The following is a 69172-nucleotide window of genomic DNA, read 5'->3' as shown; positions in this document are numbered from 1 at the left end:
AGCCCAGCAGCTCTGAAGATAAGAGCAGAGTCCAAGAGTTATAGGATCATCTTCAAAAATCCCACCACCTCTTAGTAATCCCCTGGCTATTCTAGTACTCTATTTTAACTATGTAACATTTAGGGAGAAGTTATTCCAATCAATTGCACATACAGGGTAGGTTACCATGACCATCTTGCTTTTTTGAAAATTCCAGAAAAGCATAAAAATTTGCAAGTTGAGTCTTCAAATTATTCAGTTTAAAAAATAAAAGAAAGCCAATGAAAAAAACCTCAGTTCAGTAATAGTTTACAAAAATTAACTTGTTTTCAAGACAGAAACCAACCTGTAGACTTAGAGAACAAACTTAGAGTTACAGAGGGGAAGGATGCGGTGAGAGATGGATTGGAAGTTTAAGATTGACACGTGCACACTGATATATTTAAAACAAATGCTTTCCATGAAAGAATAATAAAAGCAATGCAAGTTGGCCAAAGAAAGATGAAGTATATTCTGTTTGAGATATCCAGTGTGGTGCCACTTGCCACATGAGGCTGCGTGTCTGCATGTTATGGCGATTCAGTCATGTGTGACTCTTTGTGACCCCATGGCTGGTGTGTAGCTCGCTAGACTCCTCTGTGCATGGGATTCTCCAGGCAAGAATTCTGCAGTGGGTTGCCATTCCCTTCTCGAGGGGATCTTCTTGATACAGGGATCGAAACTTCGTCTCTCATGTCTCTTGAATGGCAGGCGGATTCTTTACCACTGAGCCATCCGGGGAGGCCCGTCATCATTTTCCCAGCCATGTGCCCTGAGGGTGCTGGGGTTCGAGGGGTAGAAACAGGACAACAAGATGCCCCTAGTCTGGATCCACACTGACTGATAAAGTAGTCACCCAGCCACATGTTACAGACAATGACTCACAAGTATATGAAGTAGAGCATTCGGTTCTTCAGTCACACCCACCACATTTCAAGTGCTCAGTAGCGTCATGTGGCCAGGTGCCATGGTGCTGGACAGAGCAGATATTTATAACGTCCCATCACCACAGAGAATTCTATTGGACAGTCCATGCCAGATCCCTGAGGCCTGCAGAGAGATCACTTGCCCCAGGGAGGCTTTGCATGTGTTCTGCTCATCCATCAATATTTGCATGTTTTGTCCTTTTTGCCTCTTTTCACCAAAGCCAAGGATTTGAGAATCTTGTGCCTTTTAAGTTATCAACTGGTGGCACAATGTGGCTTGGCTCAACCAAGTGGAGGGCTGAGGAGTATAGCACCATGAGGACCTCGGTGTGAACCGAGCTGGCAAGTAGGGTGAAGATCAAGCTTAACGGAGCTTTAGTTGCTCATTGAGCTCCTTTTGTGTGATGTCTCTCCTGGCTTAGAACTAAACCGCCCAAGAACTCTTTTTTTTTTTTTTTAAGATAAAATATTTTAGTTTTTTAGTTTTTAAAATTTTAAAATCTTTAATTCTTACATGCATTCCCAAACATGAACCCCCCTCCCACCTCCCTCCCCATAACATCTTCCTGGGTCATCCCCATGCACCAGCCCCAAGCATGCTGCATCCTGCGTCAGACATCGACTGGCGATTCAATTCACATGATAGTATACATGTTAGAATGTCATTCTCCCAAATCATCCCACCCTCTCCCTCTCCCTCTGAGTCCAAAAGTCTGTTATACACATCTGTGTCTCTTTCCCTGTCTTGCATACAGGGTCGTCATTGCCATCTTCCTAAATTCCATATATATGTGTTAGTATACTGTATTGGTGTTTTTCTTTCTGGCTTACTTCACTCTGTATAATCGGCTCCAGTTTCATCCATCTCATCAGAACTGATTCAAATGAATTCTTTTTAACGGCTGAGTAATACTCCATTGTGTATATGTACCACAGCTTTCTTATCCATTCATCTGCTGATGGACATCTAGGTTGTTTCCATGTCCTGGCTATTATAAACAGTGCTGCGATGAACATTGGGGTACATGTGTCTCTTTCAATTCTGGTTTCCTCGGTGTGTATGCCCAGAAGTGGGATTGCTGGGTCATAAGGTAGTTCTATTTGCAATTTTTTAAGGAATCTCCACACTGTTCTCCATAGTGGCTGTACTAGTTTGCATTCCCACCAACAGTGTAGGAGGGTTCCCTTTTCTCCACACCCTCACCAGCATTTATTGCTTGCAGATTTTTGGATGGCAGCCATTCTGACTGGTGTGAAGTGGTACCTCATTGTGGTTTTGATTTGCATTTCTCTAATAATGAGTGATGTTGAGCATCTTTTCATGTGTTTGTTAGCCATCCGTATGTCTTCTTTGGAGAAATGTCTATTTAGTTCTTTGGCCCATTTTTTGATTGGGTCGTTTATTTTTCTGGAGTTGAGCTGCATAAGTTGCTTGTATATTTTTGAGATTAGTTGTTTGTCAGTTGCTTCATTTGCTATTATTTTCTCCCATTCCGAAGGCTGTCTTTTCACCTTGCTTATATTTTCCTTTGTTGTGCAGAAGCTTTTAATTTTAATTAGATCCCATTTGTTTATTTTTGCTTTTATTTCCAGCATTCTGGGAGGTGGATCATAGAGGATCCTGCTGTGATTTATGTCTGAGAGTGTTTTGCCTATGTTCTCCTCTAGGAGTTTTATAGTTTCTGATCTTACATTTAGATCTTTAATCCATTTTGAGTTTATTTTTGTGTGCGGTGTTAGAAAGTGATCTAGTTTCATTCTTTTACAAGTGGTTGACCAGTTTTCCCAGAACCACTTGTTAAAGAGATTGTCTTTACTCCATTGTATATTCTTGCCTCCTTTGTCAAAGATAAGGTGTCCATATGTGTGTGGATTTATCTCTGGGCTTTCTATTTTGTTCCATTGATCTATATGTCTGTCTTTGTGCCAGTACCATACTGTCTTGATGACTGTGGCTTTGTAGTAGAGCCTGAAGTCAGGCAAGTTGATTCCTCCAGTTCCATTCTTCTTTCTCAAGATTGCTTTGGCTATTCGAGGTTTTTTGTATTTCCATACAAATCTTGAAATTATTTGTTCTAGTTCTGTGAAAAATGTGCCTGGTAGCTTGATAGGGATTGCATTGAATTTGTAAATTGCTTTGGGTAGTATACTCATTTTCACTATATTGATTCTTCCAATCCATGAACATGGTATATTTCTCCATCTATTAGTGTCCTCTTTGATTTCTTTCATCAGTGTTTTATAGTTTTCTATATATAGGTCTTTAGTTTCTTTAGGTAGATATATTCCTAAGTATTTTATTCTTTTCGTTGCAATGGTGAATGGAATTGTTTCCTTAATTTCTTTTTCTACTTTCTCATTATTCGTGTATAGGAATGCAAGGGATTTCTGTGTGTTGATTTTATATCCTGCAACTTTACTATATTCATTGATTAGCTCTAGTAATTTTCTGGTGGAGTCTTTAGGGTTTTCCATGTAGAGGATCATGTCATCTGCAAACAGTGAGTTTTACTTCTTCTTTTCCAATTTGGATTCCTTTTATTTCTTTTTCTGCTCTGATTGCTGTAGCCAAAATTTCCAGAACTATGTTGAATAGTAGCGGTGAAAGTGGACACCCTTGTCTTGTTCCTGACTTTAGGGGAAATGCTTTCAATTTTTCACCATTGAGGATAATGTTTGCTGTGGGTTTGTCATAGATAGCTTTTATTATGTTGAGATATGTTCCTTCTATTCCTGCTTTCTGGAGAGTTTTTATCATAAATGGATGTTGAATTTTGTCAAAGGCCTTCTCTGCATCTATTGAGATAATCATATGGTTTTTATTTTTCAATTTGTTAATGTGGTGAATTACATTGATTGATTTGCGGATATTGAAGAATCCTTGCATCCCTGGGATAAAGCCCACTTGGTCATGGTGTATGATCTTTTTAATGTGTTGTTGGATTCTGATTGCTAGAATTTTGTTGAGGATTTTTGCATCTATGTTCATCAGAGATATTGGCCTGTAGTTTTCTTTTTTTGTGACATCTTTGTCAGGTTTTGGTATTAGGGTGATGGTGGCCTCATAGAATGAGTTTGGAAGTTTACCTTCCTCTGCAATTTTCTGGAAGAGTTTGAGTAGGATAGGTGTTAGCTCTTCTCGAAATTTTTGGTAGAATTCAGCTGTGAAGCCATCTGGACCTGGGCTTTTGTTTGCTGGAAGATTTCTGATTACAGTATCAATTTCCGTGCTTGTGATGGGTCTGTTAAGATTTTCGATTTCTTCCTGGTTCAGTTTTGGAAAATTGTACTTTTCTAAGAATTTGTCCATTTCTTCCACATTGTCCATTTTATTGGCATACAACTGCTGATAGTAGTCTCTTATGATCCTTTGTATTTCTGTGTTGTCTGTTGTGATCTCTCCATTTTCATTTCTAATTTTATTGATTTGATTTTTCTCTCTTTGCTTCTTGATGAGTCTGGCTAATGGTTTGTCAATTTTATTTATCCTTTCAAAGAACCAGCTTTTGGCTTTGTTGATTTTTGCTATGGTCTCTTTTGTTTCTTTTGCATTTATTTCTGCCCTAATTTTTAAGATTTCTTTCCTTCTACTCACTCTGGGGTTCTCCAACTCTTCCTTTTCTAGTTGCTTTAGTTGTAGAGTTAGGTTGTTTATTTGACTTTTTTCTTGCTTCTTGAGGTATGCCTGTATTGCTATGAACTTTCCTCTTAGCACTGCTTTTATAGTGTCCCACAGGTTTTGGGTTGTTGTGTTTTCATTTTCATTAGTTTCTATGCATATTTTGATTTCTTTTTTTGATTTCTTCTGTGATTTGTTGGTTATTCAGAAGTGTGTTGTTCAACCTCCATATGTTGGAATTTTTAATAGTTTTTCTCCTGTAATTGAGATCTAATCTTAATGCATTATGGTCAGAAAAGATGCTTGGAATGATTTCGATTTTTTTGAATTTATCAAGTTTAGATTTATGGCCCAGGATGTGATCTATCCTGGAGAAGGTTCCATGAGCACTTGAAAAAAAGGTGAAATTCGTTGTTTTGGGGTGAAATGTCCTATAGATATCAATTAGGTCTAACTGATCTAATGTATCATTTAAAGTTTGCGTTTCTTTGTTAATTTTCTGCTTAGTTGATCTGTCCATAGGTGTGAGTGGGGTATTAAAGTCTCCCACTATTATTGTGTTATTGTTGATTTCCCCTTTCATACTTGTTAGCATTTGTCTTACATATTGTGGTGCTCCTATATTGGGTGCATATATATTTATAATTGTTATATCTTCTTCTTGGATTGTTCCTTTGATCATTATGTAGTGGCCTTCTTTGTCTCTTTTCACAGCCTTTGTTTTAAAGTCTATTTTATCGGATATGAGTATTGCCACTCCTGCTTTCTTTTGGTCTCTATTCGCGTGGTATATCTTTTTCCAGCCCTTCACTTTCAGTCTGTATGTGTCCCTTGTTTTGAGGTGGGTCTCTTGTAAGCAGCATATAGAGGGGTCTTGTTTTTGTATCCATTCGGCCAGTCTTTGTCTTTTGGTTGGGGCGTTCAACCCATTTACGTTTAAGGTAATTATTGATAAGTATGATCCCGTTGCCATTTACTTTATTGTTTTGGGTTCGGGTTTATACACCCTTTTCGTGTTTCCTGTCTAGAGGATATCCTTTAGAATTTGTTGGAGAGCTGGTTTGGTGGTGCTGAATTCTCTCAGCTTTTGCTTGTCTGTAAAGCTTTTGATTTCTCCTTCGTATTTGAATGAGATCCTTGCTGGGTACAGTAATCTGGGCTGTAGGTTATTGTCTTTCATCACTTTAAGTATGTCTTGCCATTCCCTCCTGGCCTGAAGAGTTTCTATTGACAGATCAGCTGTTATCCTTATGGGAATCCCCTTGTGTGTTATTTGTTGTTTTTCCCTTTCTGCTTTTAATATTTGTTCTTTGTGTTTGATCTTTGTTAATTTGATTAATATGTGTCTTGGGGTGTTTCGCCTTGGGTTTATCCTATTTGGGACTCTCTGTGTTTCTTGGACTTGGGTGATTATTTCCTTCCCCATTTTAGGGAAGTTTTCAACTATTATCTCCTCAAGGATTTTCTCATGATCTTTCTTTCTGTCTTCTTCTTCTGGGACTCCTATAATTCGAATGTTGGAGCGTTTCATATTGTCCTGGAGGTCTCTGAGATTGTCCTCGTTTCTTTTAATTCGTTTTTCTTGTTTCCTCTCTGATTCATTTATTTCTACCATTCTATCTTCTATTTCACTAATCCTATCTTCTGCCTCCGTTATTCTACTCTTTGTTGCCTCCAGAGTGTTTCTGATCTCATTTATTGTGTTATTCATTATATTTTGACTCTTTTTTATTTCTTCTAGGTCCTTGTTAAACCTTTCTTGCATCTTCTCAATCCTTGTCTCTAGGCTATTTATCTGTGTTTCCATTTTGATTTCAAGATTTTGGATCATTTTCACTATCAATATTTGGAATTCCTTCTCCGGTAGATTCCCTACTTCTTCCTCTTTTGTTTGATTTGGTGGGCAACTCTCCTGTTCCTTTACCTGCTGAGTATTCCTCTGTCTCTTCATCTTGGTTATATTGCTGCGTTTGGGGTGGCCTTTTTATATTCTGATAATTTGTGGAGTTCTCTTTATTATGGAGCTTCCTCACTTTGGGTGGGGTTCTATCAGTGGCTTGTCAAGGTTTCCTGGTTAGGGAGGCTTGTGTTGGAGTTTTGGTGGGTGGAGCTGGGTTTCTTCTCTCTGGAGTGCAGTGGAGTGACCCGTAATGGGTTATGAGACATCAAAGGTTTTGGAATAATTTTGAGCTGCCTGTATATTGAGGCTCAGGGGAGTGTTCCTGTGTTGCTGGAGAATTTGTGTGGTATGTCTTGTTTTGGAACTTGTTGGCCCTTGGGTGGAGCTTGGTTTCAGTGTAGGTATGAAGGCTTTTGATGAGCTCCTATTGCTTAATGTTCCCTGAATTCAAGAGTTCTCTAATGTTTTCAGGCTTTGGGTTTAAGCTTCCTGCTTCTGGTTTTCAGTTTTATTTTCACAGTAGCCTCTAGACTTCTCCATCTATACAGCACCGATGATAAAACATCTAGGTTAAAGATGAAAAGTTTCTCCACCTTGAGGGACACTCAGAGAGGTTCACTGAGTTACAAGGAGAAGAGAAGATGGAGGGGGTAGTTAGAGGTAACTGGAATGAGATGTGGTGAGATCAAGAAAGGAGAGAGCAAGCTAGCCAGTAGTCACTTCCTTATGTGCGCTCTATAGTCTGGACCGCTCAGAGGTATTTACAGAGTTATACGGGGAAGAGGAGAGGGAGGAAGTAGACAGAGGTGACCAGGAGGATAAGAGAGAGGAATGAGTAGGAGAGAGACAAATCCTGCCAGTAACCAGTTCCTTAGGTGTTCTCTACCGTCTGGAACACACAGAGATTCACAGAGTTGGATAGAGAAGAGATGGGGGAGAAAAGAGACAGAGGCCACCTGGTGGAGAAAAAGGAGAGGCCAGAGGAGGAGAGAGTGGACAAGCCAGTAATCTCGCTCTCAGGTAAACTTGGGTAGTGAAGTTTGGGTTTTTAAATGTACAAAATTGACAACAAAGATTAAAAATCTGGAGTAGAGGTTGGATTTTCAAAGATACAATATTAAAGAAAAGCAGAAGGAAAAAGGAAGAAAGAAAAAAAAAGAATTATTAAAAAACAAACAAACAAAAAAACAAAACAAAACACCAACAACCATCCAAAGAGTATATATGGTGTTTGCCTTAAAAAAAAAAAAAAAAAGTCTTTTTTTTTAAAAAATAGTAATACTAGGTTATAGAAATAAAAATTAGAGGAGAAATAGAAGATTTAACAATTAAAAAAAAGCTCGGAAAAAAAAGAAAAAAAAAGCAAAAGGCAAAAAAAAAAAAAAGAATGATTTTAAAAATATTAAAAAATTAAAAATATATCTGGCTCTTCTCTGATGTTATGGGCCGTGTGGGCTCACTTCCAAGGTGGTTCCCTCTGTTTAACTTCTTCTGTTTGCTGGTTTTTAGGCTCACTAGTTCAGTCGCGCTGTGGGGAGGGGGGATGCTGCAAACAAATAGCACTGTCGTGTGTACACAGTATCTCTGCCCCGCTTGACCTGTCCTTCCTCGCGGCGCACAAACCGCTCCGGCTCTACGATGCTCAGCCGGGAACCGTCTGGGGCCGGCCCTAGGCTGCGTGCACTTCCCCGGTCCAAGCCGCTCAGGTTCGGCCCTCAGGCAGCCCTCAGAGGCACAAATGCGGCTGGGACTGCGCTTTGTGCCCTTCCCAGGTCCGAGTAGCTCAGGAGTTTGGCGAGCGCGATCGCCGGGGCTTGTCACCTTTTCCGCCGCTACCGCTCAGCTCTCTGGGTGGACCGCTGGCGCACCCCGTGAGGCAGACTGTGACTGTCCAGCACCCCCAGAAGTCTTAGCAAAGGAGCCTGCTTGCAGTTAGGTAAGTAAAGTCTCTCCGGGTCTGCAATTGCCCCTTTCCAGTCCTTACGGCTCTGGCTGCCTGTCCCCGGCGGGGAATGGTCTGCAGCCGGCTTTTTCCGTTCCGTCCTTTGTTCTGTGCTGGGTCCTGGCGGTGTCTTATGTTCGAGCTTTTCGCGTGGTAGCTATCCCACAGTCTGGTTTGCTAGCCCAAGTTAGATCGTTCTGGTGGAGCGTGGGGCGTTCCTGCCCGATTCTTACAAAGCTCTGCAGCCCGCGCCTCCCGCGCGTCCCTGCCCTGCCCCCACTTCCCAATGGCGGATGCAGGCGTCTGTGCTGCTTTTCCGCTGGGGGAGTTACTGGTGGGCTTGTAATCTCTTGGTTTTAATTATTTATCTATTTTTCCTTCCTGTTATGTTGCCCTCTGTGTTTCCAAGGCTCGCCACAGACTCGGCAGGGAGAGTGTTTCCTGGTGTTTGGAAACCTCTCTTCTTAAAATTCCCTTCCCGGGACGGGCTTCCCTTCCCGGGACGGAGCTCCCGCCCCACCTCCTTTGTCTCCTTTTTCGTCTTTTATATTTTTTCCTACCTGTTTTTGAAACAATGGTCTGCTTTTCTGGTTGCCTGATGTCCTCTGCCAGCCTACAGAAGTTGTTTTGTGGAGTTTGCTCGGCGTTGAAATGTTCTTTTGAGGAATTTGTGAGGGAGAACGTGATCTTCCCGTCCTATTCCTCCGCCATCTTTCCCTCCCTCTAAACCGCCCAAGAACTCTTTTACCAAGAAATGTCAGGATCACTTAAAGTGAAGACATTCTGGGGCTCCTGTGTTGCTACTGTCACTGTTTCCATTTTCCCCTAATTATGCTTTTTTCTTTTTTTCATCCTTTAGGTACAGGGAGCAGATTTCATAATCTTTATTTTTCTGAATGTTCACAGTGTAGACATGAACCCCAGTTATTCTCATATATCTTCTTTTAAAAAAATATTAGAATATTAGCATTTGATGACTGCATTCTACAGAATCTGAATTCTTCACCCAACTACAGAAGATGAGTTTACTGGGTCGTGAGTGTGTTTCTGCTGTGTGGCACCAATGCTTGGTACACAGTAGGTGCTGTGCAATAATTTATGAAGTGACCAAAGATGAGAAGTAAATTCCATATCAGAATGGCTGCTATCCAAAAATCTACAAGCAATAAATGCTGGAGAGTTGTGGAATGAATGGAACTCTCTTACACTGTTGGTGGGAATGCATTCTCGTACAGCCCCTATGCAGAACAGTGTGGAGATTCCTTAAAAAACTGGAAATAGAACTGCCTTATGACCTAGCAATCCCACTGCTTGGCATACACACCAAGGAAACCAAAATTGAAAGAGACAAGTGTACCCCAGTGTTCATCACAGCACTGTTTATAATAGCCAGGACATGGAAGCAACCTAGATGTCCATCAGCAGATGAATGAATAAGAAAGCTGTGGTACAGATACACAATGGAGTATTACTCAGCCATTAAAAAGATACATTTGAATCAGTTCTAATGAGATGGATGAAACTGGAGCCTATTATAGAGAGTGAAGTAAGCCAGAAAGGAAAACACCAATACAGTATACTAACGCATATACATGGAATTTTAAAAGTCGATAATGATAACCCTGTATGCGAGACAGGAAGAGAGACCGAGATGTATAGAACAGTCTTTTCAACTCTGTGGGAGAGGGCAAGGGTGGAATGATTTGGGAGAATGGCATTGAAACATGTATAATATCATATAAGAAATGAATCACCAGTCCAGGTTTGATGCATGATACAGGATGCTCGGGGCTGGTGCACTGGGATGACCAGAGGGATGGTATGGGGAGTGAGGTGGGAGGGGGGCTCAGGATGGGGAACATGTGTACACCCATGGCAGATTCATGTTGATGTATGGCAAAACCAATACAACATTGCAAAGTTGAAAAAATAATATTATGTTGGTTCCAGGTATTTAGAACTAAAATTTTTAAAAATACCGTTTACAATAGCACCAAAAAATGAAATACCTAATTATACATCTAACATAATATGTACATATGTATGTCTAGAAGATGATGAAACAGTGTGGGAAAAAATCAAGTAAAATCTGAGTAAATGGAAAAAAAATAAAAACATCCAATACAATATTGTAAAGTAATTAACCTTCAACTAAAATAAATAAATTTACATTTAAAAATAAATTAAGAATTAAAATAAAAAGCTTTTTTTAATAAATAAAATTTCCAAAAAAAATAATTTATGAACTGACCAAAGACAAGAAGTAAATTCCATTTCTGGAAGGGACTGGGAAAATAAACTTACGAGTCCTAGTTGGAGCCAGACTGTCCGGGGCTGATTCAGGACGAGAACCTGGGTCTCACCCTCTGGAGTAGGCGGTCAGACTGGGCAGAAAGAGAAAGAGCTGAGACCTCAGGTCTGGGCTGAGATGCTTCCTGAGCCCTGCCTGGAGACATCGGCTCTGGGTCCACAGAGGCGCTGCCCCCCTCTGCGAGTCCACGGCCGTGGGAACCCTGAGGGTTGGCGGCAGCCCCCCAGGGACCGCATCCTGTTTGCCCTCTAGGGCCCCGTGGTCTCCTCATCTGCACAGGGCGGGGGCGGGGGCGGCTGGGCGCTCAGAGCTGCACACATGCCTTCCATCCTCTCTGAGCTTCTCCTCCTCGGCCAGATGTGCAGGGCAGGGAGAGGACCGCAGGAGGGCATGGGACGCCCACCCTGCCCCCAGTTCATGGGAACCACAGGGTTCCATCAGCAGTAGGGACCAGGGATCCTGATGGGGCGAGAATCAGCCCAAGCTTTTGGTGGCAAATCTCTCACTTCCAGGGCTGAGTCTGGGCCAAGGGACTCTGAACCCTGCAGGTGTGTTCTCCCGGGTCTCCTGGGACCCATATCTCACTTGAATCCCAGGAGCTTTGTGGGGGGCAAGGTCAGGACACTGGGATTCTAGAGTGATGCTGGTGAAACCTGCAAGGGTTCCTGAGCTGAGCTGGGGAGTGAGGGGTGGGGAAGTCCTGGGACTAAGCCTCTGACTTCCTTCCAGGGACCTTCCACAAACTCACCATCTGGGCTGAGACTCTCTTGGGCAGCTCAGGATGCCCATGTGAATACACAGTGTGCAGAGTTGGAATGTGAGAGTGAGCACACAGACCACCAGGGAGTATGCTGCAGTTGGCCTGCACTCTTTGGAGAAGGAAATGGCAATGCCTTCCAGTATTCTTGCCTGCAATATCCCATGAACATTGAAGCCTGCCAGCCTACAGTGCATAGGGTTGCAAAGAGTCAGAGATGACTGAGTGACTTCATCTTTTTTTCATTTTGCATATACATATTTTACTGAAGTGTAGTTGACTTACAATGTTTCAGGTGCACAGCATGGTGATTTTGAATTACACAAATATGCATACATTATTTTTCAGATTATTTTCCAGTTTAGGTTATTACAAGATATTGACTATGGCTCCCCATGCTATACAGTAAATCTTTGCTGCTTGTTGCATATTGTTTTTTAAAATTAGAAATCTAGCTTTGTATTCATACTTCTATTTATAAATTTATGGTATATTTTACATCAGTTATGCTGCACTGAGAGTGAAAGCATGAGGCCAAAATCCCACCATGTCCACATTAAAGTAAATGGAAAACAATGGCAATGTTAATTGTGGGAGGAGATATTGAATCGCATTATGTTACTGTTGGGCATTCCTGGTGACTCAGAGGATAAAGAATCTGCCTGCAATGCAGGAGACCCGAGTCAATCCCTCAGTTGGGAAGATCTCCTGGAGAAGGAAATGGCAACACACCCCAGCATGCTTGCCTGGAGAACCCCCATGGACAGACGAGCCTGGCAGGTGGCAGCCCATGGGATCACAAAGAGTCAGACACGACTGAGGGACTAAACTAGTCTCAAGGCTCTGAACTTGAAAGACATAACACTTTCTGATTCGTATAGAGATAAAAAGTGGCAGAACAGACAGAACCTTTTGTCTTGTCAGGGGCTTAAAGGGACATTATGAACAGGCCTGCATGGACAGCTTCAAGAGCAAAGGATTCCAGAATTAAAACATTTCCACAGTGGAGGGGACATATGTATAGCTATGGCTGATCCATGTTGATGCATGGCAGAAGCCATCACAGTATTGTAATTGTCCTAAAATTAAAGATAAATAAAGGGGAAAAAAGATTGCAACAGGACTTCCCTGCTGGTCCAGTCATTGGGAATCTGCCTGCCTATGTGGGGGACAAGGGCCTGATCCCTGGAATGGGAAGATTCCTCATGCCTCGGGGCAGTTAAGCCCATGGGCCACAAACCCATGTGCCTAGAGCGGGTGCTCCAGAACAAGAGAAGCCACGGCGATGAAAGACCCTGCTACACAGCAAAGAGCAGCCCCCTTCCCGCACCTAGAGAAAGCCTGTGCACAGCGATGAAGAGCCAGCACAGACATTAACTAGTTAATTAAAACACTGCACTTACCAGCCACACCTCCTCCTCTTTTAGTGTGTGTATGTAAGTGTGAAAGTGTGAGTTCACACATGGGTATTTAATCTGTATTGTTCTCTCCTCTCCTTGGAAAATTCTTCCCCATGGGTTAGGGTTATTTTACATTCAGTAAACACTGTTTGACCATCCCACCCCTTCAAAAAGAGCTCATTTAACTCAGATAAGATGATTCTTTGGGCACAAGTTCACCATCTTGTTGGTCTGCTGGCTTTCCGAATAAGGTCACTATTCCTTGCCCAAAGACCTCATCATTCTGCCCAATGACCCAATGTGAGGTTGGACTTAAAGCACATTCATGAGACATTGGCAGAGGTGCCATTCATTTTAGACAAAATCCATAGACGTCACTCTCACAATTGGTACCTGTGGTTGAAAAGAAGAGACGCAGATGGCCAACAGGCATATGAAGAGATGCTTAACATTGCTAATTAGTAGAGAAAGGCAAATCGACACTGCAGTGAGGTACCACCTCATACCGATCAGAATGGCCATCATTAAACAGTTGATGAATAATAGATGCTGGAGAGGGTGTAGAGAAGAGGGAAACCCTCTGACACTGTTGGTGGGGTGTAAACTGGTGCAGCCACTGTGGAAAACAGCATGGAAGTTCCTCAAAAACCCAAACACAGAGTTTCCATATGATCCAACAATTCCTATCCCGAGCATATATCTGGAAAAAAACTATACCTTGAGAAGATTCATGCACCTCTATGTTCATAGCAGCACAACTTACAATATCCAAGACATGGAAACAACCTAAATGTTCATCGACAGATGAATGGATAAAGAAGATATTGTATGTGCCTATACACACACACACACTGGAATACTACTCAGACATTTTAAAAATGAAATTATGCCTTTTGCAGCAGCATGGATGGACCTGGAAATTAACATATTAAGTGAAGTAGACAGAAAGAGAAAGACAATTATCATGTGATATCACTCATATGTGGAATCTAAAAGGAATGTATCAAAGAAACAGGAACAGACTCACAGACATAGAGAACAGGCTTGTGGTTGCCAGGGGGGAGGGAAGGATTGGGAGTTTGGGATTAGCAGATGAAATCTATTTAGACATAAAATGGACAAACAATCAGGTCCTACAGTATGGCACAGGGACTTCTATTCAGTATCTTGCCATAAAACATAATGGAAAAGAATATATGTGTCAACCATAATTTTCTGTACAGCAGACATGAATTAACTTCAAAATTTTATCTTAACTTTTTAAAATGTGTGGTTATCTATCTGCAATGAAATATTACATGGCAGTAAAATGCACAATGACACCATTGTGCAGTAATCTACAGTAAAATGCAGATGACAAAGCTCACCAGTCAGAAAACTAAGACCATGGCATCTTGTCCCAGCACTTCATGGCAAACCGATGGGGAAACAGTGGCAGACTTTATCTGGGGGCTCCAAAATCACTGCAGATGGTGACTGCAGCCACGAAATTAAAAGACGCTTACTCCTTGGAAGGAAAGTTATGACCAACCTAGATAGCATATTCAAAGGCAGAGACATTAATTTGCAAACAAAGGTCCGTCTAGTCAAAGCTATGGTTTTTCCAGTGGTCATGTATGGATGTGAGAGTTGGACTGAGAAGAAAGCGAGTGTTGAAGAATTGATGCTTTTGAACTGTGGTGTTGCAAAAGACTTTTGAGAGTCCCTTGGACTGCAACAAGATCCAACCAGTTCATCTTAAAGGAGCTCAGCCCTGGGTGTTCTTTGGAAGAAATGATGCTGAAGCTGAAACTCCAATACTTTGGCCACCTCATGTGAAGAGTTGACTCATTGGAAAAGACCCTAATGCTGGGAGGGATTGGGGGCTGGAGGAGAAGGGGATGACAGAGGATGAGATGGCTGGATGGCGTCACCGAATCGATGGACATGAGTCTGAGTGAACTCCAGGAGTTGGTGATGGACAGGGAGGCCTGGAGTGCTGGGATTCATGGGGTCGCAAAGAGTCGGACACGACTGAGCGACTGAACTGAACTGAACTGAACTGAAAATGCACAAACTGAAATGACAAAGAATACAGATCAATTCTGAAACATGATATTAGGAAAATAAAAAGTAATTTTAAGAAGGGTGACTGTACTGTTACTCCATTACATACATAATGATCAAGAGGAGACGAGATTTATTACTTACTGAGCATCACTAGTGTTAATGACTCACCCCCAGGAAAATGGTGTGGAATCACTGCCCTTACTGAGGTTCTTTCCTGTCTATGAACAACAGCTGACCTGGGTGTATGTCTGCCCTTGGAGTCCTGAAACAGCTGGGCTACTTTGTCCCAGTTTGGAGTTGATTGTTCTGGACAGCCCTCTCACTCAAGCATTCTGGACTTTGGAAGTCTCTAGCTTGTACATTTTTATGTAGTAAGCAAGTTTGTCCACCTTTTCTAGCAAAACAATTTCCTTCCCCCCAAAACCCCCCACAATCATCTTACACACATTTTTTGGTGTACATGTGTGGTCCTTGGATTGGAAAGGGGAAAAGAGAGACAGAGAGTGTGTGTGTGCAGTTTCCACTCATAGTCAGGAAATAGTTTCAGATAAAGTAGAGTCAGGGGAAGACAAATATCACATGATATTGCTTATTTGTGACATCTTAAAAATGAACTTATTTAAAAACAGACAGAAAGAGAATGACCTTACGGTTACTGGTGGGGGGGATGGTGGCTGGGGGCAGGGATAGATTGGCAGCTTGGGTTTGACATATATGCATGGCTATATTTAAAATGGATGACCAACAAGGACCTACTGTACAGCATAGGGAACTCTGCTTAATATTCTGTAACTACCTAAGTGGAAAAAGAATTTGAAAAGCAATAGATTAATATATAACTGAATCACCTTGTAATATACCTGAAACTAACACAGTTTCTTAATCACATATACATCACTATAGAATTTTTTTAATTTACTAAAAGCCATAATATGCATGTCTCCTTCTCTTATAAAAATGCAGAATAAAAGTCTCTATTAATGAGTCTTTAATTGGCAACTTGCACTGAGCCTGACATACGAGGTGGGAATATGTGGTTTCTCGCCTGCGAAGAGTTAAGGTTAATGAGATTTATCATGAGCTCTTGCCGGGGTCCAGCCCCGGTGGATCCAGGGAATTCGAAGGGTGGACGGCGTCGGCGTGGAAAGACTTGTTTATTTATTAATGAAAGATTAGATTAAGAAACTATAGTGTAGTAAGAAGATTAAGTGGAGAAAGAGGGCTGAATAGCTTGGTTTACGCGGAAGGCCAATAAAATTCCAGACAAGGAATTTGCACCATCTACGTTGGGCCACCGGCACCCGCTTGAATATCTAATGGTGCCTCGCTTTAAGCTCCCTTTCTCGCGGGTCTTAACAGCCGGGGCAAGTAAGTAGACCTGGTGAGCCTCCGCGCTCCAGGTGGAAATTCAACCCGAAATTAAAGTAAAGAGCAGAGAGAGGGAAAGAGAGAGGAGAAGAAAGAGAGAGAGAGACACGGGGGGAGCCAGAGTGCCAAGAAACCAGGCCGGGAGACTAGTTAGAGAAGCTGGTCCAAGAAGCTGGCCCCTGGAGCTGGCCCCCGGAGCTGGCCCCCGTCTTTTATTGTTCAGAAGGCCTTTTATACTTTTGATAAAACACAGAGATCAATGGGTAACACAAGATTATGTAGCGTTCGCAGCTCAGGCTCTTTCTATACATCATTTGGTATACAAAAGGTCTCAGGTGATTTACATTATCTTCTGGCCAAGAGGCTTGTTAACACTTTTTGGCTCTCTTCCTTAATGAATGTTAATCTTGTTTCCCCTGAAGTGTTTTTCTTTAATCTACATCTCCTTAAAGCATTAACATTAAAGTTACATCTCTATAGAACAAAGGTGCAGTGGGACACAACAAAGAAGGTACTTAACTCAAAGATCTAATGTTGCTAACACAAGGTCTACTACTTGTTTTTCTAACTATATCTACAACTAAAGGATGTGAAAATTTGGCAGCAAATATTGACTCAACAAATGAAACCTTTAATCAGTCCTATTCTAAAGATTTTGACTCCTCGGAAGCTCCTACATTCCTAGGATGTTTTAAGCTTCCTGTGCCTCCTGCGGTCAGGAGGCCTCAAACAATCACATGCACAGCTGTAGGAGTCCTGCAGGCAGGCTAGAAAGCCATCAGAGGGTTTTTTGGATTGAAACACTCTTTTAAATGCAGAAGACTAAAGCCCTGAATTGACTTTTTCCAGAAAATGTCAGAAGAGTGGAAAAGCAGAGCACAAAAGCCGGCAGATTTTTGTTGGGGTACATGCTTAGGAATTTCCAGAGGGGTCCCTGAAGTCTGAGCACGCCTTGCATATGTCAGCTTCCTTCCTCATGACCTTGTCACGGGCGGGATTCCTCACACTGGCTCCCGGCAAGCTTGGGAAAGCATCCTGCATGGTATACACTGAATCACCATTTCTACTTCCTAAAGGCAGCAAGACTTGCTCAAATCCTCCTATGTTTATAGTGTTTAGGGAAACAAAAAGTGATGCTCAGGTCATGAGGCGTGCTCTGTGATGCGGCTCAGGTCAGACTTCCATCCCTGGCGTGAGAAGAGGCTGGCCATCTTCCCATCTGACATGAGCCAGGCTGACCAACAGCACCACCCGCCTTCCGCATCCTGTGACTCAGTCAGCTTTGCTCAGCTCTGCCTCCTGTCTCACAAAAGCAGAGCCATGTGCCCCAGATTCCTCAGCCTCCTGAGTCTCGGTGAGTCTGGAAAGACACGGTTGGAGAGGGTTATGGTGGAAATCGGGGGGTCCTCGCACCACTGCCCAGGCTCCCTGGATGAGGGTGCAAGGAGCATGGGGTCCATCTGGAGAAGCCATCTCTGACGGGGTTTTCCTTCCAGGGTTCTCTGTGAGTCTGTGGATCTGGGCAGCTGTGGGTGAGTCCTCCCCATCCCTCATTTTTCTGTTGAGCAGAGCAGTTGGGGCTGATGCAGAGGACACTGGGGGCCGGGGTGAGACCCGTGTCAGTACGGTGAGAGCCGCATGCCCTGTGGATCCCAGGTCCTTCTATTGGCCTTGATACTCATCTTCACTCTCCCCAGAGGTTAGCCCAGCTCTGGACTCTGGATCTGAAGGGACATTCCGAATCCTCAAGAAGGGTGCCAGGACCATTGAGTGCCATTTCTATCATGAGAGGGGAGCAAGAGGCTGCACGCTGCAGACCCCTCTCCAACAAGGTGGCTTGTGGCATCTCCAACTGCCCTTAACAACAGGATCTGCAGGAGTGCCCGCTAGACCTGACCCCAGGGAAGGGGCTGGCCATCAGGCAGGGCCACCTGGACCTTGTCACACATTTGATGTAGGTTAACTAACAAAGGAGCAAGGGTCAAGGTTTACTTCCTTCTTTGCAGGCAAGTGGCTTTCTCACTGCTTAGTTGTGTTAGTGTTAGTCGCTCTGTGGATTCTGTCTCTCTGGGACCCCACGGACTGTAGCTCACCAGGCTCCGCTATGCATGGGATTCTCCAGGCAAGAATACTATAGGTGGTTGCCATTTCCTTGCCCAGGTGATCTTGCCAGCTCAGGGATTGTACCCTGCTCTCCATTGCAGCAAGATTCTTTACCATTTTGAGCTACAAGAAATGCAACATGGAAGTCCTTTCACTTCTTTTCCAGGCATCAGTTTTTCTGTGGTGTTTTCTTTTGCCTACATCGTGCAGCTTGCAGGATCTTAGTTCCCTCATCAGGGGTCAACCCAGGCCCTTGGCAGAGAAAGTGCTGAGTCCTAACCACTGGACCAACAGGGAATCCCCAGTGTTTTGTGTTTTGAAAGTTTTTCAACATTTTCTCAACCCAAGGAGTGATAAGAATCACTTCTGAGAATCATATGCTTAGAATCTCCATGATGTCCATCCTGGGTTAACTATGTCTCTGTCTGTCCCCAAGTCCCAGGAGCCCTTGAGCATCAGGGTGATGCACTTTAGGGGAGGAGAGTTGGAAGAATTGAAGGGGAAGTGCCCATGGGGGCAGTGGGAGAGGAGACTGTTCCTATTTTCCTCTCAAAGCCTCTGCCTCCTTCTCTGCTAGGTGAATATGACAAACCCTCTTTGTCAGCCTGGCCAAGACCCATGGTTAACTTAGGACAGACTTTGACTCTTTGGTGTCACTCTGGCCCTCCATTTGAATATTCAGACTGTTCAAAGGAGTTGGGACCAGTTTGCCCGAGCTCCAGGGATATCATTTCAATACCTTCACCCTTGGCCCAGTGACCAGAGAACATGCCCGGTCCTACATGTGTTCTGGATTCTACAGGTCTCTCTCTGTGTGGTCCAATGTCAGTGACCCCCTGCAGATAGTGGTCATAAGTAGGAGGGGTCCAGCCCAGCCCTGGACACCCGTGCCTGCAGGCAGTCCTACCCTAGGTCCACCTGGCAGTGCAGCCAAAGACGTCCTCAGGATTCCCAGCCAGGACCAAACCACGGAAAGAGAACAGACTGAGAGTTTAAACTCAGGATGTTGAACAGAGAAAGGTGTTCTCCTGGCACAGGAAGGAGGAGCCTCCCTAGGCACTAGTTAGACAGGATGCTGCCACTGCCTGCCAGCTGGGAGGCCAAGGTGAGACCCCGATCTAGCACCTGCCACCCAGTAGGGAGCTGTAATCCCATATGAAGGAGCTGGGGTCTCAGTTAAGACCAAGTCAACCCAAGAATTTCTCCAGAGGCATGAGGTGGGGGTCACAGATGGGAAATGTTCCCTTTCTTCTCCACCTCCTTCCCAATCTCATGCCCGTCATCACCCATGTTTTAGGAGATATGTGTGAAGGGAGCCAGAGTATGAATCCTCAGAACCACCCAGCCCCTGAAATGCATATTAGGGATGGGATGGAGCTGAGAGCATGGCAAACCACTCCAGTGTTCTCACCTAGGAGAATCCCATAGACAGAAGAGCATGGCAAGCTACAGTCCATGGGGCCCCAAAGAGTCAGACACAACTGAAGTGATTGAGTATCTATGCATGAAGCTTAGAGCAGACCCAACAGCTAAAGAGCTTAGAATAAACACGGAGGAGGCTGGAGGTCTTGAGCAAAGAGAAACAGAAAAGCATGAGCCAGAGCCTGAGAACAAGGCTAAAGAAAATGCAACAGAACAGACAGGAAGGGTAGTTGGCTTTGATGGTTCACAGACATTTTTCACACCTTCAGATGTCAAGAATAGCACCGAGGCGAGGTGACTCACTGAAGCTCACAACCTCTTTGCTCCTAGCTGTGTTCACAAAACCCACTATCTCAGCACACCCAGGCCCACACGTGCGGTCGGGAGAGAATGTGACCCTCCACTATCACTCACTGCTGCTACTTGACAAATTTATCCTGCACAAAAAAAGCAGAACAGGGCATTTCTAGAGATGTGGAGAGACGTTCCCTGCTGGGCATCCCCAGCTGACTTCTTCATTGGCCCCATGACTGTGGGTAGTGCAGGCACCTACAGATGCTATGGCTCTCTCAGACACTGCCCTTATGAGTGGTCAGCCCCCAGCGACCCTGTGGACATCATCATCACAGGTGAGTGTGGCCAGACCAGTCCCTTCAGCTCTCTCTGTCACAGATAGTCTGGTGTCCAGTCCAGCATCAGTACCGGGAGAGAATGACAGGCGTGCAGAGACACTCACAAACTCGGGAGAGGGAGCAAACCAGAGAGAGAGGAGGTGTGAACACGGAAGGGTAAGAGAACAGAGTCCCTGCCGTGTGCTAAGGGGAAGACACAGCCGGTGACAGAGGGAAGGAGCAAGAATGTGAAAGAACGACCAACGGAGAAAAATGTACCAGAGCAGGGATGCGGGCAGTTCCCCGCTCAGGCAGCCAACGATGGCTGGTTAAGGGGTTCGTTTCCTGATTTCATGTCAGAGCTCCCTTCCTCTGTCAGCAGCACATGTGGTACCAGACGCCCTGCATCCGGCCCCTGGGTGATGGAGATGGAGGTCGACACCCTGACGTTGCTCAGTCTCGTGGTTTAACAGGTCCTTCTGCACAAAGAGGGGGGAGTGGTCCCTCCAACCATGACCGCTAAAGAGTCCCTTCCAGCCCCTGGGGGGTGGGCAGGGCAGCGCTGAACATGCCCTCAAGAATGAGGTGGTCAAAGATCCTGTGAGATTCTGGCAATTTTCACTCCATAATGTCTGCTTCTGGGTCAATGCCATGTTTTCTGATGGTCCCAGCAGTAGCTAGTACGTTCCATTTTTCACAACAACCCCACGTCTCGTTGATTTTTAAAGTATATTTTTTTCTTATTTATGTTGTTGAAGTCTAGTTGATTTTTACTGTTGCTAATTCCTGTTGTACATTAGAGTGTTTCAGTTGTTCCTATACATATAAGCAAGGTGAAAAGACAGCCTTCAGAATGGGAGAAAATAATAGCAAATGAAGCAACTGACAAACAACTAATCTCAAAAATATACAAGCAACTCATGCAGCTCAATTCCAAAAAAATAAATGACCCAATCAAAAAATGGGCCAAAGAACTAAATAGATATTTCTCCAAAGAAGACATATAGATGGCTTGAACTGTGGTGTTGGAGAAGACTCTTGAGAGTCCCTTGGACTGCAAGGAGATCCAGCCAGTCCATTCTGAAGGAGATCAGCCCTGGGATTTCTTTGGAAGCAATGATGCTGCAGCTGAAACTCCAGTACTTTGGCCACCTCATGCGAAGAGTTGACTCATTGGGAAAGACTTTGATGCTAGGAGGGATTGAGGGCAGGAGGAGAAGGGGAAGACCAAGGATGAGATGGCTGGATGGCATCACTAACTCGATGGATATGAGTTTGAGTGAACTCCAGGAGCTGGTGATGGACAGGGAGGCCTGCGTGCCTCTATTCATGGGGTTGCAAAGAGTCAGACACACTGAGCGACTGAACTGAACTGAACGCATATACATGGAATTTAGAAAGATGGTAATGATAACCCTGTATGCGAGACAGCAAGAGAGACACAGATGTATAGAACAGTCTTTTGGACTCTGTGGGAGAGGGCGAGGGTGGGATGATTTAGGAGAATGGCATTGAAACATGTATAATATCATATAAGTAATGAATCGCCAGTCCAGGTGTGATGCATGATACGGGATGCTCGGGGCTGGTGCACTGGGATGACCAGAGGGATGGTATGGGGAGGGAGGTGTGAGAGGGGTGCTCAGGATGGGGAACATGTGTACACCCGTGGCAGATTCATGTTGATGTATGACAAAACCAATACAACATTGTAAAGTTGAAAAAAAATATTATGTTGGTTCCAGGTATTTAGAACTGAAATTTGTAAAAATGCCATTTACAATAGCACCAAAAACTGAAATACCTAATTATACATCTAACACAATGTGTACATATCTATGTCTAGAAGATGATGAAACAGTGTGGGAAAAAATCAAATAAACTCTAAGTAAATGGAAAAAACAATCCAATACAATATTGTAAAGTAAATAACCTCCAATTAAAATAAAAAATTTACATTTAAAAAATAAATTAAAAATTAAAATAAAAAATTTTAATAAATAAAATTTCCAAAATAAATAACAATTTATGAACTGACCAAAGACGAGAGGTAAATTCCATTTCTGGAGGGGACTGGGAGAATAAACTTATGAGTCCTAGTTGGAACCAGACTGTCCAGGGCTGATTGAGGACGAGAACCTGGGTCTCACCCTCTAGAGTAGGCGATCAGACTGGGCAGAAACAGAAAGAGCTGAGACCTCAGGTCTGGGATGAGATGCCTCCTGAGCCCTGCATGGAGACATCGGCGCCAGGTCCAAGGAGGGGCCGCCCCCTGCTGCGAGTCCACGGCCGTGGGAACCCCGAGGGGCTGTGATACACCCCAGGGACCACATCCTGTTTGTCCTCTAGGGCCCCATGGTCTCCTCATCTGTACAGGGCAGGGCCAGGGGCTGCTGGGCGCTCAGAGCTGCAGACATGCCTTCCATCCTCTCTGAGCTTCTCCTCCTCGGCCAGATGTGCAGGGCATGAGGGTACGGCAGGAGGGCACGGGACGCCCACCCTGCCCCCAGCTCACGGGAACCACAGGGCTCGGGCAGCTGGAGGGACCAGGAATCCTGATGGAGAGAGAATCAGCCCAAGCTTTAAGTGGCAAATCTCTCACTTCCAGGGCTGAGTCTCAGCCAAGGGACCCTGAACGATGCAGGTGTGTTCGCCCAGGTCTCCTGGGACCCATATCTCACTTGAGTCCCAGGAACTTGGTTGGGGGCAAGGTCGGGACACGGATTCTGGAGTGATGCTGGTGAAACCTGGAATGGTTCCTGAGCTGAGTTGGGAAGGGAGGGGTGGGGAAGTCCTTGGACTCAGCCTTTGACTTCCTTCCCAGGACCTTCCACAAACTCACCATCTGGGCTGAGACTCTTTTGGGCAGCTCAGGGTGCCCATGTGCATACACCTTATGCAGAGTTGGAATGTGAGAATGAGTACACAGACCGTCAGGGAGTATGCTGCAGTTGGCCTGCACTATTTGGTGAAGGAAATGATGATGCCTTCCAGTATTCTTGCCTGCAATATCCCATGAACATTGAAGCCTGCCAGCCTACAGTGCATAGGGTTGCAAAGAGTCAGAGACGACTGAGTGACTTCTTTTTTTTATCTTATTTTAAAAATTATTTGTTTTACATATTCTATTTTTAATCTCATCACATACATATTTTATTGAAGTGTAGTTGACTTACAATGTCTCAGTTGCACAGCATGGTGATTTTCAATTACACAAATATGCATACATTAGTTTTCAGATAATTTTCCAGTTTAGGTTACTACAAGATATTGACTAAAGTTCCCCGTACTATAGAATAAATCTTTGCTGCTGGTTGCATATCGTTTTTTAAAATTAGAAATCTAGCTTTGTATTCATACCTCTATTTTTAAATTTACGGTATATTCCACGTCAGTTATGCTGCACTGAGAGTGAAAGCATGATGCCCAAATCCCACCATCTCCACATTAAAGTAAATGGAAAACAGTGGCAATGTTAATTGTGGGAGGAGATATTGAATCGCATTATGTTACTGGTGGGCATTCCTGATGACTCAGAGGATAAAGAATCTGCCTGAAACATAGGAGACCTGAGTCAATCCCTCAGTTGGGAAGATCTCGTGGAGAAGGAAATGGCAACCCACCCCAGCATTCTTGCCTGGAGAAGCCCCATGGACAGAGGAGCCTGGCAGGTCCCTATGGGATCACAAAGAGTCAGACCCGACTGAGGGACTAAACTATTCTCCAGGCTCTGAACTTGAAAGATATAACACTTTCCCATTCATATAGAGATAAAAAGTGGCAGAACAGACAGAACCTTTTCTCTTGTCAGGGGCTTAAAGGGACATTATTACCAGAGCTGCATGGACAGCTTCAACAACAAAGGATTGCAGAATTAAAGGATTTCCACAGTGGAGGGGATGTAAGTATAGCTATGGCTGATCCATGTTGATGTGTGGCAGAAGCCATCAGAGTATTGAAATTGTCCTCAAATTAAAAATAAGTAAATTAAGGGGGGAAAAGCTTGCTACAGGACTTCGCTGTTGGTCCAGTAATTGGGAATCTGCCTGCCTATAGGGGACACGGGCCCTATCCTGGGAATGGGAAGATTCCACATGCCTCGGGACAGTTAAGCCCGTGGGCCACAAGCCCATGTGCCTAGAGCGGGTGCTCCATAACAAAAGAAGCCACGGCGATGAGAGACCCTGCTCCACAGCAAAGAGCAGCCGCCTTCCCACAGCTAGAGAAAGCCTGTGCACAGCGATGAAGAGCCAGCACAGACATTAACTAGGTAATTAAAACAACGCAACAACCAGCCACACCTCCTCCTCTTTTAGTGTGTGGGTGTAAGTGTGAAAGTGTGAGTTCACACATGGGTATTTAATCTGTATTGTTCTCTCTTCTCCTTCGAATTTTCTTCCCCATGGGCTAGGGTTATTTTACATTCAGTAAACACTGTTTGACTATCCCTCTCACTCCCCCAAAAAGCCCATCTAACTCAAATAAGATGATTCTTTGGGGCAAAAGTTCACGATCTTGTTGGTCTGCTGGCTTTCCAAATAAAGTCACTATTCCTTTCCTGAAGGCCTCATCACTCTGTCCCTTGACAAACAATGTGAGGTTGGACTCAGAGCACATTCATGAGACTTTAGCAGAGGTGTCATTCATTTTAGACAAAATCCACAGACGTCACTCTCACAGCTGATATCTGTGGTTTAAAAGAAGATACACAGATGGCCAACAGGCTTATGAAAAGATGCTCGGCATTGCTACTTAGTAGAAAAAGGCAAATCAACACTGCAAGGAGGTACCACCTCAGACCGATCAGAATGGCCATCATTAGACAGTTGATAAATAACATGCTGGAGAGGGTATGGAGAAGAGGGAAACCCTCTTACACTGCTAGGGGCACACAAGCTGGTGTATCCACTGTGGAAAACAGCAGGGCAGTTCCCCAAAATAAGTAAAAACAGAGTTTCCATATGATCTAACAATTTCAGTCCTGAGCATATACCTGGAAAAATAATTTACCTTGAAAAGATTGATGACCCCTATGTTCATAGAGCAAACCTTATAATAGCCAAGACATGGGAACAGCCTAATTGTCCATTGAGAAATGAATGGATAAAGAAGATGTATATGCTTATACACACAGAGAATGAACACCACTCAGACATTTAAAGAATAAAATCATGCCATTTGCAGCAGCATGGATGGACCTGGAGATTAACATATTAATGGAAGGAGACAGAAAGAGAAAGACAATTTTCATGTGATATCACCCGTATGTGGAATCTAAAAGGAACATATCAATGAAACAGGAAGAGACTCACAAACATACAGAACATGCTTGTGTTTGCCAAGGAGGGATGTCTGGAGGTTTGGGATGAGCAGATGAAATCTATTTATACATAGAATGGATAAAGAATGAGGTCCTACAGTATGGCACAGGGAATTCTATTCAGTATCTTGCCATGAATCATAATGGAAAAGAATATACATGTCGAGCAGAATCAGTGTTCTGTACAGCATAAATGAGCTATACCTCAATAATGTTTTTAATTTTAAAAAATTTGTGGTACATATACACAATGGAGTATTACTCAGCCTTTAAAAAGAATACATTTGAATCAGTTCTGTTGAGATGGATGAAACTGGAGCTGATTATACAGAGTGAAGTAAGCCAGAAAGAAAAACATCAATACAGTATACTAACACATATATATGGAATTTAGAAAGATGGCAATGATGACCTTGTATGCAAGACAGCACAAAAGACACAGATGTGTATAGCGGACTTTGGGACTCAGAGGGAGAGGGAGAGGGTTGGAGGATTTGAGAGAATGGCATTGAAACATGTATACTATCATGTAAGAATCGAATCACCAATCTATATCTGATGCAGGATACAGCATGCTTGGGGCTGGTGCATGGGGATGACCCAGAGGGTTGTTGTGGGGAGGGAGGTATGAGGGGGGTTCATGTGTGGGATTGCATGTACACCCGTGGTGGATTCATGTCAATCTATGGCGAAACCAACACAGTATTGTAAAGTAAAATAAAGTAAAAATAAATATTAAAAAAAATTTGTGGTTTAAATATCTGCAATGAAACATTATATGGCAGTAAAAAATGCATGAACTGAAATAACAATACAGATCAATTCTGAAACATGATATTAAGTAAATAAAAGGACATTTTAAGACGGGTGGCTGTCCTGTTACTCCATTACATACTTAATGATCAAGAGGAGACCAGATTTATAACTTAGGGAGCATCACTAATGTTAATGACCCCCACCCCCAGCACAATGGTGTGGAATTACAGCCCTTACTGAGGTTCGTTCCTGTCTATGAACAATAGCTGAACCGGGTATGTGTCTGCCTTTGACCTCCTGAAACAGCTGGGCCATTTTGTCCCAGTTTGGAGTTGATTGTTGCGGACACGCCCCTCACTCAAGCATTCTGGAGCTGGGAAGTCTCTACTTGACATATTTTGTGTTCATCTGAGAATCCCAGGGATGGGGGAGCCTGCTGGGCTGCCGTCTATTGGGTTGCACAGAGTAGGACACAACTGAAGCCACTTAGCAGCAGCAGCAGTAGAGTATCTAGGAAGCAAGGTAGTCCACTTTTTCAGGCAGAACAAATCCCCCTCCCAGAAAACACCACAGTCACCTTTACACACGTTATCTCTGTGTACATGTGTGGTCCTTGGATTGGAAAGGGAGAAAGAGAGAGAGACAAAGAGTGTTGTGTCTGCAAAGTTTCCACTCACAGTCACGAAATAATTTCAGAAGAAGAAGAGTCAGAGAAAGACAAATATCACATGATATTGCTTATTTGTGACATCAAAGAAAATGAATTTATTTACAAAACAGACTCACAGAGAATGAACTTACGGTTACCAGGAGGGAAATGTCAGGGGGAGGTTATATTGTAAGTTTGGTACTGACATATACACAAGGCTATATTAAAAATGCATGACCTATCAGCAGTTGTATGCCAATAAGATGGACAACGTGGAAGAAATGGACAAATTCTTAGAAAAGTACAATTTTCCAAAACTGAACCAGGAAGAAATAGAAAATCTTAACAGACCCATCACAAGCACAGAAATTGAAACTGTAATCAGAAATCTTCCAGCAAACAAAAGCCCAGGTCCAGACGGCTTCACAGCTGAATTCTACCAAAAATTTAGAGAAGAGCTAACACCTATCCTCCTCAAACTCTTCCAGAAAATTGCAGAGGAAGGTCAACTTCCAAACTCATTCTATGAGGCCACCATCACCCTAATACCAAAACCTGACAAAGATGTCACAAAAAAAGAAAACTACAGGCCAATATCACTGATGAACATAGATGCAAAAATCCTCAACAAAATTCTAGCAATCAGAATCCAACAACACATTAAAAAGATCGTACACCATGACCAAGTGGGCTTTATCCCAGGGATGCAAGGATTCTTCAATATCCGCAAATCAATCAATGTAATTCACCACATTAACAAATTGAAAAATAAAAACCATGATTATCTCAATAGATGCAGAGAAGGCCTTTGACAAAATTCAACATCCATTTATGATAAAAACTCTCCAGAAAGCAGGAATAGAAGGAACATACCTCAACATAATAAAAGCTATCTATGAAAAACCCACAGCAAACATTATCCTCAATGGTGAAAAATTGAAAGCATTTCCCTTAAAGTCAGGAACAGGACAAGGGTGTCCACTTTCACCGCTACTATTCAACATAGTTCTGGAACTTTTGGCCACAGCAATCAGAGCAGAAAAAGAAACAAAAGGAATCCAAATTGGAAAAGAAGAAGTAAAACTCTCACTGTTTGCAGATGACATGATCCTCTACATAGAAAACCCTAAAGACTCCACCAGAAAATTACTAGAGCTCATCAATGAATATAGTAAAGTTGCAGGATATAAAATCAACACACAGAAGCTTTTAATTTTAATTAGATCCCATTTGTTTATTTTTGCTTTTATTTCCAGAATTCTGGGAGGTGGATCATAGAGGATCCTGCTGTGATTTATGTCTGAGAGTGTTTTGCCTATGTTCTCCTCTAGGAGTTTTATAGTTTCTGATCTTACATTTAGATCTTTAATCCATTTTGAGTTTATTTTTGTGTGCGGTGTTAGAAAGTGATCTAGTTTCATTCTTTTACAAGTGGTTGACCAGTTTTTCCAGCACCACTTGTTAAAGAGATTGTCTTTACTCCATTGTATATTCTTGCCTCCTTTGTCAAAGATAAGGTGTCCATATGTGTGTGGATTTATCTCTGGGCTTTCTATTTTGTTCCATTGATCTATATGTCTGTCTTTGTGCCAGTACCATACTGTCTTGATGACTGTGGCTTTGTAGTAGAGCCTGAAGTCAGGCAAGTTGATTCCTCCAGTTCCATTCTTCTTTCTCAAGATTGCTTTGGCTATTCGAGGTTTTTTGTATTTCCATACAAATCTTGAAATTATTTGTTCTAGTTCTGTGAAAAATGTGGCTGGTAGCTTGATAGGGATTGCATTGAATTTGTAAATTGCTTTGGGTAGTATACTCATTTTCACTATATTGATTCTTCCAATCCATGAACATGGTATATTTCTCCATCTATTAGTGTCCTCTTTGATTTCTTTCATCAGTGTTTTATAGTTTTCTATATATAGGTCTTTAGTTTCTTTAGGTAGATATATTCCTAAGTATTTTATTCTTTTCGTTGCAATGGTGAATGGAATTGTTTCCTTAATTTCTTTTTCTACTTTCTCATTATTCGTGTATAGGAATGCAAGGGATTTCTGTGTGTTGATTTTATATCCTGCAACTTTACTATATTCATTGATGAGCTCTAGTAATTTTCTGGTGGAGTCTTTAGGGTTTTCCATGTAGAGGATCATGTCATCTGCAAACAGTGAGAGTTTTACTTCTTCTTTTCCAAAAAGACAGCCTTCTGAATGGGAGAAAATAATAGCAAATGAAGCAACTGACAAACAACTAATCTCAAAAATATACAAGCAACTTATGCAGCTCAATTCCAGAAAAATAAACGACCCAATCAAAAAATGGGCCAAAGAACTAAATAGACATTTCTCCAAAGAAGACATACGGATGGCTAACAAACACATGAAAAGATGCTCAACTTCACTCATTATTAGAGAAATGCAAATCAAAACCACAATGAGGTACCACTTCACACCAGTCAGAATGGCTGCCATCCAAAAATCTGCAAGCAATAAATGCTGGAGAGGGTGTGGAGAAAAGGGAACCCTCCTACACTGTTGGTGGGAATGCAAACTAGTACAGTCACTATGGAGAACAGTGTGGAGATTCCTTAAAAAATTGCAAATAGAACTACCTTATGACCCAGCAATCCCACTTCTGGGCATACACACCGAGGAAACCAGAATTGAAAGAGACACATGTACCCCAATGTTCATCGCAGCACTGTTTATAATAGCCAGGACATGGAAACAACCTAGATGTCCATCAGCAGATGAATGGATAAGAAAGCTGTGGTACATATACACAATGGAGTATTACTCAGCCATTAAAAAGAATTCATTTGAATCAGTTCTGATGAGATGGATGAAACTGGAGCCGATTATACAGAGTGAAGTAAGCCAGAAAGAAAAACACCAATACAGTATACTAACACATATATATGGAATTTAGGAAGATGGCAATGACGACCCTGTATGCAAGACAGGGAAAGAGACACAGATGTGTATAACGGACTTTTGGACTCAGAGGGAGAGGGAGAGGGTGGGATGATTTGGGAGAATGACATTCTAACATGTATACTATCATGTGAATTGAATCGCCAGTCTATGTCTGATGCAGGATGCAGCATGCTTGGGGCTGGTGCATGGGGATGACCCAGGAAGATGTTATGGGGAGGGAGGTGGGAGGGGGGTTCATGTTTGGGAATGCATGTAAGAATTAAAGATTTTAAAATTTAAAAAATAAAAAACTAAAATTAAAAAAATAAAAAAAAATAAAAATAAAAAAAATAAAATCAACACACAGAAATCCCTTGCATTCCTATACACTAATAATGAGAAAGTAGAAAAAGAAATTAAGGAAACAATTCCATTCACCATTGCAACGAAAAGAATAAAATACTTAGGAATATATCTACCTAAAGAAACTAAAGACCTATATATAGAAAACTATAAAACACTGATGAAAGAAATCAAAGAGGACACTAATAGATGGAAAAATATACCATGTTCATGGATCGGCAGAATCAATATAGTGAAAATGAGTATACTACCCAAAGCAATTTACAAATTCAATGCAATCCCTATCAAGCTACCAGCCACATTTTTCACAGAACTAGAACAAATAATTTCAAGATTTGTATGGAAATACAAAAAACCTCGAATAGCCAAAGCAATCTTGAGAAAGAAGAATGGAACTGGAGGAATCAACTTGCCTGACTTCAGGCTCTACTACAAAGCCACAGTCATCAAGACAGTATGGTACTGGCACAAAGACAGACATATAGATCAATGGAACAAAATAGAAAGCCCAGAGATAAATCCACACACATATGGACACCTTATCTTTGACAAAGGAGGCAAGAATATACAATGGAGTAAAGACAATCTCTTTAACAAGTGGTGCTGGAAAAACTGGTCAACCACTTGTAAAAGAATGAAACTAGATCACTTTCTAACACCGCACACAAAAATAAACTCAAAATGGATTAAAGATCTAAATGTAAGATCAGAAACTATAAAACTCCTAGAGGAGAACATAGGCAAACACTCTCAGACATAAATCACAGCAGGATCCTCTATGATCCACCTCCCAGAATTCTGGAAATAAAAGCAAAAATAAACAAATGGGATCTAATTAAAATTAAAAGCTTCTGCACAACAAAGGAAAATATAAGCAAGGTCAAAGGACAGCCTTCTGAATGGGAGAAAATAATAGCAAATGAAGCAACTGACAAACAGCTAATCTCAAAAATATACAAGCAACTTCTGCAGCTCAATTCCAGGAAAATAAACGACCCAATCAAAAAATGGGCCAAAGAACTAAATAGACATTTCTCCAAAGAAGACATACGGATGGCTAACAAACACATGAAAAGATGCTCAACTTCACTCATTATTAGAGAAATGCAAATCAAAACCACAATGAGGTACCACTTCACACCAGTCAGAATGGCTGCCATCCAAAAATCTGCAAGCAATAAATGCTGGAGAGTGTGTGGAGAAAAGGGAACCCTCCTACACTGTTGGTGGGAATGCAAACTAGTACAGCCACTATGGAGAACAGTGTGGAGATTCCTTAAAAAATTGCAAATAGAACTACCTTATGACACAGCAATCCCACTTCTGGGCATACACACCGAGGAAACCAGAATTGAAAGAGACACTTGTACCCCAATATTCATCGCAGCACTGTTTATAATCGCCAGGACATGGAAACAACCTAGATGTCGATCAGCAGATGAATGGATAAGAAAGCGGTGGTACATATACACAATGGAGTATTACTCAGCTGTTAAAAAGAATTCATTTGAATCAGTTCTGATGAGATGGATGAAACTGGAGCCGATTATACAGAGTGAAGTAAGCCAGAAAGAAAAACACCAATACAGTATACTAACACATACATATGGAATTTAGGAAGATGGCAATGACGACCCTGTATGCAAGACAGGGAAAGAGACACATATGTGTATAACAGACTTTTGGACTCAGAGGGAGAGGTAGAGGGTGGGATGATTTGGGAGAATGACATTCTAACATGTATACTATCATGTAAGAATTGAATCGTCAGTCTATGTCTGACGCAGGATGCAGCATGCTTGGGGCTGGTGCATGGGGATGACCCAGAGAGATGTTATGGGGAGGGAGGTGGGAGGGGGGTTCATGTTTGGGAACGCATGTAAGAATTAAAGATATTAAAATTTAAAAAATAAAAAGCTAAAAAAAATAAAAAATAAAAATGCATGACCACAAGGACCTAGTGTATAAAACAGAGAATTCTACCTAATATTCTATAACTATCTAAGTGGGAAAAGAATTTGAAAAGCAGCAGATGCATGTATATGTGTAACTGAGTAACTTTGCTGTACACCTGAAACTAACACAGTTAGCTCCTTAATCACAAATATTACAATGCAGAATTTTTTCATATTTTCAAAGAGTCATAATATGCATGTCTGGTCCTCTCATAAGAATGCAGAATAAAAGTCTCTATTAATGAATCTTTAATTGGCAACCTGCACTGAGCCTGACATACGAGGTGGGAACATGTGGTTTCTCTTCTGTGAAGAGTTAAGGTGAATGAGATTTATCATGAGCGTGGGAAAAGCATCCTGCATGGTATACACTGAAGCAGAGTTACTACTTCCTAAAGGCAGCAAGATCTGTTCGAATCCTCTTAGGTTTACAGTGTTGAGGGAAACAAAAAGTAACGATCGGGTCATGAGGGATGCTCCGTAATGCGGCTCAGGTCAGACTTCCATCCCTGGCTTTGAGAAGAGGCTAGCCATCTTCCCATGTGACATGAACCAGGCTGACTGTACCAACAACACTGACCGCCTTCCGCATCCTGTGGCTCTGTCAGCTTTGCTCAGTTCTGCCTCCTGTCTCACAGAAGCAGAGCCATGTGCCCCACACTCCTCAGCCTCCTGAGTCTCGGTGAGTCCCGAAACACACGGTTGAAGCGGGTTGTGGTGGAAATTAGGAGGTCTTCACACCACTGACCAGGTTCCCTGCATGAGGGTGCAAAGAGTGTGGGGTCCATTGGGACAAGCCATCTCTGATGTGTTTTTCCTTCTAGGATTCTGTGTGAGTCTGAGGATCTGGGCAGCTGTGGGTGAGTCCTCCCCATCCCTTATTTCTCTGTTGAACAGAGCAGTTGGGGCTGATGCAGATGACACTGGGGGCCAGGATGAGACCTGTGTCAGTACAGTGAGCCGCATGCCCTGTGGATCCCAGATCCTCCTATTGGCCTTGATACTCATCTTCACCCTCCCCAGAGGTGATCCCAGCTCTGGACTCTGGACCTGAAGCCACAGTGTGAAGTCTGGGAGCTGGGAGCTAGGCCCAGTGAGTGCCATTTCTATCATGAGAGGGGAGCAAGAGGCTGCAGCCCACAGACCCTCCCCTACAAGCTGGCTCATGGCATCTCCAGCTGGGCCTTAACAACAGCATCTGTAGGAAGCCCGCTGGACCTGAAACCAGGGAAGGGTCTGCTCCTCATGCAGGGCCACCTGGACCTTGCCACACATTTGATGTTGGTGAGCTAAAAAAGGAGCCAGCTTCAAGCTTCATTTCCTTCTTTTTAGTCAAGTGGCTTTTTCACTTGTTACCTGTGTTACTGTTAGTCACTCAGTCATGTCCGACTCTTTGTGACCCTACGAACAGTAACTCACCAGGCTCCTCTGTTCATGGGATTCTCCAGGCAAGAATACTGGAGGGGGTTGCCATTTCTTTCTCCAGGGGATCTTCCCTACCTGGGGACTGAACCGTGCTCTCCTGCATTGCAGGAAGTTTCTTTACCGTGTGAGCTACAACAAATCCAACAGGGAAGCCCTCCCACTTCTTTTCCATGCATCAGTTTTTTGGTGGGGTTTCTTTTGCCTGCATCGTACAGCATGCAGGATCTCAGTTCCATGATTAGAGATTCAACCCGGGCCCTTGGCAGAGAAAGTGCTGAGTCCTAACCACCAGACCACCCAGGAATCCCCAGTGTTTTGTGTTTTGATATAGTTTTCAACATTTTGTCAACCCAAGGAGTTATTCTTCTCCTGATAAGAATCACTGCTGAGAATCATATTCTTAGGATCTTTGTGATGTCTGTCCTGGGTTGACTGTGTCTCTGTCTGTCCCCCAGCCCCAGGTGTCCTTGAGTATTAGGGTGATACACTTTAGGGTTGGTGCCTTGGAAGAATTGAAGGGGAAGTGCTCCAACAAGAACAGTGGGGAGAGGGGAATGTTCCTATTTTCTTCTCAAAACCTGTGACTCTTTCTCTCCTAGGTGAATATGACAAGCCCTCTTTGTCAGCCTGGCCAAGCCCCATGGTTCCCTTAGGACAGACTGTGACTCTTCAGTGTCACTTCCGTTCTCCATTTAAGATATTCAGACTGTTCAAAACAGATGGGGCCAGTTTGCCCGAGCTCCATGGAAATCATTTCAACAACTTCACCCTCGGCCCGGTGACCAGAGAACATGCCGGGTCCTACACATGTTCCGGATTCTCCAGGTCTCCCTTTGAGTTTTCCAGACACAGTGACCCCCTGCAGATTGTGGTCACAGGTAGGAGGGGTCCAGCCCAGCCCGGGACAGCCGTCTATGCAGGCAATCCCATCCGAGGTCCAAGTTCTTTACCTTGTCCATGATTTACTCAGGATTTCCAGCCAGGAATGAACCAGGAAAGAGAATCCGCTCTGAGAGTTTAAACTCAGGGTGTTGAGTAAATGGGATGCTCTGGCAAAGGAAGGAGGAGCCTCCCTAGGCATTAGTTAGACAGGATACTGCCACTGCCTGTCACCAGGGAGGATGGGAACGACCTTGATCCAGCACCTGATACACACTAGGGAGCTGTAATCCCATGTGAAGGAGTTGGAGCCCCAGGGAGGAGTCCCAGGAATGTCTCCAGATGCATGATGTGGGGGTCACAGATGGGGAAATGTTCCCTTTTTTCTCCACCTCCTTTCCAATCTCATGCCAGTCATCACCCACATTCTAGATGAGTGTGAACGGAGCCAGGGAATGCTTGGTCAGAACCACCCAGCTCCCCACCACACATATTAGGGACAGGATGAAGCTGAGAGAACAGCAACCCACTCCAGTTTTCCTGCCTGGAGAATCCTATGGGTAGAGGAGCCTGGCAGGCTTTGGTTCATGGGGTGCAGAGTTGGACAGGCCTGAAGTGTCTGAGTATGCATGCATGAAACAGAGCAGATGCAACAGCTAGAGAGCTTAGAATAAACACAGAGGAGGCTGGAGGTCTTGAGCAAAGAGAAACAGAAAAGCATGAGCCATACCCCGAGACAAGGCTAAAGAAAATGCAACAGAACACACAGGAAGGGTAATTGGCTTTGATGGTTCACGGGGACATTTTTCACACCTTCAGATGTCAGGGGAAGCGCCGAGGTGGGGTGACTCACTGAAGCTCACAAGCTCTTTGCTCCTAGGTGTCTTCACAAAACCCTCCATCTCAGCCCACCCCAGCCCTCTCATGCGTGCGGGAGAGAATGTGACCCTCCGCTGTCACTCACTGCTGTGGTTTGACGAGTTTACCCTGCACCAAGAAAATAGCACAGGGCATTTCCAGAGACGTGGACAGATGCTCACTGGTGGGCATGTCCCAGCTGACTTCTCCATTGGCCCCATGACTGTGGCGAGTGCGGGCACCTACAGATGCTATGGCTCTCTCAGCCGCTCCCCCTTTGTGTGGTCAGCCCCCAGCGACCCCGTGGACATCATCATCACAGGTGAGTGTGGCCAGACCAGTGCCTTCTGCTCTCTGTGTCACAGAAGGTCTGGTGTCCAGTCCAGCGTCAGTACCGGGAGAGAATGACAGGCGTGCAGAGACACTCACAGACTCGGGAGAGGGAACAAACCAGAGAGAGAGGAGGTGTGAAAGCGGAAGGGAAAAGAGAACAGAGTCCCTGCCGTGTGCCTACAGGAAGACACAGCCGGTGACAGAGCGAAGGAGCGAGAACGTGAAAGAACGACCAATGGAGAAAAATGTACCAGAGCAGGGACACGGGCAATTCCCCGCTCAGTCAGCCACTGATGGCTGGTTAAGGGATTGGTTTCCCACTTTCATGTCAGAGCTCCTTTCCTCAGTCAGCAGCACATGTGGTACCAGACGCCCTGCAGTCCAGCCCCTGGGTGACCGAGATGGAGGTCGACACCCTGACGTTGTCAGGCTCTTAGTTTAATGCATCCTTCTGCACAAAGAGGGGGGAGTGGTCCCTCCAACCCTCCAGGAGTCCCTGAGGAGTCCCTTCCAGCCCCTGTGGGTGGGCATGACATCCCTGAACAAACCCTCAAGAATGAGACAGCCTAAGATCCAATGAGATTCTGGCAATTTCCACTCCATAATCTCTTCTTCTGGGTCAATGCCATGTTTTCTGATGGTCCCAGCAGTAGTTAGTAAGTTCCATTTATTTCACGAGAACCACACGTTTGTTTGTTTTTTTTTAATTTATTTTTTAGTTCTGTTTGTTGAAGTCTGGTTGATATAAGATGTTGTTAATTCCTGTTGTACAACAGAGTGATTCACTTATTCATATAGATATATACTCTTTCTTTAAAAGTGGACGTTAAATGACAATCCATTTTAAAAACTATTAATTTGTTCAAGAGGATTTTAAATGACACTCCATTTTTAAAGTTATTTCTGAAGTTTTCCCTGTGCCAGGTGTCCCTTGCTGTGGGGCTTTCTCTCCTGGCGGCGGGCGGCCTTCTCACTGCAGTGCCTCTCTTGTTGCACACTTCCGGCTTTAGTCCTCTATTTAGGACTCGGGTTACTTTGTGCTCTGAGATCAAGGTGTCTTCCTTCCAGGTTGGTCCAGGAAACCCTCACTCTCAGCCCTGGGGGGCCCGGTGGTGACATCAGGGGAGAATGTGACCTTGGTCTGCAGCTCGGAGAGTGCCTTTGACCAGTTCCATCTGCTCAAGGAGACGGAGGACCTTGGGCACCTGCTCTCTGTAGGATGGGGCCCCCGTGGAGCCCTCCAGGCAGAGTTCCCTCTGGGTCCTGGGACCCCAGCCCACAGCGGGGTCTACAGGTGCTACGGCTCCTTCACGCGCTCTCCCTACTCATGGTCAGACTCCAGCGACCCACTGTTCCTGTCTGTCACAGGTGAGGAACCTCTTCCTGGCCCATGCTTTGTTCTTCCTGTTCAGTCGCTATGTTGTGTCCAACTCTTTGCCACCCCATGGACTGCAGCACTACAGACTCCTCTGTCCTTCACTATCTCCTCCTCATGGATCACAGCCTTGTAGTGGTGAAGGGGCCTTCGTACCTCAGTAAAGCTATGAGCCAGTCATGCAGGGCCACCCAAGTCTGAAGGGTCATAGTGAAGAGTCCTGAGAAAACATGGTCCCCTGTAGGAGGAAATGGCAACCCATTGCAGCATTCCTGCCTCAAGAATCCATGAACAGTCCCAAACTTTACAATATAGAAAATGAGATTGCACTGGGCAAATAGTCCATTTGGGGTTTTGCATAACATCTTACTTTATCATGAGCTCTATTTCAAGGGCTCCGTGTTGGTGTCAGGGGAACCATAGTGTTTCTGGAGAAATGGAGGCAATGAGAACCAGAGAGGAAGAGAGATGGTAGATGGCATCTCAACCCTCTTCCACCTCCTGTATGGATGCTCCACAGCAGACTCCTGTCTATCCAGGCAAAAAAGAAAAGGGTCAGGGTAGACCCAAGAGGAGGACAGGCAGGGCTGATTTGGGAATATCAGAGATTGCCTTGGCGCCTTGCCTTAATGTTCTCCCAGAAGCACCTCTGACATACAGGTGATTCCCAGTTAAGGAGCACAGACACTCATTCCCGGAGCAGAGAGGATGTCTCTAGCTTACAGCTGTCTTTCACCACCAGGCATATCCTTCCCGCCTCCTTCCACCATCCCTTCTCCAGGATGGAGGGTCTACTCAGTGCTTTCACGGGGAGGGACTAGAAGCCCTCCCCTCCTCCATCAGTGCTCTGAGGGATGACACAGTCAAGGACAGGCAGGAGGTCAACCTTCCAGAAACAATAGTCCACCTTCAGTCCGTATGAGGAAGGTTACTGTTCAGCCCTTCTGGCTTTTCTCCTCTAGGATCCACTACAAGTACTTACCCATCACCCATGATTCCACACACCACAGGAGGTAAGCAAGACAGTCTCCTATCTCAGCAAGTTTCTAAGAAGACAGAGGGTTCCAGTGTGAGTGTTGGCTCTGCCATTTCCCAGCTCTGTGACCTTGGGCTCCTCAATGTCCCTGTCATGTCAGCATTTGAGACCATGGTCTGCCTAGAACCAGAGGGGGCATTGAGATTCTCATGCTCTGTGACTGGGAGTTTCTAAATTGAACAAAGTGAGTCAGAGTGACCTAACCCCATACTAAGGGAGCTGCTCACCCTCCCTCCACCAGGATCTTTTGGGATGGATGGTGGGGCAGGCGGAGAATTTTAGGGAGCTCCTTATATATGTGTTACTCCTCGGTTAGTGTTTTGTGAATTAAGCATTCCACAGGTCAGAAATAAGTGTCATATCTTCTTGAGGACTCCATTCCAGGTCTATGTGGATGGAGGGGAAATGTATTGTGGATTAAAGGGTCACATTCAACCAAAAACACCATGGCTTGTCATACGGGGCAGCAGAGAAAAGCTGCATCAGTGCCCGGGGAACCTTGGTTCAGACGTCTGCTGGTCTCGCACAGCCCCTTTACTTTATCCACTGCTAGCATCTCTCCTGGATGCTTTGGTATCTCCTGGGAAGTGGAGACCATAACTGATCAGGTTGATAGATACTGACAGTTTGATGCAAGGATACAATAAATCCAGTGTGTAGGGGCACAGCGTGTGCAATGAATACCCAGACCTTCCTTTTGCTTGTTGGCAGAAACACAGCTTCCTCAAGAACACTTCAGCACATGGTACATTATCCTTGGGCTCTCCATAGCCTTCACCTCTACCAGCATCATCCTCTCTGCTCTTGTCTGTCACTGGTGTTCTACCCCAAATCGTAAGTCTGAAGAGGTGAGCTCAGCATCATTTGACCCAGGGAAAGTTGGGCTCATAGCAGAGAATGGCATTTTGACTTCCTGTAGGTTAAAAACTGATTTCTGTTGTTGTAATCCCTGATCGAACATCTTCCGGAGACCCATGGAAGGGTTCTTTTTATGAAAATATGTATTGATTTATTCTTGGCGGCATGAAGTCTTGGCTGCAGCATGGGGAATCCTCATTGTGGAGTTGGGGTGCAGTTCAAGGCTGCAGAGCTCGTGGGCTCGACAGTTGCAGCATTAAGGATAGTTGCTCCATGCATGTGGGATCTCAGTTCTCTCACCAGGGATAGAACCCACGCTCCCTGAACAGGAAGGCTGACTCTTAATCCCTGGGCCACCAGGGCCATTCCAAGCCCTGTTCTTCCCTTCAACTACAGCCATCCATTTTCCTGTCCTACATGATCTTGGAACTCTGCTGATATGTAGAAGAGTTTGGTCCACAACAGACATCGTAAGATGGTCCATGGGTTTGCACAGGTTCCTGAGACAGTGCATGAATGGCTGGGCTTGTATATGGAATGTTTTGTTTTGTTTCATTTAGTGGAAAAGACAGGTTCAACAACCTGTGGCACACCCCTGCTTTTTTCTAACTTTGATGTAACTATCAAAGTTATGGAGGTCTGCAATAACTGTATCCACCCTGAAGAGCCTTGAATCTCTTCCATTCACAGATGTTGCCAACATGCAGGGAGAGCCCATGGAGGACAGAACAGTGAACGGCGAGGTGAGTCCTCCAGCCCAAAGCTTTGCCATAGTCTGAGCCCCTCCAATGACCAGTGGCCCACCCTTTGAAGATCATGTCTCAGTCCATCATTCTCCCCTCTCTCCTCTCAGGACTCTGAAGCAGAAGATGTGATATACGCTAATTTGGACCTCGGGACCCTCTCCAAGAGACTGTCCACTCCCGCTCCCCTGAGGCCCATGCACCCCTCTGCTGAGACCATTATCTATGAGGAATTCAACATAAACCAAGACCATGCTGAGCCCGGACCTGGCCCCATGCTCTGAGCACACAGGGTGTTACAAATCAATAACCTAGATCTCTTGTTAAAGGGATTCCTCGTGGACACTCCTTCTCTTCCAAAGCAGCCCAATAGCTCTGAGGTGAGGAGTGGAGTCCAAGAATTATAGTGACATCTTCAAAAATCCCACCACCTCTTAATAATCACCTGGCTCTTCTAGGACTCTATTGTAACTATCTCACTGCTTGGGGAGACGCTATAATCAATCGCTCATACTAGGTAGCTGATCATGATCACCCTACTTTTTCTAAAATTCTAATAAAGCATAAAAAACTTGCCAGTTGATTCTTCAAATTATTCAGTTTAAAATAAAACAAAACCAATAAAAGAAAACCCCTCTTCAGTAACATTGTACAAGGGTAAACTTATTTGCAGGCCGAAAGAGACTTGTAGACTTAGAGAACAAACTTAGAGTTACCAGAGGGGAAGAGTGGTGGGACAGATAGAGGGGAGTTTGGGATTGATGTGTGAACAGTGCTATATTCAAAATAAAATGCTTTCCAAGAAAAAATAATAATGCTAGTTGGCAAAATGAAAAATGAAGTATACTCTGAGATAGCCAGTATGGTGCCACTAAACATATGAGGCTGAATACATGCATGCTAAGTCAACTCAGTCATGTCTGACTTTTGGGACCCATGGACTGCAGACGCCCAGGCTCCTGTGTGCATGGGATTCTCAGGACAAGAATACTGGGATAGGTTTCCATTCTCTTCTCCAGGGGATCTTCTCGGCCCACTGAACCCAGGTCTCTCATGTCTCTTGCAATGGCAGGCGGATTCTGCACCACTGAGCCTCCAGGGAAGCCCCCTCAGCTTTCTAAAAAGAACAAAGTCCTGGCTTTTGAGAACATGGATTGACTTGGAGGGCATTATGCTTAGTGAAATAAGTCAGACAGGGAAAGAGGAATGCTGTATGTTTTCACTTATATGTGGAATCTAAAAATCAAAATAGTGATTTCCCTGATGGTCCAGTGATTAAGACTCTGGGTTTGCAATGCAGGGGGTCCAGGTTCAATCCCTGGTCAGAAAACTAGATCCCACAAGCTACAACTAAAAAGATACCACATTCCACAATGCAGATCTGATGCATCCAGATCAACAATAATAAGTATTAAGAAAATAAAAATAGATGAACAAACATAACCAAAGAGAATCAGACTCACAGATTCAAAGAAGAAACTAGTGGTTACCAGAGGGGGGAGGGGAGAGGGGTGGGTGTGAGGGGCAGCAAAGTATGTAGAGTGGATTAAGAAACACCAACAACCATTTATGAAATAAATAACTCACAGGGTTATAATGTCCAGCACAGGGAATATAGTCAATATTTTATAAATTTTGTATTGTGTGTAATCTCTGAGAATACTGAATCACTATGTAATACACATGTAGCTAATATAATATTGTAAGCCAACTATACATAAATTATTAAAAATTGTTTCATGTTGAAGGAACTTCGCCATGCATACATAGAAAAGAAAATACAATATAGGAAAATTCATAGATTAAAAAAAATCATGAAATTAGCATTTTCCATAAAGACAATTTTACTGTGGATGTCACAGAGATGGTTGAACATTAAAGATAAAATATAATGCTTAAAAATATTTTAATATAGGAATGAAATAAGAAATTATATTAAAATCATATCAAGAATGAAAACAGAAAATAATTCAGTGCCTCAAAGTCATAGCAGATTAGATATTGCGGCTTACATTTTTGGTAAACTTGGAAACGTAGCCAAAGGTAGGTTGGGTCAGAGGTTGTGGTTAAAGTTGTTAAACACTCTGAAGAGACAGAACTGGCCTTAAAATTTTCGAGGAAGCCCAATTCCTCCCTCAGCCTGGGCCCCCACACTCTGCCTTTTGTACAGTAAGAAGAGCCTGTGTGAGTCACCTTTCCGTCCTGTGGTCAGCTTGCACATGATGTTAGTTTGGGCGTCATTATAACATCCTATGTACTCTTCAGGTCTGCTGAACTGCTGCCTCCTGCTCAGGAGAAGCAGCGCCATGCTGTCCACCATCATCAGACTGGCATGTCTTGAGTCCTGGAATGGAACAAAGCCTGGTGCAAATATTGACCTGGAGGGCTGGGTCCACCTTAAAGGAGAGCCCTGCCTCCACACGGGCAAAGTGGATCTTAATGGTTGGGTTCATCAAGGCTGGGCACCGTCCTTGCAAACGAGGCCCATAGAACAGGCCGGGGGAGCAGAAGGCCAGGTCTGACATGAGATGGATTGTCCATCACGAGTCTTTCTTTCCAGGGTTCTTCTTGATCCAGAGCATCTGGGCACAAGAGGGTGAGTCTTTCCCCAAAACCGTGGTTGCCATCCACCTCAAGTAAGACTCTCCTGTAATAAGAGGGGAGATGGCACAGAAGGTAGGGTGATGGTCAACTGTGGGAAGTCATAACCATATAAGGGTGAGTCTTTTGGAAGTAGAAAATGGGATTCCAGGGTGGCTTTGATGGTAGAGAGTCTGCCTGCAGTGAGGGGGACCTGGGTTGGATCCCTGGGTTGGGAAGATCCCCTGGAGAAGAACATGGCAAGCCACTCCAGTATTCTTGCCTGGAGAATCCCATGGACAGAGGAGTCTGGTGGTCTGTAGCTCAGGGGCTCACAAAGAGTCAGACACGACTGATTGACTAACACTTTCAGGGAAGTCTAGCCCCCAGTTCTGGTCCAGAGACCCTCCCCCAGACACTCTTCCCTCTGATGAGCCAGGCTCTATGGGCACCTACAGGAGACTGTGATGCTCAGAGCTGGGGTGACTGGGAGGGACTGGTGTTATCTGTAGACTGAGGGAACGCAGCAGGGCCAGGGACAAAAGACCCTTGGAGGACAAGGTGATGACTCAAGCTCTCTAGCAGCTCCATGGATGGGCATTGCAGAGAATTGCTGCTGCTGGCCTCCATTCAGAAGAAGGGGAGAACCTATGCCTTGCCCCCTGAGATTCCAGAAGTTTCTACCACAGATTCCATCATGTCCTGTGTTTCTCATGTGAGCTGACATCATTTCACTCACACAGGTTGTTCTTCCACTGGGTGTTACTCCGTCTTGTTTTATAAAACAAATTTTACATCATCAACATCCAGGAAGAATCTGCTGGTTGACGCTTGCTCAAAATTCTCAGGCTTCCTGGGTAGCTCAGTGGTGAAGAACCTGCCTGCAATGCAGGGGCTGCAGAAGATCGGGGTTCAATCCTGGGTTTGGAAGATCCCCTGCAGAAGGAAATGGCAACCCACTTCAGTATTCTTGCCTGGACTATCCCCATGGATAGAGGAGCCTGACGGGCTACAGTCCATGGGGTCACAGGAGTCAGACACGGCTGAGCACACACACACACGCTCAAAATTCTCAGCAGATGTTTTTCGTGTAGGGTGTGCTGTGCCTCTGTGGTGTGGGAATCTCCATGCAGCGTGGGTTCCCCTGGTTTCAAAAGGAGCCTTAGAGATGTGGGAAAGGGCTGGGTCGTCTGAGCCCAGCGAAGGAAGGGGTTCCCATTTTCTGCTGTACACCATGCATTCTTTTCCCCCAGGTGATCACTGCAAGCCCTCCCTGTCAGCCTGGCCAAGCCCTGGGATTCCTCAAGGACAGCATGTGACTCTCCGGTCACTCCCCTCTCGGATTGACAGGTTCAGGCTGCAAAGGGTGACAGAACCAATGTCCCTGAGCTCCAGGTCGTGATGTTCTGGAAGGACTTCCTTGTGGGTGCCATGCCTGAAGCACACGCAGGGACCCATAGGCATCATGGCCAATACGGTCACCTACCCCCTGCGTAGTCATCACCCAGCGAGCCCTGGAGACTGTGGTCACCGGTCAGAGAGCTCTTGTCCAGAGAGGCCACCCATTTCCCAGTCTCCCGGACCCCAGAGATTTCTGGTGGGAGTGTGAGTCAGGGTCCAGTCAAAACGACAGGAAGTGCTCCAGGTATTCTAGATAAAATGCTATTTAATATCGGAAATTGGGTCCTGCAGTGGGCAGAATGATGGCTCCCCATGATGCCCGCATCCTAATATCCCAAATCTACGATTGCTATATCCCATTCCAAGGGAAATGAAACCACATGTGGAACTAAGGTTGGAAGCAGATGACCTTGAGATGAGGTGGTTTTCCTGCAGATGTTTCTGTGCTTTCAATCTCTCCCACTCTGAGTGGTCAGCCCCTCAGTGACCTTCTGAACACGGTGGTCACAGGTGAGAATGTCAAGAGCTGGCATACAGACTGGATGTACCAGGATGTGGAAGCCCCAGGAGGTGGTGTGGGAGATGAGAGAAGGGTGCTTTTCATGGAGAGAAACCGACTTGGTGAGAGTAGCATCCAACAAAGAAAGAGGAGAAACAAGTACAGACCACCTGTTATGACAGAAGAGACAGAGGCAGGGGCAGAGACAGAGGAACTCAGAGATGGAGATAAAGAGTGAAGTGAGAGACACAGACAGAAGGGCAAGTAGCAGAGAGGGTGCCCTTCCTGCCTGACTTTGTTCAGAGACCAGAAGCAGTTCAGGAGCCTGGTTTCCATTTCAACTCTACACTCTCTTCTCTACTCAAGGAACCCAAGGATACACCATGTATCTGCCCAGGGCTTCATGACCAGGTTGGTCTGTCTCAGGCTCTTTCCCCGGGAGCCCTAGTCCCCATGCCCCGGGTGACGTACAGAGACTGTGTTGACTCAGGTGTGGCTTCGTTCCAGGTGGTTGAGCCACACTGTGCCCCAGGATACCAGGTCCCTGGTGACGGAGCCAAACGCCAGCTCCTGTATGTTGTGTGTTTCATGGGTTCTCATGCTGTATGCTCAGGCCTATGTGCAACTTCACACCAAACGTGTAAGATTATGGAGGTCAGAGCCCACAGAGAGATGGAATCAGAGAGAAAACAGAGTCAACGGAAAGCAGAGGCAGAAACACAGCTGCTGTGCGAACACACAGAAAACAAGCCAGAGGGACGGGGGCAGTGGGAAAAGCATTTAAAAAATAAAGGTAAATGGAGAGAAAAAGGGTTAGAGAATTAGTGAGAAAGAAAGAAGTGGACAGAGAAGCCCTATAAATAAGAGACTTGGGAGGGTGGGTGGGTGCAAAGATCGAGAAAGATGGTGATGTGGGAGCAGATAATAGGGATTACAAAAGAGAGCCAGGGAGACCGAGAAGCAGAGGAAGTCATGGAAGTGGGAACGCATGTAAGAATTAAAGATTTTTAAATTTAAAAAATAAAAAACTAAAATTTAAAAAAAAGGAAATAGATGAGAGATCAGCAGGGAAAGTGATGGATGAACATATACACGGATGATAAAACAGAGAGCTACACCCATAGAAAGGTAGATAGATGGTGAAACATGGGTGGATATATAGATAGATGATAAGATGGGTAGATCAAACGGTGGATGGAGATATAGACAGATAATAGAATAGAGGAATAATGCTGAAAGATAGAGATGAGGTAGAGAATGAGAGCCTCAGAATGAAAGAAGACAAATCAAATCAACCAATCCAAGGAGAACTAGTGAGAGTTTAAAAAAATACAAGAAGGAAAAAAATTAGGAGGGAGGCACTTTCCGAGACCTAGAGAGAGAAAGTAGGAGAGATAGGGGAGAATAGGAGAGTGAGAGCAAGAGAGAAAGAGAGAGAGAGAGAGAGAGAGAGAGAGAGAGTTGAAAAGAACCGCGAGTGTGAATTCTCAGTTCAGGGGTGAAGGACATGGGATTCGGGAAGAGCCTGTCTCATGAAACTGCCTCTCCTTCCAGGTGTGTCCAAGAAACCCTCTCTCTCAGCCCAGGGGGACCCGTGGCGAGGTCAGGGGAGAACGTAACCTTGGTCTGCAGCTCTGAGAGCGCCTCTGACCAGCTCCATCTGCTCAGGGAGAGGGGGAACCTTGGGCAGGGCCCCCGCGGAGCACTCCAGGCAGAGTTCCCTCTGGGTCCTGGGACCCTAGCCCACAGGGGGGTCTGCAGGTGCTACGGCTCCTTCACTCGCTCTCCCTACTCGTGGTCAGACTCCAGCGACCCACTGTTCCTGTCTGTCACAGGTGAGGAACCTCTTCCTGGCCCATGCTTTGCTGTTCCTGTTCAGTCGCTAAGCTGTGTCTAACTCTTTGCGACCCCGTGGACTGTAGCACGACAGACTCCTCTGTCCTTCACATTCCCCCCTTCATGGATCACAACTTTGTCGTGGTGAAGGGGCTTGTGTAACTCAATGAAACTATGAGCCATGTCATGCAGGGCCACCCAAGCCTAACAGGTCATAGTGAAGAGTTCTGACCAAATGTGGTCCCCTGGGGGAGGAAATGGCAACTCACTGCAGTATTCTTACCTCCAGAACCCCATGAAGAGTCCCGTGCTTTACAATCCACTACATCACATTGCAATGGCCAAAAAGGCTGTTTGGCTTTTCCCATAAATTCTTACTGTATCATGGGCTCTATCTCAAGGGCTCTGTGCTGGTGTCAGGGGACCTTAGGGCTTCTGGAGGAATGGAGGCAATGAGAACCAGAGAGAAAAAGAGATGGTAGATGGCATCTCAGCCCTCTTCCACCTCCTGTATGGATGCTCCACACCAGAGTCCTGTAATCAAGGCAAATAAAGAAAAGGGTCAGGGTAGACCCTTCTGGAGGAGAATCTGGGCCCATTCGGGAGGATCTGAGATTGCATCATATCCTTGCTCTTAATGTTTTCCCAGAAGGACCCTGCCATACAGGTGATTTTCCAATTAAGGAGCACAGATAGTGATTCCTGGAGCAGACAGAATGTCTCTTGATTACCGCTGTCTTCCATTGTCAGGCATATCCTTGCCACCTCCTTCCACCATCTCTTCTTCTGGATGGAAGGTCTACTCAACGCATTCATGGTGAGGGACCAGAAGCTCTCCCCTCCCCCATCAGTGCTCTGAGGAATGACAGAGTCAATGACAGGGAGGAGGTTAACCTTCCAGAAACAAGAGTCCTCCTTTGGTGGGGCAAGGAAGGTTACTGTTCACCCCTTCTGCCTTTTCTCCCCTAGGATCCACTACAAGTACTTGCCCATCACCAATGGATCCACACACCACAGAAGGTAAGCAAGACGGTCTCCTGTCTCAGCAAATTTCTGAGAGGACAGAGGGCTCCTGTGTGAATGTTGGTTCTACCACCTCCCAGCTCTGTGACCTTGGGCTCCTCAACGTCCCTGTCATGTCAGCATTTGAGATCATGGTCTGTATTAGAACCAGAGGGGACATTTAGTTTCTGATTCTCTGGGACTGGGAATTTCTACACTGAACAAAGCGAGAGAGAGTGACTTGACCCCAGGCTAAGGGAGCTGCTTACCCTCCCTCCACCAGCATCTTTGGGGAAGGATGGGGGACAAAGGGAGGATTTGGGGGAGCACCTTCAGATGTGCTATTCCTCCTCTAGTGTTTATGAACTTAACATTCCACAGTTCAGAAATAGAAGTGTCGTGTCTTCTTGAGGATTCCATTCCAGGTCTATGCGGATGCAGCGGGAAATATATGGAGGATTAAAGCAGTCCCATTCATGCAAAAGCACCATGCCTTGTCACATGGGCAGCAGAGAAAAATTGCATGGGAACCTGGGGGACCTGGTTTCAGACCGCTACTTGTCTTGCATGGTCTCTTCACTTCATCCACCGCTAGTATCTCTCCTGGATGCTTTGGTACCGCCTGGAAAGTGGAGACCATACCGATCAGGTTGAGAGCTGCTGACACACTTTGACACAAGGACACAATCACTCCTGTGTGTAGGGGCAGGGTGTATGCAGCAGATAACCAGAACTTCTCCCGTTGGCTTGTTGGCAGAAGCACGGCTTCCTCAAGGCCACTCCAGCCAGCTGCACCTTCTCCTTAGGCTCTCCGTAGCCTTCATCTATACCAGCATTTTCCTCGCTGTTCTTGTCTGTCACTGGTTGCCCATAAAGTAAGTATGAAGAGCCAAACTGTCACTGGTGCTTTACCCACAACCGTAAGTCTGAAGGAGGGAAACACAGCGTCATCTGACCCAGGAAGAGGTGGGCTCATAGCAAATAATGGCATTTTCACTTCCTGTAGGTTAAAAACTGATTTCCATTGTTGTAATCCCTGAAGGAATATCTTCCAGGGAACCATGAAACCCTGTTCTTTTTATGAAAATATGTGTACATTTATTCTTAGCTGCATCAGGTCTCAGCTTCAGCATGGGGGATCCTCATTGCGGTGCTGGGGTGCAGTTCAAGGCTCCAGAGCTTGCGGGCTCAGCAGTTGCAGCACTGAGGATAGTTGCTTCAAGGCATGTGGGATCTCAGTTCTCCCATCAGGGATAGAACCCACACACTCTGCACTGGAAGTGGACTCTTAATCCCTGGGCTCCAGGGACATTCCAAGCCCTGTTCTTCCCTTCAGCCACAGCCATCTGTTCTCTCCCCTTTATGACCTTGGAATCTGCTTTTATGCATCAGGATAACCCATAATAGAAGATGTAGGATGAGATCTGTGGGTTTGCACAGGCTACTGAGAGAGCCCATCAGTGACAGGGATTGTATATGAGATGTTGTGGGGGTTTTTTGTGTGTGTTTTTGTTTTTTTTTAACTTAGTGGAGTAGACAGTCTCAACACCTGGAGCATACCCCTGCCTTTTTCTGGCTTTGATGTCCCCAACAAAGATACAATGATTTGGGATAACTGCCTCCATCCCAAAGAGCCTTGACTCTCTTCCATTCTCAGATGTTTCCTTCATGGAAGGAGAGCCCAAGGAAGACAGACAGTGAATGGCAAGGTGGATCCTCCCAGGCCAAACCCTTGCCCTAAGCTGAGTCCCTCTAATGCCGAATGCCCCAGCCTTCGAAAATCGCATCTCATTCCATCATTCACATCTCCTTCCTCTCAGGACCCATCAAGAGGACGTGATATTTGCTCACTTGAACCACAGGACCCTCTCTGAGAGACTGTTCATGCCCACTCCCCTGAGCCCTATGCACCACTCCACAGAGCCCAGTATCTATGAGGAATTCAATGTAAACCAAGAACATGCTGAGCCCTGAATGGCCCAATCCTTTGAGCACACAGAGTGTTATAAATTGAAAAGCTACATCTCTTTTTAAAGGGGTTCCTCCGTGGGCACTCCTTCTCCTCCTCCAAAGCAGCCCAGTAGCTCTGAAGTTGATTGGAGTCCAAGAATTATAGGATCGTCTTCAAAAATCCCACCACCTCTTAATAATCCCCTAGCTATTTTAATACTCTATTTTAACTATGCAACATTTTGGGAGAAGGTATTCTAATCAATTGCACATACAGGGTAGGGTACCGTGGTCATCATACTTTTTCAAAATTTCCAGTAAAGCATAAAATTTGCAACTTGAGTCTTCAAATTATTCAGTTTAAAATAAAAGAAAACTATTTAAAAAAAAAAACCTCTGTTCAGTAATAGTTTACAAAAATGAACTTGTTTATAAGACAGAAACAGACTTGTAGACTTGGAAAACAAACTTAGAGTTACAGAGGGGAAGGATGGGGGGAGAGATAGATTGGAAGTTTAAGATTGACATGTGCACACTGCTATATTCAAAACAAAATGCTTTCCATGAAACGATAATCAAAGCAATGCATGTTGGCCAAAGAAAGATGAAGTATATTCTCTTTGAGATATCCAGTGTGGTGCCACTTGCCACATGAGGCTGTGTGTGTGCCTGCTAAGGCAATTCAGTCATGTTCGACTCTTTGTGACCCCATGGATGCTGTGTAGCTCGCTAGGCTCCTCTGTGCATGGGATTCTCCAGGCAAGAATCCTGGAGTGCGTTGCCGTTCCCTTCTCGAGGGGATCTTCTAGACCCAGGGGTCGAACCTTCGTCTCTCATGTCTCTTGCATTGGCAGGCGGATTCTTTACCACTGAGCCATCGGGAAGTCCCCTCAGATTTTCCCAGCCTTGTGCCCTGAGAGTGCTGGGGATTCAGAGGAGGAAACAAGACAGCAAGATCCCCCTAGTCTGGATCCGCACTGGCCGATAAAATACTCACCCGGCCACGCGGTACAGACAATGACTCTAGACGTATATGAAGTGAAGCATTCAGTTCTTCAGTCACACCCACCACATTTCAAGTGCTCGGTAGCGTCATGTGGCCAGGTGCCATGGTGTGGACAGAGCAGGTGTTTAAACATCCCGTCACCACAGAGAATTCTAGTGGACGTTCCACTCCAGATCACTGAAGGCTGCAGGGGAACACTTGCCCCACGGAGGCTTTACACATGCTGTGTTAATCCATCAATATTTGCATGTTTTGTCTTTTTTGCTTCTTTTCACCAAAGACAAGGATTTGAGAGTCTTGTGCCTTGTAAGTTATCAACTGGTGGCACAATGTGGCTTGGCTCAACCAAGTGGAGGGCTGAACAGGATAACACCATGAGGACCCCAGTGTGAACTGAGCTGGCAAGTGTGGTGAAGATCAAGCTCCACGGAGCCTTACATGCTCATTGAGCTCTCCGTGTGTGATGTCTCTCCTGGCTTAGAACTAGGCCACCCAAGAACTCTTTTACCAAGAAATGTCAGGGTCACTTAAAGTGAAGACATTCTGGGGCTCCTGTGTTGCTACTGTCACTGTTTCCATTTTCCCCTAATTATGCTTTTTTTTTTTTTTTGCCTCTAGGTACAGGGAGCAGATGTCATAATCTTTATTTTTCTGAATGTTCACAGTGTAAACATGAACCCCAGTTTTCCTCATATATCTTCTTTTAAAAAAATATTTGAATGTTAGCATTTGATACTTCATTCTGTAGAATCTGAATTCTTCAACCAACTACAGAAGATGGGTTTACCTGGGCCATGGGTATATTTCTGCTGTGTGCACCAATACTTAGGACATAGTAGGTGCTCTGCAATAATTTATGAACTGACCAAAGATGAGAAGTAAATTCCACTCCTGGAGGGACTGGGAAAATAAACCTATGAGTCATAGTTGGAGCCAGACTGTCCAGGGCTGATCAGGATGAGAAGCTGCGTCCCACCCTCTAGACTGGGTGGTCAGCCTGAGCAGAAAGAGAAAGAGCTGAGGCCTCAGGTCTGGGCTGAGATGCCTCTGGAGCCCTGCCTGGAGACATTGGAGCCAGGTGCACAGAGGGGCTGCCCCCTGCTAAAAGTCCACAGCTGTGGGAACCTCGAGGGGGTGGCGAACGCCCTCCAGGGACCACATCCTGTTTGTCCTCCAGGGCCCCGTGGTCTCCTCATCTGTACAGGGCGGGGGCGGGGGCGGCTGGGCGCTCAGAGCTGCAGACATGCCTCCCATCCTCTCCGAGGTTCTCCTCCTCAGCCAGATGTTCAGGGCAGGGAGGGGACCGCAGGAGGGCACTGGACGCCCACCCTGACCCCAGTTCATGGGAGCCTCAGGACTCGGGCACGTGGAGGAGCCAGGGATCCTGATGGGGGTGAGAATCAGCCCAAGCTTTTGGTGGCAAATCTCTCACTTCCAGCCAGGGCTGAGTGTGGGCCAAGGGACCCTGAACCATGCATGTGGCTTCTCCCAGGTCTCTTGGGACCCATATCTCACTTGAGTCCCAGGAACTTGGTGTGGGACAAGGTCGGGACACTGGGATTCTAGAGTGATGCTGGTGAAACCTGGAAGGGCTCCTGAGCTGAGCTGGGGAGTGAGGGGTGGGGAAGTCCTGGGACTCAGCCTCTGACTTCCTTCCAGGGACCTTCCACAAACTCACCATCTGGGCTGAGACTCTTTGGGCAGCTCAGGGTGCCCATGTGAATACACCGTATCAGAGTTGGAACGTGAGAGTGAGCACACAGACCAGCAGGGAGTATGCTGCAGTTGGCCTGCACTATTTGGAGAGGGAAATGGCAATGCATTCCAGTATTCTTGCCTGGAAAATCCCATGAACATTGGAGCCTGCCAGCCTACAGTCTATAGGTGCCGGGGTCGAGCCCCGGTGGATCCAGGGTAATTTGAAGCAGGGATGGAATCAGCATCCTAGGAATTAATTGCTTAATTAAAGACATAGAGGGAGATTAGAAAGAAATAGTGTAGTAAGAAAATTAGTGGAGAAAAAGAGGCTGAATAACTTGGTTTACGTGGAATACCAATCGAGTATCCACGCTCCAGATGGGGATTCAGCCAGAAGGGGAAAGAAGGAACGACACAGGGGAATCATTCTTTCCAGAAACTGATCCGATTTCTTTATTTTCAGGTTTGCTTATATATCTTTTTGTACACATAGAGACACATGGAAATTTTAAAGTCACACGGGGGTCAGCAGTCCTGACCTTTATCAAAATCAGGTACTTCATATAAATGTATACAAAAAGGTCTTAGGGGTTTTACATCATCTTCTGGCCATGAGGCCTGCTGACATTTTATGATCCTTTCTTTCTGATAACCAGAAAACTTATTTTCCAAGGGTGATTTTTCTTAAACCAGGCACCACCCTCCAAAGGTACCAGATAAAGTTGCATTCCTACAGGGTGAGGGTGTAGTGGGTTACAACTAAGAAAGGAATTTACTTAGGCTCAGGTTTACATGATTAATCTGAAGGTTAATACTTATTTCTCCTATATGCTAGTTATATATTCATTAACATGTATAAGGGCAGGAGATTTAGCAGCAAACATTGGCCCAATAAATGAAAAAAACCCTTCACCAATATAATTCCTAATCAACCCACTATGCTAATAATTTCTAACTTCCAAAAAGAATCTGCCTTTAGTAAGTCTAAAACATCTCATGCCTCTCACGGGTGGGAGGCTGTAAACAACCACATGTGGCTGGACGAACCTGTACAGGCAAGATAGATAACCTTCAGAGGAGTTCATAAGTTGAAACACTCTTGTCATGCCCAGGAAATTGTTATTGACTGGAGCTGCAAGTTAACTCCTTCTCTGAGAGAGGTAGTGGGGGGGGCGGTCAGCCCCCTGTAAAGTCAGAGGTATAGGTGAGAGCATAAGACAGTAAAGTAGGCACTCTGGCTTTGCGGGTAGATGCTCGGGAACAGGGAGTCTCCTGAGCCTCGATCTTGCCTTTGCGTAATGCTGAGCCTCCTTCCTCATGACCTTTGCCAAGGGTAGAGTTCCTCACGCTGGTTCCCAGCACATAGGGTTGCAAAGAGTCAGACACGACCGACTTCATTTTCTTTCATTTTATTTTAAAATTTATTTATTTCATTGGTTCTATTTTTAATCTCATCATATACATATTCTATTAAAGTGTAGTTGACTTACAACGTTTCAGGTGTACAGCACGTGATTCTCAATTATACAAATATGCATACATTATTTTTGAGATTATTTTCCATTTTAGGTTATTACAAGATATTGACTATAGTTTCCTGTGCTATACACTAAATCTTTGCTGCTTGTTGCATATCTTTTTTTTAAATTAGAAATCTAGCATTGTATTCATACTTCTATTTTTAAATTTATGGTGTATTCCACATCAGTGCTATGCTACACTGAGAGTGAAAGCGTGATGCCCAAATCCCACCATGTCCACGGTAAAAGTAAATGGAAAACAGTGGCAATGTTAATTGAGGGAGGAGATATTGAATCGCATTATGTTACTGGTGGGCCTTCCTGGTGACTCAGAGGGTAAAGAAACTGTCTGAAACGCAGGAGACCTGAGTCGATCCCTCGGTTGGGTAGATCTCCTGGAGAAGGAAATGGCAACCCACCCCAGCATCCTTGCCTGGAGAAGCCCCATGGACAGAGGAGCCTGGCGGGTCACAGCCCATGGGATCACAAAGAGTCAGACACGACTGAGGGGCTAAACTATTCTCAAGGCTCTGAACTTGAAAGGTATAACACTTTCCCATTCATGTAGAGATAAAAAGTGGCAGAACAGACAGAACCTTCTGTCTTGTCAGGGGCTTAAAGGGACATTATGACCAGGCCTGCATGGACAGCTTCAGGAACAAAGGATTCCAGATTAAAGGATTTCCACAGTGCAGGGGACGTAAGTACAGCGATGGCTGATCCATGCTGATGTGTGGCAGAAGCCATCACAGTACTGCAATTGTCCTAAAATTAAAAATAAATAAATTAAGGGGGAAAAAGCTTGCAACAGGACTTCCCTGGTGGTCCACTGGTTGGGAATCTGCCTTCCTATGTGGAGGACACAGGCACAATCCCGGGAATGGGAAAATTCCACATGTCTCGGGGCAGTAAGCCCGTGGGCCACAAGCCCATGTGCCTAGAGCAGGTGCTCCACAACAAGAGAAGCCACGGCTATAAGACACCCTGCACCACAGCAAAGAGCAGCCCCCTTCCCACAATTAGAGAAAGCCTGTGCCCAGCGACAAAGACCCAGCACAGACATTAATTAGTTAATTAAAACACTGCAACAACCAGCCACACCTCCTCCTCTTTTAGTGTGTGTGTGTGTGTGTGTGTGTAAGTGTGAAACTGTGAAAGTGTGAGTTCACACATGGGTATTTAATCAGTATTGTTCCCTCTTCTCCTTGGAATTTTCTTCCCCATCGGTTAGGGTTATTTTACATTCAGTAAACGCTGTTTGACTATCCCTCTCACTCCCCAAAAAGCCCGTCTAACTCAAGTAAGATGATTCTTTGGAGCACAAGCTCACCATCTCGTTGGTCTGCTGGCTTTCCAAATAAAGTCACTATTCCTTTCCTGAAGACCTCATCACTCTGTCCCTTGACAGACAATGTGAGGTTGGACTCAGAGAGCATTCATGAGACTTTGGCAGAGGTGTCATTCATTTTAGACAGAATCCATAGACGTCACTCTCACAGCTGATATCTGTGGCTTAAAAGAAGATATGCAGATGGCCAACAGGCATATGAAAAGATGCTCCGCATTGCTATTTAATAGAGAAAGGCAAATCGACACTGCAAGGAGGTACCACTGCATACTGATCAGAATGGCCATCATTAGACAGTTGATGAATAACATGCTGGAGAGGGTGTGGAGAAGAGGGAAACCCTCTTACACTGTTGGGGTAGTGTAAACTGGTGCAGCCACTGTGGAAAACAGCAGGGCAGTTTCTTAAAAAAGTAAAAACAGAGTTTCCATATGATCCAACAATTCCAGTCCTGAGCACATATCTGGAAAAAAACTATACCTTGAAAAGATTCATGCACCCCTATGTTCACAGCAGCAAAACTTACAATAGCCAAAACATGGGAACAGCCTAATTGTCCATCGAGAGATGAATGGATAAAGAAGATGTATATGCTTATACACACAGAGAATGGACACCACTCAGACATTTAAAGAATGAAATCATGCCATTTGCAGCAGCATGGATGGACCTAGAGATTAACATTAATGGAAGGAGACAGAAAGAGAAAGACAATTTTCCTGTGATATCATCCGTATGTGGAATCTAAAATGAGCATATCAATGACACAGGAACAGACTCACAGACATAGAGAACAGGCTTGTGGTTGCCAAGGAGGGAAGGACTGGAGGCTTGGGATGAGCAGATGAAATCTCTTTATACATAGAATGGATAAAGAATGAGGTCCTACAGTATGGCACAGGGAATTCTAATCAGTATCTTGCCATAAATCATAATGGAAAAGAAGATATATGTCAAGCTGAATCAATTTGCTCTACAGCAGAAATAAACTATACTTCAATAATTTTTTAAATTTTTTAAAATTTGTGGTTTAAATATCTGCAATGAAACATTACATGGCAGTAAAAATGCACAAACTGAAATGACAAAGAATACAGATCAATTCTGAAAATGATATTAAGTAAACAAAAGGAAAGTTTAAGAAGGGTGACTGTACTGTTGCTCCATTACATACATAATGATCAAGAGGAGACCTGATTTATTACTTAGGGAGCATCACTAATTTTAACGACCCCCACCCCCAGCACAATGGTGTGGAATTACAGCCCTTACTGAGGTTCTTTCCTGTCTATGAACGACAGCTGAACTGGGTGTATGTCTTCCCTTGGCCTCCTGAAACAGCTGGGCCATTTTGTCCCAGTTTGGAGTTCATTCTTGTGGATACGCCCCTCACTCAAGCATTCTGGAGCTGGGAAGTCTCTACTTGACATATTTTGTGTTCATCTGAGAATCCCAGGGACGGGGGAACCTGGTGGGCTGTGGTCTATGAGGTCGCACAGAGACGGACACAACTGAAACGACTTAGCAGCAGCAGCAGCAGAGTATCTAGGAAGCAGTGTGGTCCACTTTTTCAGGCAGAACAAATCCCCCTCCCAGAAAAACACCACAGTCACCTTTGCACACGTTATCTTTGTGTACATGTGTGGTCCTTGGATTGGAAAGGGAGGAAGAGAGAGAGACAGAGAGTGTTGTGTGTGCAAAGTCTCCACTCACAGTCACGAAATAATTTCAGATGAAGAAGAGTCAGAGAAAGACAAAAATCACATGATATAGCTTACTTGTGACATCTGAAAAAATGAACTTCTTTACAAAACAGACTTACACAGAATGAACTTACAGTTACCAGTTGGGATAGTGTCAGGGGGAGGTTATCTTGTAAGTTTGTTACTGACATATACACACGGCTATATTAAAAATGCATGACCACAAGGACCTACTGGATAAAACAGAGAATTCTACCTAATATTCTGTAACTACCTAGGAGGGAAAAGAATCTGAAAAACAGCAGGTGCATGTATATGTATAACTGAGTCACTTTGCTGTACACCTGAAACTAACACAGTAGTTCCTTAATCACATATATTACAATACAGAATTTCTTCATATTTTCAAAGAGCCATAATACGCATGTCTGGTCCTCTCATAAGAATGCAGAATCAAAGTCTCTATTAATGAGTCTTTAGTTGGCAACCTGCACTGAGCCTGATATACAAGGTGGGAACATGTGATTTCTCTTCTGTGAAGAGTTAAGGTTAATGAGATTTATCATGAGCGTGGGAAAAACATCCTGCATGGTATATACTGAATCCCAGTTACTACTTCCTAAAGGCAGCATGATCTGTTCAAATCCTTTGGGTTTATAGTGTTTAGGGAAACAAAATGTGACGATCGGGTCATGAGGCGTGCTCCGTGATGCGGCTCAGGTCAGACTTCCATCATGGTGTGAGAAGAGGCTGGCCATCTTCCCATGTGACATGAGCCAGGCTGACTGTACCAATAACACTGACCGCTTCCGCATCCTGTGACTCTGTCAGCTTTGCTCAGTTCTGCCTCCGGTCTCACAGAAGCAGAGCAATGTGCCCCACACTCCTCAGCCTCCTGAGTCTTGGTGAGTCCAGAAAGACACGGTTGGAGAGGGTTATGGTGGAAATTAGGAGGTCTTCACACCACTGACCAGGTTCCCTGGATGAGGGTGCAAAGAGCGTGGGGTCCATTGGGACAAGCCATCTCTGACACGCTTTTCCTTCTAGGATTCTGTGTGAGTCTGAGGATCTTGGCAGTTGTGGGTGAGTCCTCCCTATCCCTTATTTCTCTGTTGAGCAGAGCAGTTGGGGCTGATGCAGATGACACTGGGGGCTGGGTGTCAGTACAGTGACAGCCGCATTCCCTGTGGATCCCAGGTCCTCCTATTGGCCTTGGTACTCATCTTCACTCTCCCCAGAAGTTAACCCAGCTCTGGACTCTGGACCTGAAGGCACAGTGTGAAGTCTGGGAGCTGGGAGCTAGGCCCACAGAGTGCCATTTCTATCATGAGAGGGGAACAAGAGGCTGCAGCCCACAGACCCTCCCCTACAAGCTGGCTCATGGCATCTCCAGCTGGCCCTTAACAACAGGATCTGCAGGAAGCCCGCTGGACCTGAGCCCAGGGAATGGTCTGGTCATCAGGCAGGGCCACCTGGATCTTGTCACACATTTGGTGTAGGTTAGCTAACAAAGGAGCCAGGTTCCAGCTTTATTTCCTTCTTTTCAGTCAAGTGGCTTTTTCATTTGTTGTGTTACTGTTAGTCACTCAGTTGTTTCCAATCTTTGCGACCGCACGGACTGTAGCTCACCAGGCTCCTCTGTCCATGGGATTCTCCAGGCAAGAATACTGGACAGGATTGCCATTTCCTTCTCAAGGGGATCTTCCCTACCTGGGGACTGAACCCTGCTCTCCTGCGTTGCAGGTAGTTTCTTTACCGCTTGAGCTACAACAAATCCAACAGGGAAGCCCTCTCACTTCTTTTCCATGCATCAGTTTTTTGGTGGTGTTTCTTTTGCCTGCATTGTACAGCATGCAGGATCTCAGTTTCATGATTAGGGATTCAACCCGGCCCTTGGCAGAGAAAGTGCTGAGTCCTAATGATCGGACCACACAGGAATGCCCAGTGTTTTGTGTTTTGAGAGAGCTTTCAACATTTTGTAAATGCAAGGAGTTATTCTCCTGATAAAAATCACTGCGGAGAATCATATTCTTAGAATCTCCGTGATGTCTGTCCTGGGTTGACTGTGTCTCTGTCTGTCCCCCAGCCCCAGGTGTCCTTGAGTATCAGGGTGATGCACTTTAGGGTTGGTGCCTTGGAAGAATTGAAAGGGAAGCACTCCAACAAGTCCAGTGGGGAGAGGGGACCTTTCCTATTTTCCTCTCAAAACCTGTGACTCCTTCTCTCCTAGGTGAATATGACAAGCCCTCTTTGTCAGCCTGGCCAAGCCCCATGGTTCCCTTAGGACAGACTGTGACTCTTCAGTGTCACTTCCGTTCTCCACGTAAGAGATTCAAACTGTTCAAAACAGATGGGACCAGTTTGACTGAGCTCCATGGAAATCATTTCAACACCTTCACCCTTGGCCCAGTGACCAGAGAACATGCCGGGTCCTACACATGTTCCAGATTCTCCAGTTCTCTCCCTGTGTTGTCCAGACACAGTGACCCCCTGCAGATTGTGGTCACAGGTAGGAGGGGTCCAGCCCAGCCCAGGACAGCTGTCTATGCAGGCAATCCCATCCTAGGTCCAAGTTCCTTACATGGTCAAAGATTTACTCAGGATTTCCAGCTAGGAATGAATCAGGAAAGAGAACCCACTGTGAGAGTTTAAACTCAGGGTGTTGAATAGATGGGGTGCTCTGGCAAAGGAAGGGGGAGCCTCCCTAGGCATTAGTTAGACAGGATGCTGCCCCTGTCTGCCACCAGGGAGGATGGGGAGTGACCCTGATCCAGCACCTGCCACCCAGGAGGGAGCTGTAATCCCATATGAAGGAGCTGGGGCCCCAGGGAGGAGTCAAGGAATGTCTCCAGAGGCATTAGTTGGGGGTCACAGATGGGGAAATGTTCCCTTTTTTCTCCACCTCCTTTCCAATCTCTTGCCAGTCATCACCCACATTCTAGATGAGTGTGAACGGAGGCAGGGAATTCATCGTCAGAACCACCCAGCTCCCCACCACACATATTAGGGACAGGATGACGCTGAGAGCACGGCAACCCACTCCAGTTTTCCTGCCTGGAGAATCCTATGGACAGAGGAGCCTGGCAGGCTATGGTTCATGTGGTTGCAGAGTTGGACAGGACTGAAGTGTCTGAAGTGTCATGCATGCCTGAAGCTGAGAGCAGATCCAACAGCTAAAGAGCTTAGAATAAACACAGAGGAGGCTGGAGGTCTTGAGCAAAGAGAAACAGAAGAGCATGAGCCAGAGCCCGAGAACAAGGCTAAAGAAAATGCAACAGAACAGACAGGAAGAGTAATTGGTGTTGCTGCTTCATGGGAGATTTTTTACACCTTCAGATGTCAGGGGAAGCGCCAAGGTGGGGTGACTCACTGAAGCTCATAAGCTCTTTGCTCCTAGGTGTCTTCACAAAACCCTCCATCTCAGCCCACCCCAGCCCCCTCATGCGTGCAGGAGAGAATATGACCCTCCGCTGTCAGTCACTGCTGGGGTTTGACAAGTTTATCTTGCACCAAGAAAATAGCACAGGGCATTTCCAGAGACGTGGACAGATGCTCACTATTGGGCATGCCCCAGCTGACTTCTCCATTGGCCCCATGACTTTGGCGAGTGCGGGCACCTACAGATGCTACGGCTCTTTCAGCCACTCCCCCTATGTGTGGTCAGCCCCCAGCGACCCCGTGGACATCATCATCTCAGGTGAGTGTGGCGAGACCAGTCCCTTCTGCTCTCTGTGTCACAGAAGGTCTGGTGTACAGTCCAGCGTCAGTACCGGGAGAGAATGACAGGCATGCAGAGACACTCACAAACTCGGGAGAGGGAACAAAGCAGAGAGAGGAGGTGTGGGTGCAGAAGTGAAAAGAGAACAGAGTCCCTGCCGTGTGTCTACAGGAAGACACAGCTGGTGACAGAGGGAAGGAGCAAGAACGTGAAAGAACGACCAACAGAGAAAAGTGTACCAGAGCAGGGACGCGGGCCTTCCCCACTCAGACAGCCACTGATGGCTGGTTAAGGGGTTGGTTTCCTGCTTTCATGTCAGAGCTCCCTTCCTCTGTCAGCAGCACACTGTGGTACCGGCCCTCCTGCAGTCCTGCTCCTGGGTGATCGAGATGGAGGTTGACACCCTGAAGTTGCTCAGCCTTGTGGTTTAATGCATCCTTCTGCACAAAGAGGGGGGAGTGGTCCCTCCTATCCTCCCACTAAGGAGTCACGTCCAGCCCCTGGGGTCGGACAGGGCAGCACTGAACACTCCCTCAAGAATGAGGTGGTCAAAGATCCTGTGAGATTCTGGCAATTTCCACTCCATAATGCCTGCTTCTGGGTCAATACCATGTTTTCTGATGGTCCCAAAGGTAGTTAGTAGGTTTTCTAGAGCAGCCCAATAAGGTTGATTTTTTAAATCTATTTTTTCTTATTGATTTTTGTTGAAGTTTGGTTGATTTAAGATGTTGTTGATTCCTGTTGTACAACAGAATGGTTCAGCTATTCATATACATATATTCCTTTTTTAAATTTGAATTTATTTATTTTGGCTAATTACTTTACAATATTGTATTGGGTTTTTTAAAAAAGGATATTACTAGTTTGCATTCCCACCAACAGTGTAAGAGTGTTCCCTTTTCTCCACACCCTCTCCAGCATTTATTGCCTCTGGACTTTTGGATAGCAGCCATTCTGACTGCATGAAATGGTTCCTCATTGTGGTTTTGATTTCCATTTCTCTGATAATGAGTGATGTTGAGCATCTTTTCATGTGTTTGCCAGCCATCTGTATGTCTTCTTTGAGAAATGTCTGTTTAGTTCTTTGGCCCATTTTTTTGATCGAGTCATTTATTTTTCTCGAATTGAGCTGCAGGATTTGCTTGTACATTTTTGAGATTAATTCTTTGTCAGTTGCTTCATTTGCTATTATTTTCTCCCATTCTGAAGGCTGTCTTTTCACCTTGCTTATAGTTTCCTTTGTTGTGCAGAAACTTTTAATTTTAATTAGGTCCCATTTGTTTATTTTTGCTTTTATTTCCAATATTCTGGGAGGTGGATCGTAGAGAATCCTGCTGTGATTTATGTCAGAGAGTGTTTTGCCTATGTTCTCCTCTAAGAGTTTTATAGTTTCTGGTCTTAGGTTTAGATCTTTAATCCATTTTGAGTTTATTTTTGTGTATGGTGTTAGAAAGTGTTCTAGTTTCATTCTTTTACAAGTGGTTGACCAGTTTTCCCAGCACCACTTGTTAAAGAGATTGTCTTTTCTCCATTGTATATCCTTGCCTCCTTTGTCAAAGATAAGGTGTGCATAAATGTGTGGATTTATCTCCGGGCTTTTTATTTTGTTCCATTGATCTATATTTCTGTCTTTGTGCCAGTACCATACTGTCTTGATGACTGGCTTTGTAGTAAAGCCTGAAGTCAGGCAGGTTGATTCCTCCAGTTCCATTCTTCTTTCTCAAGATTGCTTTGGCTATTCGATGTTTTTTGTATTTCCATGCAAATGGTGAAAGTATTTCTTCTAGCTCTGTGAAAAATACCCTTGATAGCTTGATAGGAATTGCATTGAATCTATAGATTGCTTTGGGTAGTATACTCATTTTCACTATATTGATGCTTTTGACCCATGACCACGGTATATTTCTCCATCTGTTTGTGTCCTCTTTGATTTTTTTCACCAGTCTTTTATAGTTTTCTATACATAGGTCTTTTGTTTCTTTAGGTAGATATATTCCTAAGTATTTTATTCTTTTCGTTGCAATTGTGAATGGAATTGTTTCCTTAATTTCTCTTTCTATTCTCTCATTATTAGTCTATAGGAATGCAAGGGATTTCTGTGTGTTGATTTTATATCCTGCAACTTTACTATATTCCTTGATTGGCTCTAGTAATTTTCTGGTGGAGTTTTTAGGGTTTTCTATGTAGAGGATCGTGTCATCTGCAAACAGTGAGAGTTTAACTTCTTTTCCAATTTGGATTCTTTTATTTCTCTTTCTGTTCTGATTGTTGTGGCCAAAAATTCCAAAACTATGTTGAATAGTAGTACTAAAAGTGGGCACCTTTGTCTTATTCCTGACTTTAGGGAGAATAGTGTGGAGATTCCTTTAAAAACTGGAAATAGAACTGCCTTATGACCCAGCAATCCCACTGCTGGGCATACACACTGAGGAAACTAAAATTGAAAGAGACACGTGTACCCCAATGTTCATCGCAGCACTGTTTATAATAGCCAGAACATGGAAGCAACCTAGATGTACATCAGCAGATGAATGGATAAGAAAGCTGTGGTACATATACACAATGGAGTATTACTCAGACATTAAAAAGAATGCATTTGAATCAGTTCTGACGAGGTGGATGAAACTGGAGCCTATTATACAGAGTGAAGTAAGCCAGAAAGAAAAACACAAATAGAGTATACCTGTGCACATATAAGGAATTTAGAAAGATGGTAATGATAACCCTGTATGTGAGACAGCAAAAGAGACACAGATGTATAGAACAGTCTTTTGAACTCTGTGGGAGAGTGTGAGGGTGGGATGATTTGAGAGAATGGCATTGAAAGATGTATAATATCATATGTGAAACAAATCGTCGGTCCAGGTTCAACGCATGATACAGGATGCTCGGGGCTGGTGCACTGGGATGTCCAGAGGGATAGTATGGGGAGGGAGGTGGGAGGGGGGTTCAGGATGGGGAACACGTGTACACCCATGGTGGATTCATGTTGATGTATGGCAAAACCAATACAATATTGTAAAGTAATTAGCCTCCAATTAAAATAAATGAATTTATATTTTAAAATTTTTTTTCAAATCTGTTGTGGAGGCAGATTTTTAAAAAATGATTTTAAATGACATTCCATTTAAAAAATTATTTTTTAATTGGATTTTAAATGACACCCCATATTTAAAGTTATTTCTGAAATTTTCCCTGTGCCGGGTATCCCTTGCTGTAGGGCTTTCTCTCCTGGTGGTGGGCGGCCTTCTCACTGCAGTGCGTCTCTTGTTGCAGACTTCCGGCTTTAGTCCTGTACTTAGGACTAGAGTTACTTTGTGCTCTAAGATGAAGGTCTCCTCCTTCCAGGTCTGTCCAAGAAACCCTCTCTCTCAGCCCAGGGGGGCCCCGTGGTGAGGTCAGGAGAGAACGTGACCTTGGTCTGCAGCTCCGAAAGTGCCTTTGACCAGTTCCATCTGCTCAGGGACGGGGAGAACCTTGAGTGCCCACTTGCTGGAGGGCAGAGCCCCCATGGAACACTCCAGGCAGAGTTCCCTCTGGGTCCTGGGACCCCTGACCACAGCGGGGTCTACAGGTGCTACGGATCCTTCACTCGCTCTCCCTACTCGTGGTCAGACTCCAGCGACCCACTGTTCCTGTCTGTCACAGGTAAGGAACCTCTTCCTGGCCCATGCTTTCTTGTTGCTGTTCCAGCTTGCTGTCGCTAAGCTGTGTCCAATTCCTAGCGACCCCCTGGACTGCACCACAAGCGACTCCTCTGTCGTTCACTATCTCTGCTTCATGTATCACAGCCTTGTCCTGGTGAAGGGGCTTGCATAACTCATTGAAGCTATTAGCCATGTCGTGCAGGACCACCAAGACTGACAGGTCATAGTGAAGAGTTGGACAGCACATAGTCCCCTAGGGGAGGAAATGGCAACCCACTCCAATATTCTTGTCTCCAGAACCTCAAGAAGATTCCCATGCTTCACAATGCACTAAATCACGTTGCGTTGGCCAAGAAGTCCATTTGGGTTTTTCCATAACATCTTACTGCATCACTGAGCTCTATCTCAAGGGATCCATGCTGGTGTCAGGGGAACCTTAGGGCTTCTGGGGAAATGGAGGCAATGAGAACCAGAGAGGAAGAGAGATGGTAGATGACATCTCAACCCTCTTCCACCTCCAGTATAGATGCTTCATATCAGAATCCTGTCTATCCAGGCAATAAAGAGGGAAATCCAGGGGAGGGAAAGGCTGGGCTGATTTGGGAAGATCAGAGATTGCCTTGGCTCCTTGCTTTTAGTCTTTTCCCAGAAGCACCTCTGACATACAGGAGATTTCCCAATTAAGGAGCATGGACACTCATTCCTGAAGCAGAGAGAATGTCTCTAGCTTACAACTGTCTTTCACCACCAGGTGTATCCTTCCCACATCCTTCCACCATCACATCTCCAGGATGGAGGGTCTACTCAACACACTCACAGGGAGGAACCAGAAGTTCTCCCCTCCCCCATCAGTGCTCTGAGGGATGACAGAGTCAAGGACAGGCAGAGGTCAACCTTCCAGAAAGAATAGTCCTCATTCAGTCAGTATGAGGAAGGTTACTTGTTAACCCTGTCTTTTTTCTCCTAGAATCCACTACAAGTACTTGCTCATCACCCATGGATCCACACACCACAGAAGGTAAGCAAGACAGTCTCCTATCTCAGCAAATTTCTGAGAAGACAGAGGGTTCCTGTGTGAGTGTGGGCTCTGCCACCTCCCAGCTCTGTGACTTTGGGCTCCTCAACATCGCTGTTAAGTTAGCATTTGAGACCATGGTCTGCAGGAGACCCACAGGGGACATTGAGCTTCTCATGCTCGGGGACTGGGAATTCCTAAACTGGACAAAGTGGGTCAGACTGACCTGACCCCACGCTTAAAGGAGATGCTTCCCTTCCCTCCCGCAGGATCTTTGGGGATGGATGTGGGGGGGGGCAAGCGGAGGATTTTAGGGAGCACCTTCAGTATGTGTCATTCCTCTGCTAGTGTTTATGAACTAAACATTCCACAGTTCAGATATATAAGTGTCGTGTCTTCCTGAGGATTCCATTCCAGGTCTGTGTGGATGGAGGGGAAATGTATTGTGGATTAATGCAGTCTCCATTCATGCAAAAATGCCATGGCTTGTAATACGGGACAGCAGACAATGATTGATTCAATGCCCAAGAGACCTTGATTCAGACTTCAGCTGGTCTTGCACAGCCTCTCTACTTTATCCACTGCTATCATCTCTCCGGGATGCTTTGGTACCTCCTGGGAAGCGGAGACCATCACTGATCAGGTTGACAGATGCTGACAGTTTGACATAAGGATACAATAAATCCAAGGTGTAGGGGCACAGCCTACTCAACAAATAACCAGATTTTCTTCCATTTGCTTGTTGGTAGAAGCACCGCTTCCTCGAGAACACTCCAGCACGTGGTACATTGTCTTTGGGCTTGTCATAGCCTTCACCTCTACCAGCATCATCCTCGCTGCTCTTGTCTGTCACTGCTTTTCTACCCAAAATCGTAAGTATGAAAGTGGCAAGCTCAGTATCGTCTGACCCAGGGGGAGTTGGGTTCACAGCAGAGAATGGCATTTTGACTTCCTGTAGGTTAAAAACTTATCTCCAGTGTTGAGATCCCTGATGGAACGTCTTCCAGAGATCCATGAAGCCCTGTTCTTTTTATGAAAATATGTGTTGATTTATTCTTGGCTGCATCAGGTCTTGGCTGCAGCCTGGGGGATCCTCATTGTGGAGCTGGGGTGCAGTTCAAGGCTGCAGAGCTTGTGGCCTCAGCAGGTGCAGCACGTGGGGCTTAGTTGCTTCAAGGCAGGTGGGATCATAGTTCTCCCACCCGGGACAGTGCCTGCGCCCCTGCACTGGATGGTAGGATCTTAATCCCCAGGCCACCAGGGACATTCCAAGCCCTGTTCTTCCTTTCAACCACAGCCATCTGTTCTATTCCCTACATGATCTTGGGAATCTGCTATTACACAGAAAAGGATGGTCCATAACAGAAGACGTAGGATGGGTCCATGGGTTTGCACAGGATCATAAGACAGTCCATGAATGGCTGGGCTTGTATATGGTTGTGTGTGTGTGTGTGTGTGTGTGTGTGTGTGTGTGTGTAGCAGACAGTCTCAACACCTGGGGCATACCCCTGCCTTTTTCTGGCTTTGATGTCCCCATCAAAGATACGGAGGTCTGGAATAACTACCTCCACCCCGAAAAGCCTTGACTCTCTTCCATTCTCAGATGTTTCCTTCACAGAAGGAGAGCCCAAGGAAGACAGAATAGTGAACAGCGAGGTGAGTCCTCCCAGGACAAACCCTTGCCATAGCCTGAGCCCCTCCAATACCCAGTGGCCCAGCTTTCGAAGGTCACGCCCCAGTCCATCATTCACACCTCCTTCCTCTCAGGATCCTGCAGCAGAAGACGTGATATACGCCCACTTGAACCACGGGACCCTGTCCGAGAGACTTCACTCCCACTCCCTCGAGCCCCATGCACCCCTTCACCGAGCCCGGTATCTATGAAGAATTCAATGTAAACCACGACCATGCTGAGCCCTGACCTGTCCCCAGGCTGTGAGCACATAGAGTGTTACAAATCGAGGACTTAGGTCTCTTTTTTAAGGGGTTCCTCCATGGACACTCCTCCTCCTCCAAAGCAGCCCAGCAACTCTGAGGTAACAGTGCAGTCCAAGAATTATAGGATCGTCTTCAAAACTCCCACAACCTCTTGGTAATCTCCTGGCTATTCTAGGACTACATTTTATCTATCTCACCATTTGGGGAGAAGGTACAATCAATCACACATCCTGGGAAGGTTACTATGATCATCCTACTTTTTCTAAAATTCCAATAAAGCATAAAAAATTTGCCATTTGACTCTTCAAATTATTCAGTTAAAAAAAATAAATATAATGTCTATGTGGTAATGTTTTACAAGGATGAACATATTTACAAGACAGAAACAGACTTGTAGACTTAGAGAACAATCTTAGAGTTACAGAGGGGAAGGGTGGGAGGAGAGATAGATTGGAAGTTTAAGATTGACATGTGCACACTGTTACAATTAACATAAAATGCTTTCCATGAAGAATAATAAAATCAATGCTAGATGGCCTTTAAAAAGATGAAGTATATTCTGTTTGAGAGATCCATTGTGGTGGCACTAGCGATCTGAGGCCGCGTGTGTGCATGCTAAGTCGATTCAGTCATATCTGACTCTTTGCAAACCCATGGATGGTGAGTAGCTCACTAGGCTCCTCTGTCCACGGGATTCTCCAGGCAAGGATACTGGAGTGGGTTGCCATTGCCTTCTCGAGGGGATCTTCTTGACCCAGGGATTGAACCCACGTCTCTCATGTCTCTTGCATTGGCAGGTGGACTTGTTATCACTGAGCCATCGGGGAAGCCCCCTCAGCCTTTCCCAGCCATGTGCCCTGAGGGTGCTGGGGTTCCAGGGGTAGAAACAGGACGACAAATCTCCTTCAGGCTGGATCTGCAGCGGCCGATAAAGTAGTTACCCAGCCACGTGGTACAATGACTCTACACATATATGAAGTAGAGCATTCAGTTCTTCAGTCACACCCACCACATTTCATGTTCTTGGTAGCATCATGTGACCAGGTGCCATGGTGTGGACAGAGCAGATGTTTAAAAAGTCCCATCATCACAGAGAATTCTACTGGACATTCCACGCCAGATCACTGAAGGGCTACAGAGGGAACACTTGGCCCAGGGAGGCTTTGCGTGTGTTGTGTTAATCCATCGATATTTGCATGTTTTGTCTTTTTTGCTTCTTTTCACCAAAGCAAAGGATTTGAGAATCTTGTGCCTTTTAAGTTATCAACTGCTGGCGCAATGTGGCTTGGCTTAGCCAAGAGGAGGGCTGAAGAGCATAACACCATGAGGACCCCGGTGTGAACTGAGCTGGCAAATGGGGTGAAAATCAAGCTCCACAGAGCCTTAGTTGCTCCCTGAGGTCGTGTGTGTGATCTCTCCCTGGCTTAGAACTAAATCATCCAAGAACTGTTTTACCAAGAGAAATGTCAGGATCACTAAAAGTGAAGACATGCTGGGGCTTCTGTGTTGTTACTATGAGGGAGCATATACCACACTGCTGTGCAATATATCTGAATGTGCAATCATTTCATAATATATGTAAGTCAGGTCATTACCTTGGATACCACAGGGCTGTATGTCAATTATAACTCTGTGAAACTGGATAGATAGATGATACATGTGCTTAGTCACTCAGTCATGTCCAACTATTTGTGACTCTTTGGACTGAAACCTTGTAGGGTCCTCTGTCCATGGGATTCTCCAAGCAAGAATGCTGGAGTGGTTTGCATTCCATTCTCCATGATGATACGTAGATAGATACATAGATAGATCAATAGACTTCAGTGTTTGCAATACCACTTCCTGAGGCAGTTGATTTTAGCAGGCTATTTCCTGTCTTTTTTTTTACTTTGCTTCATGGAAGTATACCATATGTATTAATATATGCGTCTGTCCTTGATCAGGAACTCTGATGAGGACCATTCTTGTCTAACCCTGAGTCTCTGTTGGTTGAAGAGGAGAGCAACATGCAGCATCACAGGATGCTTTGAAGAGACAGAAATGACTCACATGCTTCCCCTCAAGGGGACAGACACACAATCTGCTTTTTACAGACACTGGCCTGTCATTGGGAGAAGTAAAGCCTGCCCTCTGGGCCCCAGAGGAAGAGTTGTGCTTTCTGATGGGAGCAAAGAGTACTTTGCAAAACTCCCCAGCCCTCCTCAGTCCCCCACCCCTCGGTTCAGCAGTTCTCTGAGGGCATCGCTGAAGGTCACACTCAACTCCTCTACTCACATCTCGTATTCAATCACACAGTAAAAGAATTCAGTCCCCAGGGCCCCTCTGACCCCTGATGTCCTCTCCATCCACAGAGTCGACCCACAGCCACACCTGGATCCCACCCATAACCTCCCTGAGTTCTGAGCTCCAGACCCATACTCCCA

General features: G+C 45.0%; 2 protein-coding genes and 2 pseudogenes across 7 annotated transcripts in view; all 4 read left to right on the top strand.

The window, feature by feature from the left end:
- LOC138419307 (putative killer cell immunoglobulin-like receptor like protein KIR3DP1) overlaps nucleotides 1-1385 on the top strand; it is a 9082-nt gene extending 7697 nt beyond the window's left edge. Inside the window, exon 7 of the mRNA XM_069552026.2 lies at nucleotides 1-1385. This exon is cut by the window's left edge and continues 1287 nt beyond it. The gene's annotated coding sequence lies outside the window, so the exon portion shown is untranslated.
- A 31540-nt stretch (nucleotides 1386-32925) lies between these two features.
- Nucleotides 32926-40466, top strand: LOC138419305 (putative killer cell immunoglobulin-like receptor-like protein KIR3DX1). Of its 6 annotated transcripts, none has more exons than XM_069552024.1 (9): nucleotides 32926-33063; nucleotides 33206-33241; nucleotides 34406-34684; nucleotides 35566-35865; nucleotides 36945-37244; nucleotides 38214-38264; nucleotides 38999-39121; nucleotides 39836-39888; nucleotides 39999-40466. In XM_069552024.1, exons 1-9 carry the CDS (start codon nucleotides 33030-33032, stop codon nucleotides 40170-40172), a joined length of 1350 nt encoding a protein of 449 aa, XP_069408125.1. In that variant the 5' UTR covers nucleotides 32926-33029; the 3' UTR covers nucleotides 40173-40466. The 6 variants fall into 6 exon arrangements, with proteins under 6 accessions (XP_069408125.1, XP_070145374.1, XP_070145373.1 ...); XM_070289271.1 differs by having other exon boundaries at nucleotides 32995-33063; nucleotides 38999-39135; XM_070289273.1 differs by lacking the exon at nucleotides 38214-38264 and having other exon boundaries at nucleotides 32985-33063; nucleotides 38999-39135.
- A 1945-nt stretch (nucleotides 40467-42411) lies between these two features.
- LOC138419641 (killer cell immunoglobulin-like receptor 2DL4) lies at nucleotides 42412-49543 on the top strand (annotated as a pseudogene).
- Nucleotides 49544-57190: 7647 nt separating this feature from the next.
- On the top strand, nucleotides 57191-67042 carry LOC138419303 (putative killer cell immunoglobulin-like receptor like protein KIR3DP1; annotated as a pseudogene).
- The last annotated feature ends 2130 nt before the right edge of the window (nucleotides 67043-69172 follow it).

Source organism: Ovis canadensis, chromosome 14 (assembly GCF_042477335.2).
Source record: "Ovis canadensis isolate MfBH-ARS-UI-01 breed Bighorn chromosome 14, ARS-UI_OviCan_v2, whole genome shotgun sequence".
Lineage (NCBI taxonomy): Eukaryota > Metazoa > Chordata > Mammalia > Artiodactyla > Bovidae > Ovis > Ovis canadensis.
This window is presented reverse-complemented; position numbering and strand designations above follow the sequence as displayed.

Coding starts and splice junctions, on each gene's coding strand:
- LOC138419305 (XM_069552024.1), top strand. CDS start 33,030: ATGTGCCCCACACTCCTCAGCCTCCTGAGTCTCG. Junction 38,265..38,998: donor GATTCCACACACCACAGGAG/GTAAGCAAGACA, acceptor GCTTGTTGGCAG/AAACACAGCTTCCTCAAGAA. Junction 39,122..39,835: donor CTGGTGTTCTACCCCAAATC/GTAAGTCTGAAG, acceptor TTCCATTCACAG/ATGTTGCCAACATGCAGGGA.